The sequence below is a fragment of the Siphateles boraxobius genome, unplaced genomic scaffold, assembly GCF_051911475.1.
Source record: "Siphateles boraxobius isolate OS27281-9 unplaced genomic scaffold, OSU_SipBor_1 30, whole genome shotgun sequence".
NCBI lineage: Eukaryota > Metazoa > Chordata > Actinopteri > Cypriniformes > Leuciscidae > Siphateles > Siphateles boraxobius.
Window position 1 is genome coordinate 9,046,959 of NW_027508920.1, and position 72,089 is coordinate 9,119,047.

Here is a 72,089-nt window from a genome sequence, read left to right on the forward strand (position 1 = left end):
TCTATCTATTATTTATCTATCTTTTTAACCAATCGATTTCTTTCTTTCTAACTATTCTTTCTTTCTTTCTAACTAATCTTTCTTTCTTTTTTTCTACTTAATCTATCTTTCTTTCTAACTAATCTTTCTTTCTAATCTATCTTTCTTTCTAACTTATCTATCTTCCTTTCTAACAAATCTTTCTTTCATTAAAACTAATCTTTCTATCTATCTATTATTTATCTAACTTTTTAACCAATCCATTTCTTTCTTTCTAACTATTATTTCTTTCTTTCTAACTAATCTATCTTTCTTTCTCTTTCTTTCTTTCTAACTTATCTATCTTCCTTTCTTTCTAACTAATCTTTCTTTCTTTCTTTCTAACTAATCTTTCTTTTTTCTAACTAATCCATCTTTCTTTCTTTCTTTCTTTCTTTCTTTCTTTCTTTCTTTCTTTCTTTCTTTCTAACTAATTCATCTTTCTTTCTAACTAATCCATCTTTCTTTCTTTCTAACTAATCTTTCTTTTTTTCCTAACAAATCCATCTTTCTTTTTAACTAATCTTTCTTTCTAACTAATCTATCTATCTTTCTTTGTTTCTAACTAATCTTTCTTTCTAACTAATCTATCTTTCTTTCTTTCTAACTAATCTATCGTTCTTTCTTTCTAACTAATCTATCGTTCTTTCTAACTATCTATCTATCTTTCTAACTAATCTAATCTAACTAATCTAACTATCTTTCTTTCTTTTTTTCTTTTTTTCTACTTAATCTATCTTTCTTTTTAACTAATCTATCTATCTTTCTTTCTCTTTCTTTCTTTCTAACTTATCTATCTTTCTTTCTCTTTCTTTCTTTCTAACTTATCAATCTACCTTTCTTTCTAACTCATCTTTCTTTCTTTCTTTCTTTCTTTCTAACTAATCTTTCTTTTTTCTAACTAATCCATCTTTCTTTCTTTCTGTCAGGATACAGGCACAGAGGCGGAGGTAAGTGAATTCAAACGTGAGTTTATTTACAATGATTCAAGTGACAAGGTGAATTGGCAAGGTTCAGGTGAAGGTGCGGTGACGATCACTACGTGCAGAGCAGATTCCAGGTGAGCAGATCCTCCTTTAGTTAGCTTGGCGTGAGCAGACACTGTTCATTGATACGTCTCCCTTTCTATTTCAGATACATAGCGGACACGGAGATCTCGGCGGGAACGTGGGACACTCAGACGAATCTCCAGGACTCGGGGAACATGGGACCAGGCAGGACTTCTGGGAACTGTGGGACAAGGATACAAAGGTAAGTATATGTTACGTGGTGGTTTTCAGGTTGACTTGGAGACTTCAGGAGACAGAGGGTTATGGTCTATTCCTGTTGGAGGCTTGACAAAGACTGAAGTGTGCATGGGTGTTTTGTAGAGCTGGGTGATAAGGTAATTGATGGTGCACAGGTGTGAGTGGTTAGTATTCCGGGGAGAGTGATCTTTGAGTGGTGGATGGGAATGAATCTGATAGATTCCTGACACTTTCTTTCTTTCTAACTATTCCATCTTTCTTTCTAACTAATCCATCTTTCTTTCTTTCTAACTAATCTTTCTTTTTTCTAACAAATCCATCTTTCTTTTTAACTAATCTTTCTTTCTTTCTAACTAATCTATCTTTCTTTGTTTCTAACTAATCTTTCTTTCTTTCCAACTAATCTATCTTTCTTTCTTTCTTTCTTTCTAACTAATCTATCGTTATTTCTTTCTAACTAATCTATCGTTCTTTCTAACTATCTATCTATCTTTCTAACTAATCTATCTATCTATCTTTCTTTCTAACTAATCTATCTTTCTTTCTTTCTAACTAATCTATCTTTCTTTCTTTCTAACTAATCTATCTATCTTTCTTTCTAACTAATCTATCTATATTTCTTTCTAACTAATCTATCTTCTTTCTTTCTCACTAATCTATCTTTCATTCATTCTAACAAGTCTATCTTTCTTTCTTTCTAACTAATCTGTCTTTCTTTCATTCTAACAAATCTATCTTTCTTTCTTTCTAACGAATCTATCTTTCTTTCTAACGAATCTATCTTTCTTTCTTTCTTTCTAATTAATCTTTCATTTTTCTTTCTAACTAATCTTTCTAACTAATCTATCTTTCTTTCTTAACTACTCTATCTTTCTTTCTTGCTGATCTTTCTTTCAAATCGATCTTTCTGTCTTTCTAACTAATCTTTCTTCCTATCTATCTTTCTTTCTAACTAATCTTTCTTTCTATCTATCTTTCTAACTAATCTTTCTTTCTATCTATCTTTCTAACTAATCTTTCTTTCTAATCTATCTTTCTTTCTAACTAATCTTCCTTTCTTTCTAACAAATCTTTCTTTGATTGAAACTAATCTTTCTATCTATCTATTATTTATCTATCTTTTTAACCAATCATTTTCTTTCTTTCTAACTATTCTTTCTTTCTTTCTAACTAAACTTTCTTTCTTTCTTTCTTTTTTTCTACTTAATCTATCTTTCTTTCTAACTAATCTATCTATCTTTCTTTCTAACTAATCTATCTTTCTTTCGCTTTCTTTCTTTCTAACTAATCTATCGTTCTTTCTAACTATCTATCTATCTTTCTAACTAATCTAATCTAACTAATCTAACTATCTTTCTTTCTTTCTTTCTAACTAATCTTTCTTTCTTTCTTTCTTTTTTTCTACTTAATCTATCTTTCTTTCTAACTAATCTATCTATCTATCTTTCTCTCTAACTAATCTATCTTTCTTTCTCTTTCTTTCTTTCTAACTAATCTATCTTTCTTTTTCTTTCTTTCTATCTAACTTATCTATCTTCCTTTCTTTCTAACTCATCTTTCTTTCTTTTTTCTTTCTAACTAATCTTTCTTTTTTCTATCTAATCCATCTTTCTTTCTTTCTATCTAACTAATCCATCTTTCTTTCTAACTAATCCATCTTTCTTTCTAACTAATCTTTCTTTTTTTCTAACAAATCCATCTTTCTTTTTAACCAATCTTTCTTTCTTTCTAACTAATCTATCTTTCTTTCTTTCTAACTAATCTTTCTTTCTTTCTAACTAATCTATCGTTCTTTCTAACTATCTATCTATCTTTCTAACTAATCTATCTATCTATCTTTCTTTCTAACTAATCTATCTATCTTTCTTTCTAACTAATCTATCTATCTTTCTTTCTAACTAATCTATCTATATTTCTTTCTAACTAATCTATCTATCTTTCTTTCTAACTAATCTATCTATATTTCTTTCTAACTAATCTATCTTTTTTCTTTCTAACTAATCTATCTTTCTTTCTAACTAATCTATCTTTCTTTCTTTCTAATTAATCTTTCTTTTTTCTTTCTAACTAATCTTTCTAACTAATCTATCTTTCTTTCTTAACTACTCTATCTTTCTTTCTTTCTTTCTTTCTTACTGATCTTTCTTTCAAATCGATCTTTCTGTCTTTCTAACTAATCTTTCTTTCTATCTATCTTTCTTTCTAACTAATCTTTCTTTCTATCCATCTTTCTAACTAATCTTTCTTTCTATCTATCTTTCTAACTAATCTTTCTTTCTAATCTATCTTTCTTTCTAACTAATCTTTCTTTCTTTCTAACAAATCTTTCTTTGATTGAAACTAATCTTTCTATCTACCTATTATTTATCTATCTTTTTAACCAATTGTTTTCTTTCTTTCTAACTATTCTTTCTTTCTTTCTAACTAATCTTTCTTTCTGTCTTTCTTTTTTTCTACTTAATCTATCTTTCTTTCTAACTAATATATCTATCTTTCTTTCTAACTAATCTATCTTTCTTTCTCTTTCTTTCTTTCTTTCTTTCTTTCTAACTAATCTATCTTTCTTTCTCTTTCTTTCTTTCTAACTTATCTATCTTCCTTTCTTTCTAACTTATCTTTCTTTCTTTCTTTCTAACTAATCTTTCTTTTTTTCTAACTATTCCATCTTTCTTTCTTTCTTTCTTTCTTTCTAACTAATCCATCTTTCTTTCTAACTAATCCACCTTTCTTTCTTTCTAACTAATCTTTATTTTTTTCTAACAAATCCATCTTTCTTTTTAACTAATCTTTCTTTCTTTCTAACTAATCTATCTATCTTTCTTTGTTTCTAACTAATCTATCTTTCTTTCTTTCTAACTAATCTATGTTCTTTCTTTCTAACTAATCTATCGTTCTTTCTGTCTAACTAATCTATCGTTCTTTCTAACTATCTATCTATCTTTCTAACTAATCTATCTATCTATCTTTCTTTCTAACTAATCTATCTTTCTTTCTTTCTAACTAATCTATCTATCTTCCTTTCTAACTAATCTATCTATATTTCTTTCTAACTAATCTATCTTTTTTCTTTCTAACCAATCTGTTTCTTTCTTTCTAACAAATCTTTTCAACCTAATGAACTTATCTATCTATCTATCTATCTATCTATCTATCTATCTATCTATCTATCTATCTATCTATCTATCTATCTAATAATCTTTCTTTCTAAGTAATCTATCTTTCTTTCTTTTTAACTAATCTTTCTTTCCTTCTTTCTTTCTTTCTTTCTTTCTACTTAATCTATCTTTCTTTCAAACTAATCTATCTATCTATCTTTCTTTCTAACTAATCTATCTATCTTTCTTTCTCTTTCTTTCTTTCTAACTAATCTATCTTTCTTTCTAACTAATCCATCTTTCTTTCTTTTTAACTAATTTATCTTTCTTTCTCTTTCTTTCTTTCTAACTTATCTATCTTCCTTTCTTTCTAACTAATCCATCTTTCTTTCTAACTAATCCATCTTTCTTTCTTTCTAACTAATCTTTCTTTTTTTCTAACAAATCAATCTTTCTTTTATAACTAATCTTTATTTCTTTCTAACTAATCTTTCTTTCTTTCTAACAAATCTATATATCTTTCTTTCTTTCTAACTAATCTTTCTTTCTTTCTAACTAATCCATCTTTCTTTCTTTCTTTCTTTCTAACTAATCCTTTTTTCTTTCTAACTAATCTATCTATCTTTCTTTCTAACTAATCTTTCTTGTTTTCTAACAAATCCATCTTTCTTTCTAACTTTTCTATCTTTCTTTCTCAATAATCTATCTATCTTTCTTTCTAACTAATCTATCTATCTTTCTTTCTAACTAATCTATCTATCTATCTTTCTTTCTATCTAATCTATCTATCTATCTTTCTTTCTAACTAATCTATCTTTCTTTCTTTCTAACTAATCTACCTTTCTTTCTAACTAATCTATCTTTCTTTCTTTCTTTCTTTCTTTCTTTCTTTCTTTCTTTCTTTCTTACTAATCCATCTGTCTTTCTAACTAATCCATCTTTTTCTTTCTTTCTAACTAATCCATCTTTCTTTCTTTCTTTCTTTCTTTCTAACTAATCCATCTGTCTTTCTAACTAATCCATCTTTCTTTCTTTCTATCTAATCTATCTATCTTTCTTTCTAACTAATCTTTCTTTTTTTCTAACAAATCCATCTTTCTTTCTAACTTATCTATCTTTCTTTCTAAATAATCTATCTATGTTTCTTTCTAACTAATCTATCTATCTTTCTTTCTAACTAATCTATCTATCTTTCTTTCTGACTAATCTATCTATCTTTCTTTCTATCTAATCCATCTATCTTTCTTTCTAACTAATCTATCTTTCTTTCTTTCTAACTAATCTATCTATCTTTCTTTCTAACTAATCTATCTATCTTTCTTTCTTTCTATCTTACTGATCTTTCTTTCAAATCGATCTTTCTGTCTTTCTAACTAATCTTTCTTTCTATCTATCTTTCTTTCTAACTAATCTTTCTTTCTTTCTAACAAATCTTTCTTTCATTGAAACTAATCTTTCTATCTATCTATTATTTATCTATCTTTTTAACCAATCGTTTTCTTTCTAACTATTCTTTCTTTCTTTCTTTCTAACTAATCTTTGTTTCTGTCTTTCTTTTTTTCTACTTAATCTATCTTTCTTTCTAACTAATACATCTATCTTTCTTTCTAACTAATCTATCTTTCTTTCTCTTTCTTTCTTTCTAACTAATCTATCTTTCTTTCTCTTTCTTTCTTTCTAACTTATCTATCTTCCTTTCTTTCTAACTAATCTTTCTTTCTTTCTTTCTAACTAATCTTTCTATTTTTCTAACTAATCCATCTTTCTTTCTTTCTTTCTAACTAATCCATTTTTTCTTTCTAACTAATCCAGCTTTCTTTCTTTCTAACTAATCTTTCTTTTTTTTCTAACAAATCCATCTTTCTTTTTAAGTAATCTTTCTTTCTTTCTAACTAATCTATCTATCTTTCTTTGTTTCTAACTAATCTTTCCTTCTTTCTAACTAATCTATCTTTCTTCTTTTTTAACTAATCTATCGTTCTTTCTGTCTAACTAATCTATCGTTCTTTCTAACTATCTATCTATCTTTCTAACTGATCTATCTATCTATCTTTCTTTCTAACTAATCTATCTTTCTTTCTTTTTTTAACTAATCTATCTATCTATCTTTCTTTCTAACTAATCTATCTATATTTCTTTCTAACTAATCTATCTTTTTTCTTTCTAACCAATCTCTTTCTTTCTTTCTAACAAATCTTTTCAACCATTCTATATGTACTAATAAACTTATCTATCTATCTATCTATCTATCTATCTATCTATCTATCTATCTATCTATCTATCTATCTATCTATCTATCTAATAATCTTTCTTTCTTTCTAACTGATCTATCTTTCTTTCTAACTAATCTTTCTTTCTTTCTTTCTTTCTATTTAATCTATCTTTCTTTCAAACTAATCTATCTATCTTTCTTTCTAACTAATCTATCTTTCTTTCTCTTTCTTTCTTTCTAACTAATCTATCTTTCTTTCTAACTAATCCATCTTTCTTTCTTTTTAACTATTCTATCTTTCTTTTTCTTCCTTTCTAACTAATCTATCTTTCTTTCTCTTTCTTTCTAAATTATCTATCTTCCTTTCTTTCTAACTAATCCATCTTTCTTTCTAACTAATACATCTTTCTTTCTAACTAATCCATTTTTCTTTCTTTCTAACTAATCTTTCTTTTTTTCTAACAAGTCAATCTTTCTTTCTAACTAATCTTTATTTCTTTCTAACTAATCTTTCTTTATTTCTAACAAATCTATCTATCTTTCTTTGTTTCTAACTAATCTTTCTTTCTTTCTAACTAATCCATCTTTCTTTCTTTATTTCTAACTAATCCATCTGTCTTTCTAACTAATCCATCTTTCTTTCTTTCTAACTAATCTATCTATCTTTCTTTCTAACTAATCTTTCTTTTTTTCTAACAAATCCATCTTTCTTTCTAACTTATCTATCTTTCTTTCTAAATAATCTATCTATCTTTCTTTCTAACTAATCTATCTATCTTTCTTTCTAACTAATCTATCTATCTTTCTTTCTAACTAATCTATCTATCTATCTTTCTATCTAATCTATCTATCTTTCTTTCTTTCTTTCTTTCTAATTAATCTATCTTTCTTTCTAACTAATCTATCTTTCTTTCTTTCTTTCTTTCTAACTAATCCATCTGTCTTTCTAACTAATTCATCTTTCTTTCTAACTAATCTATCTATCTTTCTTTCTAACTAATCTTTCTTTTTCTATCTATCTATCTTTCTAACTTATCTATCTTTCTTTCTTTCTAACTAATCTATCTTTCTTTCTTTCTAACTAATCCATCTGTCTTTCTAACTAATCCATCTTTCTTTCTTTCTATCTAATCTATCTATCTTTCTTTCTATCTAATCTTTCTTTTTTTCTAACAAATCCATCTTTCTTTCTAACTTATCTATCTTTCTTTCTAAATAATCTATCTATGTTTCTTTCTAACTAATCTATCTATCTTTCTTTCGAACTAATCTATCTATCTTTCTTTCTGACTAATCTATCTATCTTTCTTTCTATCTAATCTATCTATCTTTCTTTCTAACTAATCTATCTTTCTTTCTTTCTAACTAATCTATCTATCTTTCTTTCTAACTAATCTATCTATCTTTCTTTCTTTCTATCTTACTGATCTTTCTTTCAAATCGATCTTTCTGTCTTTCTAACTAATCTTTCTTTCTATCTATCTTTCTTTCTAACTAATCTTTCTTTCTTTCTAACAAATCTTTCTTTCATTGAAACTAATCTTTCTATCTATCTATTATTTATCTATCTTTTTAACCAATCGTTTTCTTTCTAACTATTCTTTCTTTCTTTCTTTCTAACTAATCTTTGTTTCTGTCTTTCTTTTTTTCTACTTAATCTATCTTTCTTTCTAACTAATACATCTATCTTTCTTTCTAACTAATCTATCTTTCTTTCTCTTTCTTTCTTTCTAACTAATCTATCTTTCTTTCTCTTTCTTTCTTTCTAACTTATCTATCTTCCTTTCTTTCTAACTAATCTTTCTTTCTTTCTTTCTAACTAATCTTTCTATTTTTCTAACTAATCCATCTTTCTTTCTTTCTTTCTAACTAATCCATCTTTCTTTCTAACTAATCCAGCTTTCTTTCTTTCTAACTAATCTTTCTTTTTTTTCTAACAAATCCATCTTTCTTTTTAAGTAATCTTTCTTTCTTTCTAACTAATCTATCTATCTTTCTTTGTTTCTAACTAATCTTTCCTTCTTTCTAACTAATCTATCTTTCTTCTTTTTTAACTAATCTATCGTTCTTTCTGTCTAACTAATCTATCGTTCTTTCTAACTATCTATCTATCTTTCTAACTGATCTATCTATCTATCTTTCTTTCTAACTAATCTATCTTTCTTTCTTTTTTTAACTAATCTATCTATCTATCTATCTTTCTTTCTAACTAATCTATCTATATTTCTTTCTAACTAATCTATCTTTTTTCTTTCTAACCAATCTCTTTCTTTCTTTCTAACAAATCTTTTCAACCATTCTATATGTACTAATAAACTTATCTATCTATCTATCTATCTATCTATCTATCTATCTATCTATCTAATAATCTTTCTTTCTTTCTAACTGATCTATCTTTCTTTCTAACTAATCTTTCTTTCTTTCTTTCTATTTAATCTATCTTTCTTTCAAACTAATCTATCTATCTTTCTTTCTAACTAATCTATCTTTCTTTCTCTTTCTTTCTTTCTAACTAATCTATCTTTCTTTCTAACTAATCCATCTTTCTTTCTTTATTTCTAACTAATCCATCTGTCTTTCTAACTAATCCATCTTTCTTTCTTTCTAACTAATCTATCTATCTTTCTTTCTAACTAATCTTTCTTGTTTTCTAACAAATCCATCTTTCTTTCTAACTTATCTATCTTTCTTTCTAAATAATCTATCTATCTTTCTTTCTAACTAATCTATCTATCTTTCTTTCTAACTAATCTATCTATCTTTCTTTCTAACTAATCTATCTATCTATCTTTCTATCTAATCTATCTATCTTTCTTTCTAACTAATCTATCTTTCTTTCTTTCTAATTAATCTATCTTTCTTTCTAACTAATCTATCTTTCTTTCTTTCTTTCTTTCTAACTAATCCATCTGTCTTTCTAACTAATTCATCTTTCTTTCTAACTAATCTATCTATCTTTCTTTCTAACTAATCTTTCTTTTTCTATCTATCTATCTTTCTAACTTATCTATCTTTCTTTCTTTCTAACTAATCTATCTTTCTTTCTTTCTAACTAATCCATCTGTCTTTCTAACTAATCCATCTTTCTTTCTTTCTATCTAATCTATCTATCTTTCTTTCTATCTAATCTTTCTTTTTTTCTAACAAATCCATCTTTCTTTCTAACTTATCTATCTTTCTTTCTAAATAATCTATCTATGTTTCTTTCTAACTAATCTATCTATCTTTCTTTCTAACTAATCTATCTATCTTTCTTTCTGACTGATCTATCTATCTTTCTTTCTATCTAATCTATCTATCTTTCTTTCTAACTAATCTATCTTTCTTTCTTTCTAACTAATCTATCTATCTTTCTTTCTAACTAATCTATCTATCTTTCTTTCTTTCTATCTTACTGATCTTTCTTTCAAATCGATCTTTCTGTCTTTCTAACTAATCTTTCTTTCTATCTATCTTTCTTTCTAACTAATCTTTCTTTCTTTCTAACAAATCTTTCTTTCATTGAAACTAATCTTTCTATCTATCTATTATTTATCTATCTTTTTAACCAATCGTTTTCTTTCTAACTATTCTTTCTTTCTTTCTTTCTAACTAATCTTTGTTTCTGTCTTTCTTTTTTTCTACTTAATCTATCTTTCTTTCTAACTAATACATCTATCTTTCTTTCTAACTAATCTATCTTTCTTTCTCTTTCTTTCTTTCTAACTAATCTATCTTTCTTTCTCTTTCTTTCTTTCTAACTTATCTATCTTCCTTTCTTTCTAACTAATCTTTCTTTCTTTCTTTCTAACTAATCTTTCTATTTTTCTAACTAATCCATCTTTCTTTCTTTCTTTCTAACTAATCCATTTTTTCTTTCTAACTAATCCAGCTTTCTTTCTTTCTAACTAATCTTTCTTTTTTTTCTAACAAATCCATCTTTCTTTTTAAGTAATCTTTCTTTCTTTCTAACTAATCTATCTATCTTTCTTTGTTTCTAACTAATCTTTCCTTCTTTCTAACTAATCTATCTTTCTTCTTTTTTAACTAATCTATCGTTCTTTCTGTCTAACTAATCTATCGTTCTTTCTAACTATCTATCTATCTTTCTAACTGATCTATCTATCTATCTTTCTTTCTAACTAATCTATCTTTCTTTCTTTTTTTAACTAATCTATCTATCTATCTTTCTTTCTAACTAATCTATCTATATTTCTTTCTAACTAATCTATCTTTTTTCTTTCTAACCAATCTCTTTCTTTCTTTCTAACAAATCTTTTCAACCATTCTATATGTACTAATAAACTTATCTATCTATCTATCTATCTATCTATCTAATAATCTTTCTTTCTTTCTAACTGATCTATCTTTCTTTCTAACTAATCTTTCTTTCTTTCTTTCTATTTAATCTATCTTTCTTTCAAACTAATCTATCTATCTTTCTTTCTAACTAATCTATCTTTCTTTCTCTTTCTTTCTTTCTAACTAATCTATCTTTCTTTCTAACTAATCCATCTTTCTTTCTTTTTAACTATTCTATCTTTCTTTTTCTTCCTTTCTAACTAATCTATCTTTCTTTCTCTTTCTTTCTAAATTATCTATCTTCCTTTCTTTCTAACTAATCCATCTTTCTTTCTAACTAATCCATCTTTCTTTCTAACTAATCCATCTTTCTTTCTTTCTAACTAATCTTTCTTTTTTTCTAACAAGTCAATCTTTCTTTCTAACTAATCTTTATTTCTTTCTAACTAATCTTTCTTTATTTCTAACAAATCTATCTATCTTTCTTTGTTTCTAACTAATCTTTCTTTCTTTCTAACTAATCCATCTTTCTTTCTTTATTTCTAACTAATCCATCTGTCTTTCTAACTAATCCATCTTTCTTTCTTTCTAACTAATCTATCTATCTTTCTTTCTAACTAATCTTTCTTGTTTTCTAACAAATCCATCTTTCTTTCTAACTTATCTATCTTTCTTTCTAAATAATCTATCTATCTTTCTTTCTAACTAATCTATCTATCTTTCTTTCTAACTAATCTATCTATCTTTCTTTCTAACTAATCTATCTATCTATCTTTCTATCTAATCTATCTATCTTTCTTTCTAACTAATCTATCTATCTTTCTTTCTAACTAATCTATCTATCTTTCTTTCTAACTAATCTATCTATCTTTCTTTCTAACTAATCTATCTATCTATCTTTCTATCTAATCTATCTATCTTTCTTTCTAACTAATCTATCTTTCTTTCTTTCTAATTAATCTATCTTTCTTTCTAACTAATCTATCTTTCTTTCTCTTTCTTTCTTTCTAACTAATCTATCTTTCTTTCTAACTAATCCATCTTTCTTTCTTTTTAACTATTCTATCTTTCTTTTTCTTCCTTTCTAACTAATCTATCTTTCTTTCTCTTTCTTTCTAAATTATCTATCTTCCTTTCTTTCTAACTAATCCATCTTTCTTTCTAACTAATCCATCTTTCTTTCTAACTAATCCATTTTTCTTTCTTTCTAACTAATCTTTCTTTTTTTCTAACAAGTCAATCTTTCTTTCTAACTAATCTTTATTTCTTTCTAACTAATCTTTCTTTATTTCTAACAAATCTATCTATCTTTCTTTGTTTCTAACTAATCTTTCTTTCTTTCTAACTAATCCATCTTTCTTTCTTTATTTCTAACTAATCCATCTGTCTTTCTAACTAATCCATCTTTCTTTCTTTCTAACTAATCTATCTATCTTTCTTTCTAACTAATCTTTCTTGTTTTCTAACAAATCCATCTTTCTTTCTAACTTATCTATCTTTCTTTCTAAATAATCTATCTATCTTTCTTTCTAACTAATCTATCTATCTTTCTTTCTAACTAATCTATCTATCTTTCTTTCTAACTAATCTATCTATCTATCTTTCTATCTAATCTATCTATCTTTCTTTCTTTCTTTCTAATTAATCTATCTTTCTTTCTAACTAATCTATCTTTCTTTCTTTCTTTCTTTCTAACTAATCCATCTGTCTTTCTAACTAATTCATCTTTCTTTCTAACTAATCTATCTATCTTTCTTTCTAACTAATCTTTCTTTTTCTATCTATCTATCTTTCTAACTTATCTATCTTTCTTTCTTTCTAACTAATCTATCTTTCTTTCTTTCTAACTAATCCATCTGTCTTTCTAACTAATCCATCTTTCTTTCTTTCTATCTAATCTATCTATCTTTCTTTCTATCTAATCTTTCTTTTTTTCTAACAAATCCATCTTTCTTTCTAACTTATCTATCTTTCTTTCTAAATAATCTATCTATGTTTCTTTCTAACTAATCTATCTATCTTTCTTTCTAACTAATCTATCTATCTTTCTTTCTGACTAATCTATCTATCTTTCTTTCTATCTAATCTATCTATCTTTCTTTCTAACTAATCTATCTTTCTTTCTTTCTAACTAATCTATCTATCTTTCTTTCTAACTAATCTATCTATCTTTCTTTCTTTCTATCTTACTGATCTTTCTTTCAAATCGATCTTTCTGTCTTTCTAACTAATCTTTCTTTCTATCTATCTTTCTTTCTAACTAATCTTTCTTTCTTTCTAACAAATCTTTCTTTCATTGAAACTAATCTTTCTATCTATCTATTATTTATCTATCTTTTTAACCAATCGTTTTCTTTCTAACTATTCTTTCTTTCTTTCTTTCTAACTAATCTTTGTTTCTGTCTTTCTTTTTTTCTACTTAATCTATCTTTCTTTCTAACTAATACATCTATCTTTCTTTCTAACTAATCTATCTTTCTTTCTCTTTCTTTCTTTCTAACTAATCTATCTTTCTTTCTCTTTCTTTCTTTCTAACTTATCTATCTTCCTTTCTTTCTAACTAATCTTTCTTTCTTTCTTTCTAACTAATCTTTCTATTTTTCTAACTAATCCATCTTTCTTTCTTTCTTTCTAACTAATCCATCTTTCTTTCTAACTAATCCAGCTTTCTTTCTTTCTAACTAATCTTTCTTTTTTTTCTAACAAATCCATCTTTCTTTTTAAGTAATCTTTCTTTCTTTCTAACTAATCTATCTATCTTTCTTTGTTTCTAACTAATCTTTCCTTCTTTCTAACTAATCTATCTTTCTTCTTTTTTAACTAATCTATCGTTCTTTCTGTCTAACTAATCTATCGTTCTTTCTAACTATCTATCTATCTTTCTAACTGATCTATCTATCTATCTTTCTTTCTAACTAATCTATCTTTCTTTCTTTTTTTAACTAATCTATCTATCTATCTTTCTTTCTAACTAATCTATCTATATTTCTTTCTAACTAATCTATCTTTTTTCTTTCTAACCAATCTCTTTCTTTCTTTCTAACAAATCTTTTCAACCATTCTATATGTACTAATAAACTTATCTATCTATCTATCTATCTATCTATCTATCTATCTAATAATCTTTCTTTCTTTCTAACTGATCTATCTTTCTTTCTAACTAATCTTTCTTTCTTTCTTTCTATTTAATCTATCTTTCTTTCAAACTAATCTATCTATCTTTCTTTCTAACTAATCTATCTTTCTTTCTCTTTCTTTCTTTCTAACTAATCTATCTTTCTTTCTAACTAATCCATCTTTCTTTCTTTATTTCTAACTAATCCATCTGTCTTTCTAACTAATCCATCTTTCTTTCTTTCTAACTAATCTATCTATCTTTCTTTCTAACTAATCTTTCTTGTTTTCTAACAAATCCATCTTTCTTTCTAACTTATCTATCTTTCTTTCTAAATAATCTATCTATCTTTCTTTCTAACTAATCTATCTATCTTTCTTTCTAACTAATCTATCTATCTTTCTTTCTAACTAATCTATCTATCTATCTTTCTATCTAATCTATCTATCTTTCTTTCTAACTAATCTATCTTTCTTTCTTTCTAATTAATCTATCTTTCTTTCTAACTAATCTATCTTTCTTTCTTTCTTTCTTTCTAACTAATCCATCTGTCTTTCTAACTAATTCATCTTTCTTTCTAACTAATCTATCTATCTTTCTTTCTAACTAATCTTTCTTTTTCTATCTATCTATCTTTCTAACTTATCTATCTTTCTTTCTTTCTAACTAATCTATCTTTCTTTCTTTCTAACTAATCCATCTGTCTTTCTAACTAATCCATCTTTCTTTCTTTCTATCTAATCTATCTATCTTTCTTTCTATCTAATCTTTCTTTTTTTCTAACAAATCCATCTTTCTTTCTAACTTATCTATCTTTCTTTCTAAATAATCTATCTATGTTTCTTTCTAACTAATCTATCTATCTTTCTTTCTAACTAATCTATCTATCTTTCTTTCTGACTAATCTATCTATCTTTCTTTCTATCTAATCTATCTATCTTTCTTTCTAACTAATCTATCTTTCTTTCTTTCTAACTAATCTATCTATCTTTCTTTCTAACTAATCTATCTATCTTTCTTTCTTTCTATCTTACTGATCTTTCTTTCAAATCGATCTTTCTGTCTTTCTAACTAATCTTTCTTTCTATCTATCTTTCTTTCTAACTAATCTTTCTTTCTTTCTAACAAATCTTTCTTTCATTGAAACTAATCTTTCTATCTATCTATTATTTATCTATCTTTTTAACCAATCGTTTTCTTTCTAACTATTCTTTCTTTCTTTCTTTCTAACTAATCTTTGTTTCTGTCTTTCTTTTTTTCTACTTAATCTATCTTTCTTTCTAACTAATACATCTATCTTTCTTTCTAACTAATCTATCTTTCTTTCTCTTTCTTTCTTTCTAACTAATCTATCTTTCTTTCTCTTTCTTTCTTTCTAACTTATCTATCTTCCTTTCTTTCTAACTAATCTTTCTTTCTTTCTTTCTAACTAATCTTTCTATTTTTCTAACTAATCCATCTTTCTTTCTTTCTTTCTAACTAATCCATTTTTTCTTTCTAACTAATCCAGCTTTCTTTCTTTCTAACTAATCTTTCTTTTTTTCTAACAAATCCATCTTTCTTTTTAAGTAATCTTTCTTTCTTTCTAACTAATCTATCTATCTTTCTTTGTTTCTAACTAATCTTTCCTTCTTTCTAACTAATCTATCTTTCTTCTTTTTTAACTAATCTATCGTTCTTTCTGTCTAACTAATCTATCGTTCTTTCTAACTATCTATCTATCTTTCTAACTGATCTATCTATCTATCTTTCTTTCTAACTAATCTATCTTTCTTTCTTTTTTTAACTAATCTATCTATCTATCTTTCTTTCTAACTAATCTATCTATATTTCTTTCTAACTAATCTATCTTTTTTCTTTCTAACCAATCTCTTTCTTTCTTTCTAACAAATCTTTTCAACCATTCTATATGTACTAATAAACTTATCTATCTATCTATCTATCTATCTATCTAATAATCTTTCTTTCTTTCTAACTGATCTATCTTTCTTTCTAACTAATCTTTCTTTCTTTCTTTCTATTTAATCTATCTTTCTTTCAAACTAATCTATCTATCTTTCTTTCTAACTAATCTATCTTTCTTTCTCTTTCTTTCTTTCTAACTAATCTATCTTTCTTTCTAACTAATCCATCTTTCTTTCTTTTTAACTATTCTATCTTTCTTTTTCTTCCTTTCTAACTAATCTATCTTTCTTTCTCTTTCTTTCTAAATTATCTATCTTCCTTTCTTTCTAACTAATCCATCTTTCTTTCTAACTAATCCATCTTTCTTTCTAACTAATCCATCTTTCTTTCTTTCTAACTAATCTTTCTTTTTTTCTAACAAGTCAATCTTTCTTTCTAACTAATCTTTATTTCTTTCTAACTAATCTTTCTTTATTTCTAACAAATCTATCTATCTTTCTTTGTTTCTAACTAATCTTTCTTTCTTTCTAACTAATCCATCTTTCTTTCTTTATTTCTAACTAATCCATCTGTCTTTCTAACTAATCCATCTTTCTTTCTTTCTAACTAATCTATCTATCTTTCTTTCTAACTAATCTTTCTTGTTTTCTAACAAATCCATCTTTCTTTCTAACTTATCTATCTTTCTTTCTAAATAATCTATCTATCTTTCTTTCTAACTAATCTATCTATCTTTCTTTCTAACTAATCTATCTATCTTTCTTTCTAACTAATCTATCTATCTATCTTTCTATCTAATCTATCTATCTTTCTTTCTAACTAATCTATCTTTCTTTCTTTCTAATTAATCTATCTTTCTTTCTAACTAATCTATCTTTCTTTCTTTCTTTCTTTCTAACTAATCCATCTGTCTTTCTAACTAATTCATCTTTCTTTCTAACTAATCTATCTATCTTTCTTTCTAACTAATCTTTCTTTTTCTATCTATCTATCTTTCTAACTTATCTATCTTTCTTTCTAAATAATCTATCTATCTTTCTTTCTAACTAATCTATCTATCTTTCTTTCTAACTAATCTATCTATCTTTCTTTCTAACTAATCTATCTATCTTTCTTTCTATCTAATCTATCTATCTTTCTTTCTAACTAATCTATCTTTCTTTCTTTCTAACTAATCTATCTATCTTTCTTTCTAACTAATCTATCTATCTTTCTTTCTAACTAATCTATCTTTCTTTCTTTCTAACTAATCTATCTTTCTTTCTAATTAATCTTTCTTTCTTTCTAACTAATCTCTTTCTTTCTAACAAATCTATCTATCTTTCTTTGTTTCTAACTAATCTTTCTTTCTTTCTAACTAATCCATCTTTCTTTCTTTCTTTCTAACTAATCCATCTGTCTTTCTAACTAATCCATCTTTCTTTGTTTCTAACTAATCTTCTTTCTAACTAATCTATCTTTCTTTCTTTCTAACTAATCCATCTTTCTTTCTAACAAATCCATCTTTCTTTCTAACTAATCTTTCTTTCTTTCTAACTAATCTATCTTTCTTTCTGACTAATCTATCTATCTTTCTTTCTAACTAATCTATCTATCTTTCTTTCTAACTAATCTATGTATCTTTCTTTCTACTAATCTTTCTTTCTAACTAATCTTTCTTTCTTTCTAACTAATCTATCTTTCTTTCTAACTAATCAATCTTTATTTCTAACTAATCTATCTTTCTTTCTAACTAATCTATCTATCTTTCTTTCTAACTAATCTATCTATCTATCTTTCTTTCTAACTAATGCGTTATTAGTGGGCTAGCTGAAAGCTAGCACGGTGTTTTGCGTATTTTTTTATTTTTTAAAGAGTACATTGTAATTTTTCAAACCTGTTGCTGCTCCTCATTCAACATACTGATCTCTCTGCTTTTATTTCCTTTATAGCTTGTTCCACTGTTTAAAATATCAATTCCTCTGTGGCATCCGGAATCGTGGATTGGATCATTTGATTGTTGTGCTACTAAACAAGACTGACAAGTACTTCAACATAATACAGGATTTGCAGTCTGCTGGGAGGGTCCATAACCCTCTGGAATGTAAAATGTAAGAAATAAAGAAGTCTGCTCAGAGGATGCTGGACAATGGTTGGGCCACAGCAGTTACCGCAGCTTCAACAGAAACATATGTATACAATGTTCCATCTGAAAATAATCCACATGTAGTTTACTGTGTATTCCCTGCAGAGCAATTCTGCAGTTCTCTCGCTGGTACATGTAAGCATCTCATTTTATTAAGTCTTATCACTTGTGGTGATGGTGAGACCTTTCCAGATATGGACACACAACTGCAAACCCATGCCAACAACTTGATTCAAAAGAATAAGTATAGCATTTCTACAAAGCCTCAAACACTAGAGTTTGAAAGCTTATTTGGAAGAGCAGTATCAAAATCATGTATAGTGACGAATGTATGTGACTGCTGTACTTTCTCATATCATAAAAAATGTGCTGTACTTTCTCATATCATAAAAAATGTGCTTGTCTACTACTTGCAAAAGGACTTTTAAATGAGACGACATCAAACCATGCAATTAACATTTCAGTTGAGCCTATACAGGATGAAAATGCAGATGAAGATAGGCGTAGTACAACTATCAGGAAACTGGAAAGCATTTTGAAGACTCTACAGACATCGGTGAGAATTCCTGAGGACATTGCCCATAAAGTCAATGAACTAGAAGTGCAAACAAAGGAAGAAAATATAAACTTTAAAAGATTTGTGCGACTTTGTGATGAGGACAAGTCACGTAAAATACGCCCACTATTTGCAAACAGAAAAAGGAAGACTGACAGAAACACTGCCCCAGAGACGAGGGCAGATGTCATATCAAGTTTCCCTATTAAATCAAGAAGAAAACACAAAGCAATCAGTGGTCCAAAAAGATAATACAAATAAGGTTTGAAAAATACTTTTTATTCAAATGCAGTTTTGCCATTTTATCAAACGTTGTACTTGTTCTCCACTATGAGTCCTCCAGTAATTAGTAAAAGTTACTATACAACAATTGACTACGAAAATAAAAGCCTTGTCAAATATCAAATCAAGTAATTGAGCATTTCTTTTTTGTACATGTGTGCAGGAACATGGGTACGGTTCATTCATTTCAAAGAGTCCTCTAAAAAGGAAAAGAAAACCTCAGCCGCTGTAGGCCCAAAGCGGTGCGTGGCCAAATCCAGCTCAGATTCAGGACCAAGGTTTTCCACATTACTCCGCATTTGTTCAATGCTCCTCCTGTAAATAAATTAAAATGTTAATGTTACTACCTAGAATTTTTACTCTGTTGCATCATAACCGTAGTCCCATATTGTTAAAAGCACTATATAAATGAAGGAAGGTGACCTAGACTTGAGGAGCATATGGAATTGCAATACGCATGACATTATCATTCTCATGTTGATTAATTGACCTCTTGATACAGGGACTAGACAGCAGACTGAAAAAAAATTGTACAATGGTAAAGTTAGAATAAAATGCATATTAGGCCAATTAAGTTTAACAAAGGGCAAAAACATCTCCAAAAAGATTAGATTTTTTGTCAACCGAACAGTTCTATAACGTCAATGCACCCTACATTTGTACTTCAAGATCTGTCCTGATCCACGCTGCTACCATAATTTCCTAATATGACCTCAGAGGCCAGCAATCCTATACACCAGTGGTTCTCAACTCCAGTCCTCGGGACCCACTGCTCTGCACATTTTGTATGTCTCCTTATGTAATACACCTGATTCAGATCATCAGCACGTTAGGAGAGACTCCATAATCTGAACTGGGTGTGTCAGATAAGAGAGACATACAAAATTTGCAGAGCAGTGGGTCCCGAGGACTGGAGTTGAGAACCACTGCTATACACTATATAGCCCCTTTCACACAGAGATTCCGGAAAATACACGGATAATGTGACTCGGGGTTTATTGCGGGATTGTTTGATTTTGGTTCATTCACACTGCCAGTATTTGTCCGGAATCTGTGCGTGCGTTCACAACCCGTAAAGATCCCGTTAGACGCGTGATGTCGATGTGACATGTAATGTCTCCAGCGTCTTAAGTTTGCTTATGAGCTGCAATTTCTCTCTCGCTAGTGTTTTTTTTTTTTTCTCTGATTCGATCGTAAACTATCGCATTAAGTACAGTTTCACTAGCTGGCGAAAGATCCCAGCTTCAGCGTCGTCACTACGACACGCACCTTACGGCATTGATTACGGCTTTTGTTCACACAGAGCGTGTTCCAGGACTGATACCGGCAATGTTACTAGGTCCCGGCATCAATCCAGGGACGTGTTTGCATTCACACAGGAGGCACTCTGGCAATTTCCCGGGATCAACGCGCTGTGTGAAAGGGGCTCATGTAGTGATTCGGGGTGTATAAATAAAATGAGGGTGTAGACATCAAGATATTCTAATACAAGCCACAACATACAGATAGGGGGCTTACACAGACATACTTAGTGTTGCTGGGATGTCCTCTTCGGGTACACCAGCAAGTAGTTTCTCTTTCGGCACATGTTTGGCCAGTGCCATGCCAAACCCCTTGGCTAGGTCTTCTGCCTCTCCCTCTGTTAAAGTGCCGAATATTATCAGCTTGGTCTTCACCTTTCTAGGCTGCTGCAGCACATTGGGTGGAACATCTTTTTTGCCAACCTATGCATGAACAAGTACAGAGTCACAGATGCAAAGTATGAGAGCAGGGCTTTCTAAATATCAATCATGTACTGTACCATACCTATCAATAGCCATGAGGGGCAGAGTGGCAAACTCCATATGACTTTCTATCTTCTTTTATACTTAAATGTATGCATATAATAGAAATACAACCCCCCACAATGTTTGTGGACATGCTTTCTCCTTTGACCCTCCTCCTCAACTCATCTTCATCTACTCTTTCCTTGTGCTGTTAGCCTTCCTAAAACTTTGTACACCTTCCTTTCTTTTTCCTCCACTCCCTCATCTTCCCTATGTCTTTCTTCATTGTGTTGCTCATGCATCTCTTCCTCCTTGTCCTCCATTTCTTCCTCACTGCAAATGGCCATAGGTTTTCCGATGGCCTCCAACATGGACATAACAGTCTCTTCTGTTCAAAACATATGTCAGAACTCATGTCAACATCACAGGTTTACAATGTGGGACAGTCTAAAAAAATGTAATTACTAGCAAACCTTTCTATCAATTGAAGAGGAATGCCACTCGTTTATAAGAATTGACATACATGTTAGTTCTTTCTATGTCCCAGGGCAGAGCAAGTAAACAATATTAGTTCCCTTTCGTTGTCACTCCGAGTTACGTCGGATGACGACGAATGGGGTTTCGCTTAGAACACCTATCGACTTCGAGTATTACAAAACGAGCCAATGGCAAGGAAATGCCATGGGTCTGCGGAATTTGCATGGCGTAACTCCGCCCCACCTCGTGGGTATAAAAGGAGGACGCCGGCAACAGGCAGATATGTTTTTCGCTTCGGAGCCAAGAGCATTTCTTCACTCCACAGTCATCTCTGACTTCGCTCTACGAGACGAGCTTCTCTCTCCGGTGTTGGTGTGACGGCGATCTGCAGCGAGCTCACAGTGCCTGCTGATCTGTGCAGTAATCTGCCAGTGTGTGTGTGTCTTCCTGTGCGCTTCAACATCGCGGAGTTTTTTTCTCTCCTCTCATAAAAGAGCTCGCACGCGGCACGTCTTTTTAAAGACGGCTCGCCCGTGCATTTCTGGTTGCAGCGGACTGGTATCGGACTCTGATGGGCACGAGCGCTGTCTAGTGTGTTTGATCATGCTTGAACAGCGCTCGTGGGTGACTCATGTTCTCGCAAGGGAACGTGATCATCGCGTCATAAATAGGTCGAGACTCGGTGAACTCGCAAGAGTGAGAGTCCCCTCATCCACCCCCCGATCTTCGGCGGGTGGCCAGGGTGACCTGAGGGTTACGGTCTGGAACAAGGCTATGTTCCGACTATGTGTCCGTGACCCCAGCCCCCCTCTTCAATGACGGTGCCCGCTAGTGAACTGCTGATTCCCGCGAGTCTACCCTCTGGTGGCCCGTGTGTTTCAGTTGAAGCTACAGAGGAAGATGCCATGTCTGTTGCAGCATCACTAGGTGGGCTTGAGTCTTCTGGAAGTGAGGGCTCGTCACAGCTGCCACCTTCCGGTGTGCATACGGCTGTGCCTGAGTCTGATCCGGAGATGACGGCCATGCTTTCCTGGGACGATTGGTTTTGGGTAAGGCCGCCGACCCTCGTCCGTGGCAAACCCCAATACCTCTCTTCCCGGACGTGCATGATGAGATCTCGAAGTCCTAGAAGACCCCCTTGTCTTCTTAGGACCGCTCGCTGATCTCATCCGCCTTTCCTCCCCTCGATGGGGCCGCTGCCCTTGGGTACACTGGGGTTCCCCCGGCTGAACGCTCTGTTGCGATGCTATGTGTCCTCAGAGTGCTTCTTCTCGGCGCAATCCTAAGCACCCGCCCGTGGCCTGTAGTTTTTCGTCTACGCTTGTGGTGAGATCCTATAGCGCCACGGGACTGGCAGCCGCCTCACTGCATGCCATGGTCATTCTGCTGGTCCACCTGACCTAGATGCTCATGGACCTGCACGAGGGCGGGACTGACCCAGGGCTCTTCACTGAGCTGCGCGCCGCCACTGACCTTGCTCTCTGAGCGACGAAAGTGGCCGTACGCTCCCTGGGTCAGGTGATGCTCACCAGTCTGTGGCTGAACCTGTCTGATGTGCTGGATGTCGCGCGGACCCGTCTGTCCGACATTCCCATATCCCAGGTCGGCCTCTTCGGCGGTGCGGTTGAGGGCTTGCCCAACAGCTCTCAGCCGCCCATGAGCAGAGTGAGGTTGATTCTGTCCCGACGGCCCCGCCGTCCGCTCAGATCCCTCGTCTGCCCACCGCCGAAGGCGCCCTCCCGCGGCTCCCACCCCGCCCGTTCACGGGCCGGCTCTGGGGGCCGCGGGCGGACGCCACAGCCCTCTCCAGCCCCGCCCCCCGCTACACGCCGGGTTAAGCGGCGCTCGTGAGACGGGCACCTCGGCGATGGAGCAGGCTGAGGTTGATTCTGTCCCGACGGCCCCGCCGTCCGCTCAGATCCCTCGGTCTGCCCACTGCCGAGGGCGCCCCCCCGCGGCTCCCACCCCGCCCGTTCACCCGGGTCGGCTCTGGAGGCCGCGGTCGGACGCCACAGTCCTCTCCAGCCCCGCACCCCGCTACACGCCGGGTTAAGCGGCGCTCTTGAGTTGGGCTCCTCAGAGATGGGACTCAGTTCTTTCCAGGAGTTGGTAGCAGGACCACTCCTTTCCCCGGGGAGGGCCGGGGAAGAATCCTTATTCTCCAAAGAGCTGATTCTCCCGTCTCTGAGCACAGAGTTCTCGGACGTCACAGAGCGCCGCCCACAAGCCGTGCTCTCCTCGTCCCCCTCTGTCCCAGAGGTGGTTGACATGGTGTGCCGTCCACGGACCGCTTCGCCCCTGTCCCCCTCTGTCGCCAGACCCCTGGCAGAGCAGGCCCCCGCGGGACGACCAGCCTGGTCCTCCCCTGGCCCCTCTGCCAGGGCGCGGTTGCTAACTGTGCCCCCACATCGGGCCGCTATGCCGTCCACGTCTGGGCCAGTTACTCCGCTTCGCTGCCCCTCCGGGGGGACGCCTGTGGTCGCATGATCCCGCTGGTTCAGTTCCTGGGAGCCTGGTTAGAGCTTCCCCGTCTGTCCCGCTGGGTCGCGCGGACCATCAGGCTCGGCTATGCGATTCAGTTCGCACGGTCTCCTCCCCACTTGGGGAGTCCGCTCCACTTTTGTCGGTGGCTATGCCCCCATCAGGAGAGCAGAGATTGCCACCCTGCTGGCGAAGGGCGCAATCGAGACTGTCCCTCCAGCCGAGATGAGGTCAGCCGGCTTCTCAGCCCCTACTTCATTGTCCCCAATAAAACCGGTGGGTTACGGCCAATCCTGGACTTGCGCGTGCTGAACCGCTCCCTTCACAGGATGCCGTTCAAGATGCTCAAACGCGTTTTCGAATGCATACGGCCTAGGATTGGTTTGCAGCGATCGACCTGAAGGACGCCTACTTCATGTCTCTATTCTCCTTGACACAGACCGTTCCTTCGGTTTTCTTTCAGGGGCAGGCATCCAGTACGCGGTTTTCCCTTTCGGGCTAGCCCTGTCTCCTCGCATCTTCACGAAGGTCGTCGAGGCTGCCCTTGTTCCCCTTCGGGAACACGGGGTTCGCATCCTGAGTTATATCGACGACTGGCTGATCATAGCTCACTCTCGAGTTCAGGTTGCGAACACAGGGACCTAGTGCTTCGGCACCTAGCTCGTCTGGGCCTTCGGGTCAACTGGGAGAAGAGCTAACTTTGCCCCGTGCAGAGGATCTCTTTTCTCGGTATGGATATCGACTCGGTCGCCATGTCCGCGCAGCTTACGAGCTAGCGCGCGCGCAGTCACTGCTGACTTGCCTGAGACAGTTCGAGGGCAAGAGTGCGGTTCCACTGAAACTTTTTCAGAGGCTCCTGGGCATATGGCTTCTGCAGCCGCGGCAACGCCGCTCGGATTGCTTCATATGAGACCGCTTCAGCTTTGGCTTCGCGACCGAGTCCCGAGGTGGGCATGGCAACACGGCACCCTCCGAGTAACAGTTACTCCGACCTGCCGTCAGACCTTCACCCCGTGGTCGAACCTCAGTTTTCTACGGGCCGGAGTGCCCCTGGAACGAGCTTCGCGGCATGTTGTTGTAACGACAGATGCCTCCTCCACGGGCTGGGGTGCCATGTGCAATGGACGTGCTGCCGCGGGCTCCTGGACAGGACCCCGTCGCCTCTGGCATGTCAATTGCCTCGAGTTGCTGGCCGTACGTCTTGCTTTGCGCTGCTTCCGGGCCGTGCTCAAGAACCAACACGTACTAGTCCGCTCAGACAATACCGCCACTGTAGCGTACATCAACCATCAAGGTGGTCTACGCTCCCGCCATTTGTCGCAACTCGCTCGCCACCTCCCCATATGGAGTCAGAAGCATCTGAGGTCGCTTCATGCCATTTATTTCCACCGGAGCCCTGAACTGTGCAGCCTACGAGCTCTCACGGCTTCAGCCACTCCCTGGAGAATGGCGACTCCATCCCCAGTCGGTCCAGCTGATTTGGGACCAGTTCGGGGACGCACAGATAGATCTGTTTGCCTCCCACGACTCGACCCATTGCGCCCAGTCTTATTCCCTGACCGAGGGCACGCTCGGCACGGATGCTCTGGCGCACAGCTGGCCGCAGGGCCGCAAGTATGCGTTTCCCCCAGTGAGCCTTCTTGCGCAGACCTTGCGCTAGGTCAGGGAGGACGAGGAGCAGGTCATTCTGGTCGCGCCGTACTGGCCCGCCCGGACCTGGTTCTCCGAACTAGTACTCCTCGCGACAGTACCTCCTTGGCCGATTCCCCTGACGAAGGACCTCCTTTCTCAGGGACGGGGCACCCTATGGCACCCTCGTCCCGATCTTTGGAACCTCCACGTGTGGCTCCTGGACGGGACGAAGCAGGTTTGAGTACCCTTCCACCTACGGTGGCGGCTACCATCACTTCCGCTAGAGCGTCGTCCACGAGACACGTCTACGCGTTGAAGTGGAACCTCTTCGTCAACTGGTGCTCTTCTCACCGAGAAGACCCCCGGAGATGTTCGATTAGTGTCGTGCTTTCCTTCCTTCAAGATAGGCTGGAGCGAAGGCTGTCTCCCTCCACCCTGAAAGTCTATGTTGCCGCTATTGCCGCACACCATGACCCAGTCGAAGGTAAGTCTGTTGGAAGGTACGACCTGATCATCAGGTTCCTGAGAGGAGCGAGGAGACTGAATCCTCCTCGCCCTCCTCTCGTTCCCTCTTGGGACCTCTCAGTGGTTCTAACTGCCCTGCGGAGTGCTCCCTTTGAGCCTTTGCAATCAGTGGAGCTTAAGTTCCTGTCTATGAAGACAGCGCTCCTGGTTGCATTGGCCTCCATCAAGAGGGTGGGGGACTTGCATGCATTCTCCGTTGACGAAGCGTGCCTGGAATTTGGGCCGGCTTACTCTCACGTGATCCTGAGACCCCGGCCTGGATATGTGCCCAAGGTTCCTACCACTCCCTTCCGGGACCAGGTGGTGAACCTGCAAGCGCTGCCCCCGGAGGAGGCAGACCCAGCCTTGGCACTGCTCTGTCCAGTACGCGCCCTCCGCGCCTATGTAGACAGGACGCAGTGTTTCAGGACCTCAGACCAGCTCTTTGTCTGTTATGGTGGGAAGCTGAAGGGAAAGGCTCTCTCCAAGCAAAGGTTGTCTCACTGGATAGTGGACGCCATTGCCTTGGCATACCAGCAGCAAGGTCGACCGTGCCCCCTTGGTGTGACTGCCCCCTCCACCCGGAGTGTGGCATCCTCTTGGGCTCTAGCGCATGGCGCCTCGCTAACAGACATCTGCAGAGCTGCAGGCTGGGCGACACCTAACACATTCGCCAGATTCTACAATCTCCGAGTGGAGCCAGTGTCCTCTCATGTACTCGCTTCAACCAGCTAGTACTGGACCCGCTCAGGTGTCTTCGCTTGCTCGCCATTCCACTCCACGGACTGGATACGTGCGATATTCTCCTCAGGTGAGCTTCCCCGAAAAGCCCTGAGTTCCTCCAGCACTCCTGACGTTGGCGCCAGTGTCTATTGCCTGTGCGTCGGCTAGGTGCCTCCCGTGTGCATGGTCCCTCCCCTGAGCGACCCCCACATGTGTATTTCCACTGTAAGCCTCTTGAGCATGTGTCTTTCCCTTGGCAAGCCACCTTGCCTCCCCTGGGGTTGAAATATTCCACCTGCGGCTGGACACCCCAGTGTTCTCCATATGTCTCCTTCGGGTCATATGTGTATTCTCTAAGTCCCCCCCCTCTGGGTTGGCAGTAATTGCATATTTCCCCTGAACTTGGGATATGCTCCCCAGTGTACCTTGGTATTCCTGTGCTAAATAGGAGTCCTTCGTCCGTGCCAGTCTCACGACAGGGATCTCAGATTTACGCAGGGCACTGGAAGACAGCTGAGAAGGTGGCGTGATTAGACTGGTAACCCCATTCGTCGTCATCCGACGTAACTCGGAGTGACAACGAAAGGGAACGTCTCGGTTACGTATGTAACCCTCGTTCCCTGAGTAGGGAACGGAGACGTTACGTCTGCCTGCCACTTTCCGCTGTACCGCGGGGATCGCCTGAGCTCAGTCTTGGCTCCTCAGCGAAGAAACATATCTGCCTGTTGCCGGCGTCCTCCTTTTATACCCACGAGGTGGGGCGGAGTTACGCCATGCAAATTCCGCAGACCCATGGCATTTCCTTGCCATTGGCTCGTTTTGTAATACTCGAAGTCGATAGGTGTTCTAAGCGAAACCCCATTCGTCGTCATCCGACGTAACGTCTCCGTTCCCTACTCAGGGAACGAGGGTTACATACGTAACCGAGACGTTTCTTATATATAAACAAATTGAACTCAGACACTCCTAGGTGTTTAAGATATTATCAAACGTACACATAATTGCAGCAAGCTAAACTATATAAATGTTGAATTAACTTGAATGTACAATTAAATAGAGAAAGTTTATACAGCTAATAGATTTGGTCAAAATAACTGATTTTTGTTTAAGGTGATTATTATGTTGTTAGAAACAGCATAGTTAGGCAACATATATTGTCTTTAAGCTACAGTAAACAAGATGCAGTCGGTTTAGACCATATTTGAGAACTTGACCTGCTTTATCTTGGCTTTGCAGTGCACTGACCAGCATAATTTATGAATGGAATACTTTAAAAAACAAATTGGCCATCTCAGGTGAAGTGACTATAATAGTGTAAATGAGATACAGCCAAAGTTCAGTTAAGTCAGAAAGCATGCAAAAATTGGAATTTGTTACCCTGTTGTAGTACAAAGCCATCTGCAGATCTAGAGGGTTGGTCTAACAGGTCTGGGTCAGCTGTGTAAAAATAAACAAGATATAAAAGTGTGAGATTATCTAGAAGATAACCTTTTTATAGTGAGTGAGAGAGTGTTTCAGTGAGTGAGTAAGTGCTTGTTTGAGTGTTGAGTGAGTGATTGAGTGAGTGAGTGAGTGAGTGAGTGAGTGAGTGAGTGAGTGAGTGAGTGATTGAATGAGTGATTGAATGAGTGATTGAATGAGTGTTTGTTTGTTTGAGTGAGTGATTGAGTGAATGAATGATTGAGTGAGTGAATGATCTAGTGAATGAGTGGTGAGTTTGAGTGAGTGATTGAGTGAGTGAGTGAGTTTGAGTGAGTGTTTGTTTTTAAATGAGTGTTTGAGTGAGTATGTGAATGAGTGAAAGACTGTTTGTTTGAGTGAGTGAGTGTTTGAGTGATTGAATGAGTGTTTGTTGAAATTAGTGATTGAGTGTTTGAGTGAGTGATTGATTGAGTGAGTGAGGGAATGAGTGTTTGTTTGAGTGAGTGAGTGAGTGAGTGAATGAGTGTTTGAGTGAGTGAGTGAATGAGTGAGTGAGTGAATGAGTGAGTGAGTGAATGAGTGAGTGAGTGAATGAGTGAGTGAGTGAATGAGTGAGTGAGTGAATGAGTGAGTGAGTGAATGAGTGAATGAGTGAATGAGTGAGTGAGTGAGTGAGTGAGTGAGTGAATGAGTGAGTGAGTGAGTGATTGCGTGAATGAGTGTTTGTTTGTGTGAGTGAGTTTGAGTGAGTGAGTGATTGAATGAGTGTGTGAGTGAGTTTGAGAGTGATTGAGTGTGTGTGTGTGTGTGTGTGTGTGTGAGAGTGAGTGAGTGAGTGTTTGTTTAAATGAGTGTTTGAGTGAGTGAGTATGTGAATGAGTGAAAGAATGTTTGTTTGAGTGAGTGTTTGAGTGATTGAATGAGTGTTTGTTGAATGAGTGAGTGAGTGAGTGAGTGAGTGAGTGAGTGAGTGAGTGAGTGAGTGAGTGAGTGAGTTGAGTGAGTGAGTGAGATTGAGTGAGTGAGTGAGATTGAGTGAGTGAGTGAGTGAGTGAGTGAGTGAGTGAGTGAGATTGAGTGAGTGAGTGAGTGAGTGAGTGAGTGAGTGTGATTTGAGTGTGTGAGTGAGTGAGTGCATGTATACAGACATGTACATATACTCAATGCATCTACACACACACGTCAAGGGGACTGGGTAGATGAAAAAAATATATAAATAAGAAATTGCCTTTTTTCTGTTAAAGTAGACATTTCAAAGACATTAATACAGGGTCAGGTAATAGAGTCCACTTTGTTATTAGATGATTTCTGCGATTCTCTGTTTTACCTTGACATATGTAGCATACGTGTGGGGCGGCACACTCTATATGCATCACTGCTCCACAGTACATGCCTCCTGTTAAGACAAAACAGAGAAAAATCACACCACATATACAACATCATGTTACAGAATAAATCAGTGATGACTTGAGGTCAACATATGATTGTCTGAGGACTAATGGATATTCTCGCCTAGAATTTATGCTTCAAAATGATCTGAAAATCATCCTGCCAAATGATTCACATAAAACAATACATTGATTTAAATTTAGTAAAACAATTTTTGTTTGGAAAGGCAATTTGTGAAATGGGCGTGACTCATGAATAATGGTCTGATTTACACCTGAGAAGACGCACGTCCTGATTTTGCCAAGTGGGAGATGTCCTGAGACCAATGCCTTTATGATGACCCTGGGACAACAACTGCCTCTCTCTCTCTTTCTGCAACTCGTATGAATGTGTGTGTGCATCTGATTGTGTTAGATATTAATTTTATGTGCTAGAATAACCAATAAAGTCTTTGTATTTTAAAGATAATTGTTCTTGTGTTATGTGCTTACGAATTTAATGTATTAAACTGCTGATCTAAGTTACCTTGCTTATATATACTGTTTCACTATAGTTTGGATATTTATATCCGTTTTGGAGCTGATAGTTACGGCCCGTTCAAATGAACGCTGAACGAGTCAATTGCTCGGCCGTTTTAGTGATTCTTTTAAGATTCCCTATAAATTACATATAATTCCTTTTGAGCTAAATTGACCTGTCTGACCCTAAACAGTTACTACACAGTCTACTTATACTCTAATGACTGCCAGTCTAAAGTTACTTATAGTTAGTAAGATGTCAAAAGTGGGACATCAAAATAGTGTTACCGATATTTATACTAAAATTCTGCAGGAGAGGGAAAAAAATAGACAAAATTATAGAACCAATATCATGTGGATATAACTTAAATTGTGTAACAGTTTGCTGGTGTGGCTGTAATAATCGCACAGTGATGAAGGAGAAATTAAACAAAAACATACCTCACAGGAGATCACTTGAAAATGGAATAGCACAACCACTTCAACATAAATGAGACTGAACAAAGAACTGAGAGTTACCAAGGGCTTAAATACACAGAGTGAGGTAATCAGGAGAAACTGAAACTGGTGTGGAACTCATGAGTAACTATGGAAACAAACTAGCAGACAGAACTCGGAACCGGAATATGGCAATGAACGAAAATGAAACCAAAACAGAACTAGACCGTGACATACTTGGGAAAAGTTCATATTGAAATCTTGAGATCTCATCTCTCCAACAATAAATGGTTTTACAGTACAACGTATTGGACATAAAATGTCAAATCTTTTGACTTGAACACTCAATTATAATATGCATAATTATAATATGTAATACCATTGCAGTACATAAAATATTATGTGGATGTAATGCACTCCACTTCTTTATAGAGCAGCCTTAGTGACTATCCAGTAGGGCAGAACTATAACATTCTGTATTCTCTAGACTCGTTAGAGAGCTGATATGCTATTAAAATCCTGACAAGCGTAAGGGAGTCACCTGATGGGATGTTAGCTATGCTGAGATCTCCCCACCGCACCTCCCAGCTCTTAGCTCATCTCTGGAAGAATAGATCGATGGTCGCCTCCTCCTCTTCTGTGTGGGATTTCAACTTCCTGCTTAGAGAATATTCATACACACACACACACACACACACACACACACACACACACAGACACACACACACACACACACGAACACACACACACACACACACACACACACACACACACACACACACACACACACACACACACACACACACACACACACACACACACACACACACACACACACACACACACTTATAACGCACCGGTGAACACACAAACACTTGTCACAGTTTGAGGAAATCTGTTGCCACAGAAATACACACTGATGCGAGCCACAGACAAGAATGTGTGATAACTGATAACGCAGAGCATCAATGCAGCCAAAGCCTAAAGAAAATGATGCTTGCCTGAATGCTTTACGAATCCAGAAATAGATTTCATAGTGTCCTGATATGTGTGGTGAATTCTGCTGTTATCTCCGAGGAGCAATTTCACCTTGCAGCTAATTTTTCGAATATCTGCTCTCCTGTATGTAACTTGTATATTCCATGCATGACACCTCACAGGTAGATTCGCCAAGCTGTCAAACGTGTTGCATTTCTGATTTGACTCAAATATACATAATGTATATCTTTTCCTCATCTCTGTGGAGCACAAATGAACTGCTGGAGCTGGGTGTTGTTGTCATGGTGATGTGAGGCTTGATGAATGGCAGTGCAATCGTGAGCTCTTATTTGTAATTGGTTTATTGCAAGAGAACTCAGTCTGTCTTTCTCCGTCTTCATTCCATGAGCTCCAATTCATTATCAAATGATGAAGCATGTTTTGCCCTCTAACAAGCTCTTCTTTCTAATAGCGTTCAGCCAAACTGTGAAAATGTGAACATTCATGTATTTATGGCCACGATTCACTGGTAGTCACACTGGTAAATATGGATCAGCTTGATTGCCATGTCACATTAGCCTTCTATTCTTAGTTTCAGGGATAATCCTTTATATTTGACAATTTTAAGGATTACATAGCAGAAACCCAATTTATGACCCATAGATTAATTCCATCTTCATGTGATTCACAATGGAAAACCAAATGTTACAATCCAGCTAGACAAGTCAAATAGACAAATAGCTATTAATTTAGCAATTTTTTGTAGTATGACAATTCTGGCTGTTCACAAAATAGTTAGTATCTCTGTTGCATAAGAACACATATTTTACATTGTCTTGCTACTCATTTTCACACTTTATATTAATTTATTATTTATTTAAACAAATAATACATAGATTTATATACAGCTTGTATATATGCAATAGGTAAAAAGCTTTTAAATCATACTAAGTCATATCTTGGTGTGATTCTGGAGTCAGACCTTAGTTTCAGCAGTAATGTCAAGCAATAACTAAATCAGCATACTATCATCTCAAAAATATTGCAAGAATTGGATGCCTTGTTTCCAGACACGACTTAGAAAACTTTGTTCATGCTTTCATCACCAGCAGAGTGGATTATTGTAATGGACTTGTAGTGTTGCAAATGTATTAAATGTTTTAATTTAGGTTCAACAGTATTTTAACTGAGAAAGTTCACACAAGTGTTTTTGAGGCATAGGACATTAACCTTTTGTTACTTCTCAAGGACAGCTGGACTTTTGTCTCTATGATAATGTTAAGGTTTGAGTGATCTAATCAGGCTGATTGGATTAGCATCTGATGTCACAAACCTGCTGTTCCTGTATGTAAGTTAAATTCTCTATTGTAAGTTAAATTGATCAGAGCACTGAGACTATCACCTTTTGTCTTTATGCACTGCCTGGCCATTAAGCTCTATGATAATGTGAAGGTTTGTGATACAATCAGGCTGATTGGATTACCATCTATACATGACACTGTTATGGTGATGAGATCAGGGCTGGGGAATTTCCAGTAAGGTTCCTAAATTTACATGCTTGGTTTCAGAGTGTCTCCAACTTTTATGTAACTCCTCCCCCTTAAAGGGTATATGAACTAAAATGTATACTGCCTTTAGATCAGAATTGGTGACTACAGCGATGCCACATCAATGAAGAACTCTGCTTAAAAGATAACCCCAAGTCTCCTGGTCTTCGCTTCTGAATTTTCAAATACTTTAGAAGAAAAAGTTCACAACAGACTCCTCACTAGCCTTCCCAAAAAGATCATAAAACAGGTGCCGATTATACAGAACGCTGCTGCCAGGATTCTGAGCAGAACCAGAAAATATGAACATTTCACACCAGTCCTTGGGTCTTTACATTGGCCCCCAGTTACATTTAGGATTGATTTTAAAGAATTATTAGGGGAGAGAAGTTGTCACACTGTTCATAACTCCAACACTAGAGGCTCTATCTCAAAAAATCAAATAGCCACTCTGTGTGACTTCTTCTTCTACAGTCAACTTCCTGTTCACATGTGGTCAAGATCACTCTAATCTGAGGTTAGGACGATTTTCTTACTTTTCTGCTTAAAAAGTAAAGAAATTGCATTTTATATTTTATGCAATACAACTTTGTAAGGTATGAATGTTAAAAATGATTATTTTTGCACAAAATAGAGGAGACAATAACATGTATTTTGATACTTTAGCTAAAGTGCTATGTTGAGCTAACCTTGAGATTTAGCCAACATTAGCACACATGTCAGTTTGGGGCAAGTTGTCTCAATGACTTTGTCTCATGTGACAACTTGCCCCTGTACAAATAAACACATAGAACATGCTCAAAAAACATTGTGATATTGTAATTTTTTTTTTTTGTAATTGCAATAAGGTTTTTGAAGGAAGGAAGGAAAGGCAGGAATTAAGGAAAGAAAGACAGGAAGGAATATCGAAATTATCAACAAAAGACATGGCAGTACACCATCTGACATAATGTTAAAGGGAGTCAGGCAGGTAAAGTTGCAGAACAAATCAATCAGAAGTGCAGCGAAGGATTTTGACATAAATTACCGTACTCTGACTCGGTATTGTCACAAAATTACCAGAGAAGAAATTAAAAAGTCAGACAGCCATGCCAACAACAATGGTTTGTTATTCAACACCACAGGAGGTTTTTTCACCTTATTTGGAAAAGCAGCTTGTTGAGTACATTACTTGGTCAGCTGACATTTATTTTGTTCTGTCGCCAAGTGAGGTCAGAAAGCTTGCCTACCAGTTTTCTGTGGCACACCAGCTGAAGTTCACGCCTTTGTGGGCAGAAAAAGAAAAGGCCAGCAAAGAGTGGTTTACAGGCTCCTTAAAGCAGCATTAAATGCTGTCACTGAGAAAGCCAGAGGCAAATAGCCTTGCCAGGGCAAGTAGCTTCAACAGAGAGAATGTTAATGTTTTGTTTGACAACTTAAAGAAAGTGTTACACAAATTTGAGTTTGGACCAGAAGATATGGATTGATTCCATTCCTTGAGCTTCCGAACAAATGGGTTTTTGGGGTGCGGACTGATTGGGCAGTGAACCCGAGGTTACCCCGTGAGTCAGTCCTTGAGCTCCTCCTGTCCGATTTTAGGGAAAAATCGGGTCCATCGGAGATGTCCAATAGATTTCTTGGGCACCACAATAACACCTCAGACAGAGTTTAATCACCATGGGAAAATCTCAGAGTAAAACTGGGAGTTGCAAAAAATATGGGGTCAAAAATATGTTTTGCCAGATGAGAAGTTTATCTATGTATCATCTTTTTACTATTTTTATTCATTTTAGAACTGTATTATATATCTATTTTAATTTATTTTTATAACTGTTTTAATGCTGTTAATTTTCCTTGCTTTTATTTTGTGATTATTTTAATTCCTTTCTGTAGGGCACTTTGAATTGCCATAGTGTATGAAATGAGCTATATAAATAAATGTGCCTTGCCTTGCCTTAGTGATCTTTTGAAAATGTAAAAATGCAGAAAGTTGTCTGTGATGTGTATGTTTAGGGGTAGGGATAGGAGATAGAATATGCAGTTTGTACAGTATAAAAAGCATTATACCCATTGAGTGTCCTGTTACCACAACAGCAATGCAAGCCAGATAGATAAGACTAGTAAATCATAGGAAACATTTTATGAATGAACATGCAAATCTCCAGGACATTATGTGTATTATTATCACTGTCTTATATATTGTCTTTGGTAAAGTATACAGTTTTATGCATGCCTTATGATAGAATTATTAAATAATGTACCCTTTTCCTACACAGTTGTATAGTCACTTGAGACATGTACAATCATGTGTCCAATTTCCCTATGTGATCATACGTTCTTTTATAGTGTTTGCCTGTATTAATCCTTGAATTAATGTGTTAGTATTACTCATCGCATAAATACCATTCTTGGTATCTACAAATTTGTATTTTGATGACCTACATGATTGTGTATATTACATGTTGTATCAGTATTACAAGAATCTTAGCATTACAAGCATCTTTAATAGTTTCTCAATCAACTCCAGTTACATATGTAAAATACCATACTCAAGACAAAGGATCATAAAACTTTCCCTTCGAAAGTTTTACTTCACTGATCCCACTGGCTCTTCTTATGTCTTACATTTACATTTAATCATTTAGCAGAGGCATTTATCCAAAGCGACAAATGAGGAGAACAATAGAAGCAGTTAAACTAACAATAGGGCAACAATATGTGCTATGACCCTTCCCAGTTTAGTCTAACGCAGTGCATGTAATTTTTTTTTTTTAATAGATATAGAAGAGAAGAGGTGTTAGTATTATTGGATCAAGTGTTGTCGAAAAAGATGCGTCTTTAGCCATCTCTTGAAAATGGTTACAGACTTAGCAGCTTGAGTTGAGTTGGGAAGATCATTCCACCAGATTTTGTGCCTCTTTGAGATAGCACCACGAGATGATGTTCACTTGCAGAGCACACGTTTCTGGATGACACGCAAGTCTGGAGTAATGAGTTTAGGTGAAAGGAAGCAGAGCCAGTTGTTGTTCTGTAGGCAAACATCAGTGACTTGAATTTGATGCGAGCGGCAACTGGCAACCAGTGCAATTTTGTGAGGAGAGGAGTGATGTGTGCTCTCTTCGGCTCATTAAAGACCATTCTAACTGCAACATTCTGGATCAGTTGCAGAGGCTTGACAGTGCAAGCTGGAAGACATGCCAAGAGAGCATTACAATAGTCATATCTGGATAGAACAAGCGCTTGGACAAGGAGTTGTGTAGCATGCTCTGATAGGAAGGGCCTAATCCTCCTAATGTTCTACAAGGCAAATCTGCAGGACTGGGCAGTCCTAGCAATGTGGTCTGTGAGCCATCATCCTGGCTGATCTTGATAGAGTTATGGATGATGAACCTAGCTGAATGGAGAAGTTCTGCTGAAGTGTTGGGTTGGCCGGGACCACAAGCAGCTCTGTTTTTGGAAGGTAATTTGAAGGTGGTGGTTCATCATCCAGCCAGACATATCTGTCAGGCAGGCTGAGATGCGAGCAGCTACCGTCGGATCATCCGGCTGGAATGAGAGGTAGAGTTGTGTGTCATCAGCGTAGCAGTGATATGAAAAGCCATGTTTCTTAATGACAGATCCTAGTGATGTCATGTAGATGGAGAAGAGAAGTGGTCCAAGCACTGAGCCATGAGGCACCCCAGTAGCTAGGTGTTGCGACATAGACACCTAACCCCTCGACGACACCCAAAAGGCAAATGGAGCTACCTGAGAGGTATGACTTGAACCATTGGAGTGCAGTTCCTGAGATGCTTTTTGTCTTTAGGATTGACAGGAGGATCTGGTGGTTAACTGTGTCAAACGAGGCAAACAGATCCAGCAGGAGAACTGAGGATTTGGAGTCTACTCTTGCCTGTCTTCAATTACTGAGAACAGGGCAGTCTCAGATGAGTGTCCGCTTTTGAAACCAGACTGGTTGTTGTCCAGGAGGTTGTTCTGTGTAAGAAAGGCAGAGATCAGGTTGAAAACAACTCATTCAAGTGTTTTCGCGATGAACAAGTCTTCTGGCTGCTGTCTGTGTGGAGCCTCATGGATGCTTCCTTGTCTTCTCTGTCCTGCTTGTTTGTTTGTGATTCTTGTGCTATGCCAATGGGGTTGTCTGGCTTATTTGTGTTTAGATAGGTTAAACCTTTGTTGTTCGTCATTGTCCCAGCTATATTGTTTTTTTTTGGTGCATGTTCAAAAAATGTTTGTTATATGGTCTGACAGTTTGGCTTGTGTGTGTATGGGTGTGTTGGTGTTGTTGTTGATATTGGCCAATTGTTTTATTTTATATGTTGGTTTAGTTTTTGTTTTTTTATACATTCATATTAACCTGTATGTACTATTTCAATCATTATTTTTTTTTTTTAGGTGTGACATTAAGATCTGTCCAGGGACAGCAGATGTAAAATAGCCTTTTGGCTAATTCTGGCACACTATACATTTATTTATGTATTATTAGTGTGCATTGTCCCTGTTAAATAAACCATAAATAAATACATAAATAAATAAATGTATAACTTCTTCAGCCATAACAGAGTCAAACTAACACCACAAGTTCATCATAATTTCTTCGTTCAATGCGGACGAAATTGATTGCAACTTCAACACCATTGACTTTCGGGACCATTAAGACTTTCATCTGGGACGGCATACGAACACTCATGCAACGTGTCAGGGTTTGAGGAGATGAAGCGAGGACTCAATTGCAGGGAAAACGGGCTTTATTAACCCTTAGGGGTCTAAGGTGTTTTTGGGGTCCTTGAGATGTTTTGACATGCCCTGAGATTTGTGCTTTTATTATATCATATTATGTTATATTATTTGTGTTTTTGCTATATATTAATTGCATAGGTGTCATTAAACTCTATTCAGCACAAACAGGGCTACCATAATATGTGAGCAACATGTATGCACATGTTTGTATTTTTGAGAGAATGTTTATGCATGGTTATTGAAAGGTTTCTGAAATAAGGCCATGAATCACATACTAAATATGTGTCCACAAGACTATTGACTAATGTATGTTTTCGCCTAAAGTTTTTGCTTCAAAGTGATGTGAAAACCATCCAGCCTACTCATTCACATAAAACAATACATTGATTTAAATTTTGTAAGACACTTTTTGTTTGGAAAGGCAATATGCGTGGGGGCGTGAATGATCATGAATAATGCAGTGATTCACACCTGAGAAGACAATGACCCGCAATGAACCGCATAATGAGCCTTTCAGTCAGGTATGTCACTGAGAGGGTACCACAAGAATGTTAGGACAAAAGATATATATATATATATATATATATATATATATATATATATATATATATATATATATATATATATACAACAATATAATACAAATATAAATGAAAGTCAAAAGCACATTTTAAGTACACAGTCATACCTGGAAATAAATCCTGTTCAAATAGGCTATATGTGTCACGGTTTATAAATTCACTGTTTCCTTTTTGTCTCGTGTTTCTGTTGTTATGTGTGGGTGTGTGGGAATGGGCGTTGCCACTCCATTCACTGATCAGCGATCCAGCTGAGCGTACTCAACTCACCAGCTGCAGCCCATTCACTCGCCTACTTAATCTCACCACATTCTCCTCTCATTGTCAGATCGTTGTGTGATGTCTCTCGTGCGTGTTGGTCCTGGTCTTGTCGGAGTTTCAGTTCGTGTCCTGTTCCTGTCTTCGTGTTCCTTGGATTACTTCACCACTCGGCACTCATCACCTCACCACTCAACAACCGGACACCTGATCATCACCACTCAACAACCGGACGCCTGATCATCTGGTCCCTGCGTCACCAGTGTTCTTGTGTTTTCTGACCTTTAAATAAATATTTATAGAGTTACTTGCATCCTTGCTTCCTCGTTTTTGATCGTGATAATATGGGCCATTCTAGAGAATTGGTTCAAAGTTAGAATTATAAGATCATTTATGTTATTAGGATAAACCCCTTGAGATGCATCATCTCGTTTTCAAGGGGGTCCTAAAATACATCACAGCCATCACAAAAGAACAATAATAAAATAAACAGAAGTACAATTATACATATTGGACAAACAAATACATACAGAACCACAGACACAAATCCACAAAAAAAAGAAAAAAAGAAAAGAAAATACAATAATATTAACCGAAATATACAGAACTTTACAACCACTAGATCAATTTGGTAGAAATACATTTGGAGTTGAATGTATATAGTATGTATAGGTATAAGTATTTGGATCACAGAATGATAATACAATTAATTTAAATATAAAAAAAGAAAAAAATTCACATTGTGTCAGCATGATACATTACAAGAGCAGTCAATCACAAAGTAAGATGACAAAGTATACTTAAACATCCCAAATGAAGTGATGGATCTAATATCGGAATGTAAGTTATTCCAATCTAAAGTGGCTTTAAACATAAAAGCTCTTTTGCCAACGGTCTTCTTGGCTCAGGGGACAGAGAAATAAAGCTGAACACAGTGCCTCAAATGATAATTTGAGGTAATAAGAACAAAATACTGTTTTAAATAAGAAGGGTAATTGAAATGGATACATTTAAATAGTAGTTGAAAACAATTAATTTGTCTTCTTGTATTTAAAGAAGGCCAATTAAGGGCAGAATACATTGTGCAATGATGCGTGAGAAATGGGCATCCAAGGACAAATCTACACAGTCTGTTATAGGCGGTTTTAAGACGGGAAAGGTCTGATTTTACAGAGTTTTGATAGACAACATCACAATAGTCAAAAATCGGAAGTATAAGTTGAGAGGCGAGTTTCTTGCGCACACTATAAGTGAAGCAGTTACGAGATCGATATAAAACATTAATTCCATAATTGACTTTACGTAAAATATGACCAATATGGATTTTTAAAGAGAGCTCAGAATCTAGCCATACACCAAGATATTTAAATTTATCAACTTGAGGCAGAGGAGTACAGTCAGAACAAGTTATTATACAAGAATTGGTTTCAGATTTGAGTTTTTGTCTGGTACCAAAAATAATGAGATATGTTTTAGTTTTGTTGAGCAATAATTTGTTATAAAAAAGCCAATCTTGTAGAATTTTGAAATCATACTGAAGACATGCTTGAATTTGTGGAAGATCATGTTTAGATGTATATAAGACGGTGTCATCGGCATAAAGTTGAGTTATTAACAGTTATTAAAAATTGATGGTAAGTTATTAACGTAAATAGAAAAAAGGAGTGGTCCCAAAGTTGAGCCCTGGGGCACACCTCTTTGCTGAGTTAGGAGATTGGATTTTTTTCCATGTAGGAAAACACATAGTTTTCTATTATGGAGGTATGAACTAAACCACAATACTGCATTTTTAGACAGGCCAATGGCATAGAGCTTATCTAAAAGAAGGTAGTGATCAACAAGGTCAAAGGCTTTAGTCAAGTCAATAAATATTGCACCTGTAAGTTCACCATTATCTGCAGCAGAGAGGACATCATTGGTGAATTTAAGAAGGGCAGTAGATGTAGAGTGGTTAGATCCAGAGCCAGATTGAAATGGTGATAATATATTGTTTGCACTAAGAAAATGTGAAAGTTGATTATAAATTAGTTTTTCAAACACTTTGGCAATAGAACATATAATAGATATGCGTCTATAATTGTTAAGATCTAGTACAGATCCTCCTTTATGTATTGGAGTGATGCGTGCGCACTTCCAGATAGCTGGTAACTTACATGAAGACAAGGAGAGATTGAATAAATCAGTAAGTGGATACTTAAGTATATGGGATGCTAGTTTGATCAACTTATTATCTAAACCATCCAGTCCAGCACCACTGTTCCCTTTTAATTCATTTATGACATTTTGCACTTCATCTGGTTGAATTGTCCTAAAATAAAAGGAACTGTGACTGGGCAAAGTATTATTTGAAAAACCAGTATGCAGATCAGATTCGGGTATTAAGGTAGAACAAACAGAAGAGAAATGATGATTAAATGTTTCAGCAATAGATAAAGAGAATTGGAAACATCTTGAAAAAAAATTGTCTTTTTCCACAAATGTTGTATGCATGCAACTTGAATTGTTACTCCCCTCGAGGTTTAATAAATGCTCAAGTCGCTCCTGGGTTTTAACAGGCATTTATTCGTCGAACATGTCTTTACATGCTCACATCCACATTGCCGTCCGAACTGGTATTAATAAAAACACAGAAAAACGTAAATAAACATTAAATTCTTGACATACTTGTACACACTACTAAACAAAATCACATGGAAAACATAGAAATAAATCAAATTTATGCCTTGTAAAATAATATCTTAATTGGCTTGTTACAAACACAGTCGCGTAACACAAATAAATGACAAAGAAAGAGAAATATACCTCATTGTCCGCATGAACCCGAGAGTGTAAACTTAGCAGGGTATTAATCTTCACGCTTCACAGAGATAACTACACAATCTTCAATCTTATTCAAGACAGCAAGCTCGCAAGCCGCAGCACATATATCTCTCTGATCTTAGCGAGTGTACCCATACAGAGTCCCCATAGCAACAAATGACAATTTCCACACGGAACAAAAATAAGTTCCCCCCTTCTTCCACAAAGTTTTTAACAAAAGAAATAAACATGAAATTATTATTTATTGGTCATGAGACATTATTTCAATCATATGATTTTTACCTCATATATTTATATTTTAACTATGAACCCTATCAACTGAAATATAGGAGTTGCCTTTGACGGCAGCTACATGTATAATATCCAAAGTAAACATTTCTAGTAATTGTGCAGTTAATTATCGTACTGTATGTTCAGAAAGTTTTGGAATTTTTACCCTCTCCCCAAATTTGTCACTAATAAAACACAATAATAAATAATTTAATGAGAAGGCTTATATTGACCTATTATGATATTGTTTGCATCTACCTACCTTTGTTTGTATTTTTGCTATTTTATTAAATAGTTTTCTCATGTAAATCAACAACAATTACAATTTTAACAATATTTCAAGTGCAATCTTTCTTTGTAAAAATCAAACATTTTATCATATGTATTTCAAAGTTAAGGATTCATTAGTTTGAATTGGAACAAACACTATACTATCATCTTAGTTGATAATTCAATATACCCATTTTTATTTTTGACAAAACATCCCATACTATACATTTAAAATATGAGCAGAAATTGGCCAACAAAAGCTTATTTGATGTGACAGTAGTCTATTTTACTGTAAAAACTTTATAATCTATCGAAAACTAATAACTAGTATAAATTCATATTTCTCCTGTAACATATTGTTTTTATGATATATTAATATAGGGCTTATAAATGTTAATATGCTTTAATACGTTACTTATACTTTGGATTATATATTTTTTCAACATATTTCAGTCGATTTTTACTCGTCTCAGTATAGCAATATAGTTTGGGAAAAGCTAGACGTCCTGGTTGAGTATGCAACCCCCGTTCCCTGAAGGAGAGAACGTAGGACGTAGTCGACGTCGACTGAATGGGGATCACGCCAGGGAGCCAATTCTCTTGAACAAGCAATATTGAACGAGCCATTGGAATTGGCGTGCGTGATTTGCATCACACACTCCACCCCCACGGCGCGGGTATAAATACAGAAATGGATGCACGAGCTAGCTGCTTTTTCGCTGAGGAGCCGAGCGTAACTTGGAGTCAGCAGTGGTCCAGCAGTAGTGGCAAGGGGACTAAGTCCTCCGTTCCCTCCTTCGGGGAACGGGGGTTGCATATGCAACCAGGACATTCACTTTCAGTCGAGAACATTAGACATAGTCAACGTCGACTGAATGGGGATCAACCTTTGAAAATGCCACTAAAGCTGCCACCTTTCAGTGCCTAGACAAAAGCCTCCTGATCTCCCCGCACTTTAAGGCGAGGAAGGACAGGGCTTAGGCCAGGGAAGTCACTGCTGTTCCTACAGGACCACTCGGAAAGTATTCCCTGTACATGGAAGGAACGGATGTGTAGTGGCAGATTTAATGGCTCTGGTTCAGGTCTGCAGATTTCAAAGTTCTCTAATTCAGGTCTCAAAGAAAATCTTTCAGAGTCGAAGTTCCAGGTCTCAGAAGAAGTAACTTTATTGAGCAATTCATCAAAGTGAGATGCCAGCTGGCCATCTGAGTTTACAATGGTCAACATTCAGGTCTTATACCTTTTTCTTATCGTTGGTACCCAATGAGCATATGTATTATTATCTTTTTACACAATGGGCATCTGTATTGTTATCTTTTTATGCAATGGGCATCTATATTGTTATCATTTTTCTTCATCGTGTTCTCGCCACCATTAAAAACATCTCCCCTAGACCTTCTTCTATTGGTGGAACATCTTACATTTTATATAAAATGTTTCTCTTTCAGTGCTTCCCTATGCTTCCTTTCAGTGCATCTCTCCTACAAGTTTTTTTTGGGTACTTTTCCATTCTCTTATCCCTGTGACCCAGTTTTCTGTGACTTTGTTTTCTGCTTGGCATGAAACTCGTGCATGAGACAGAGGAGATTCCCCAACACATCCCCCTTTGGGACTAATTCTAGTCCCACCTTCACATCGTTCTTACCCAGAATGTATCTTCATGACCAAGCCTCTCTTCACCTATCTAGCAAACATGGTCAATATAGACCATCCACCTGTTCTATCAATAGGCTTTTTGTCACAAAGGTACACTCTGGAGGAATAGTGAGACCAAACATATCCACCCCCATTTGTCTGGAGTGGAGTAAAAGATCTCTGGTTAGACCATCACTTTATAGGGATAGATTTTACTTCAAACATTCAGTGTAATCAGCATACAGCAGTGTATAAACTTGAAGTCAGGATCTGTCCCACAATGCCAGAGGAACTACCCAGGCGCTTCTGGTGACCTGGAGGGCTATCTGGGTTGCTCCATCATTGCCAGAGGTGCTCTGGCACTGCCTAGGGTGCTATCTCGTGTTTGGAGCAGACAGCGGGTTTTTAAAGCACCATTTGAGTCTGCCCTTATCGGTTCATCATTGTACGACCGTGCTTGTTATTAATTTCTCTTTTGCACCATATATATATATATATATATATATATATATATATATATATATATACATACATGTTCCAGTAGTCTAATGCAGGTAACGTCTAGTCTTCTAAGCTTGTTTCAGTAATGTATCAAAATGTAAAAGTTAAAAAAGTGAATAAAGTGATTTAAGAATTATAAAAACATTTTTATTGTTCCCTTTATATCTGGTTGCATTACCTTGTAGTACGGGCAATGATCTGCTTCAAACCTTCTGCCATCCCCTCTCACTCACATATTCATAATTGTGAACAATTAGTGTGATTATACATAAAAATATTCTCAGTTTGATTATAAGTGTAAAATATATTCAGAAGGGGTCCTTTCAAAAGAAATACAAAAACCCATCTAACTAACTCCCTACTCTACCCGTCGTTTTCTGATAGTCTACCTAATTTTACCCCAAAAAGAAAAGCCACAGTGTTACTAACTCCCTCTCTCTTTAAAAACAGTCTCACAACTAGTAGAATCTAAGCAGCAAGGTACCCCAATCCATTACTCTTCCACCAGAATTTCTTACAGGAAATGCCCAATTGGGTACACTCCTGAGTTTGTGCACCCGATGTCAACTTCCGATCGTTTAACTGATACATTGATCATCTGCTTGGCGGCTGCATTGGCCAGCATAGATCTGAGGAAAGGCACAACACAGCAGAACAACAGAAGGAAAATGATAACAGCCACAGTTATTATTAATCCCACCTTAATGAACCATTCTTTCCAGGATCCAAATATAGAGTCAAACCAGTATCCAATATGTCTGTCTTTCCCCGCATTTTCAGCAACCTCTTGTCTTAGATCCTTCAGCTTCTTCATGGCCCTAGTAAAAGCTCCATCAGGGGCTGTGTTATTAGGGATAAAGGTACAATCAGTCCCAAACATCACACAAACTCCTCCTTTCTCTGCCAGTAGACAATTCAGAGCTTGTCTGTTTTGCCATGTCATTTTACTTGTATATTTTAGCTGATGGCCTAAGGCATCAAGTGCTTGGTTTGTATAGTTAATGCTCCTTGGTCTGCTGAGGGTTCTGCTTCAACCCATCTACTAAATCTGTCTATAATAACCAACATGTACCTTTTCCCTCTCACTGATTTAATCATGTCCACATAGACCATTACTAGATGTCTAAAGGGTCCTTCTGGAACTGGGATGGAGCCTATTGGGGTTGCTGTTCCTTTTCTTACATTATTTTGTGCACAAATTTCACATTCACTCAGGAATTCATCTACCCTTGTTTGTAAGTATGGGGACCAGAATCCTTGTCTTTTTATCTTCCTTAGAATCTCCCCCCGTGCGCAATGGTCAAATTCATACGCATCTGGAATCAGAATGTTAAGCAATGGGGTGGGGGCTATCATGTGGCCTTCATGTGATCTCCATATATTGTTTGCATCTCTTGTCGCCCCCCTTTGCTGCCATAAGTGTATCTCAGGTGGGGATGCTCTGGATTGCATTTGGGCAATGTTATCAATAGTGGGGAGAGGCTGGATCAGAACAGATGGTGCCATTACTGCTAACTGACACCCAGAGGCATGTTTTGCTTATATATCGGCCACATTATTGCCTTTAATGACAAAGTCATTTCCTTTTTTATGGGCCTGACATTTAATAAATTTAATAATTTAATAATAATCCAATTTGGTCCCCATGTTGGATTGGGGTTCCATCGCTCTTTTTGAATCTTCTTTGTTTCCACACTGCACCAAAGAGATGGGCATATGCATAATCGGTATAAATGTTGGCTACTTTGTTTTTGGCCAACACGCAAGCTTCAGTATGTGCTTTTAGTTCGGCCACAATGTTGTGTCAAAACAGGTTTAAAATTGTCTCCATCTCTTTGTTCAACAGCAAAACCAGCATGGTTACCTAAGTGGTCTCTAAAGCATGAGCCATCTACAAAATAGTCCACGTCTGTATCAACAATTGGTGTTGATTCCAAATCTGGTCTCAGACGAGTAAAGGCTAGAGAGGCAGAAACACATTCATGAGGTGTTCCTTCCCCCTCTAGTGGGACAAAATTAGCCGTTTTAATAGCATAATCCTCTACCCAATCAGCACTAAAGCCAGTCATCCCTAAAAATGTCATCATTTTCCCTACAGTTTGTGGCTGTGGTGCTTTGCTTATTACTTCTAATTGACTGGGCGATATTGCCTTTGTTTGGTGTGCAATCAATCGTCCCAGATACTCTACTTGAGGCAAGCAATATTGCAATTTTTCTTTTGTAGCCTTGTGGCCACCTTCTGCTAATTTGGTCAGCACCTTGATGGAGTCCCGATGGCACTGTTCCAGCATTGTTGAGCATATTAGTAAATCATCAACATACAGTATCAATGTGCTATCCAGTCTTAGACCTTCCCAATCTAATTTTAGAACTTGGTTAAATACATGAGGCGAGTGTTTGAATCCTTGAGGCATTCTCGTGTATGTGTATTGTTTACCTTGGTAAGTGAAGGAAAAAAGGTATCTGCTTTCTTCTGCTAGTGGAATGCTGAAAAATGAAGAACAAAGATCAATCACAGTGAAATAATTAGCAGCAGGTGGAACATTTGTCAATAGCGTATGCGGATTTGGAACTTCTGCTGGCCAATCTTCCACTACCTCATTCACTGCCCTCAAGTCATGCACTAATCTCCATTTAGACTTATTAGCCTTTTCAACTGGTAAAATTGGAGTGTTACAATAACTAGTAGTCTCAATCAATACTCCAGCCTCTATCAATCCTTCAATTGTCTTTCTTATTCCTTCCACTGCTTTACGTCTCAATGGGTATTGTTGCTTCCTTGGTAACTAGACTCCTTTTACTTTAATTCTAACAGGGTTTGCAGATCTGACTAAGCCTACATCTGTGTCATGTTTGGACCACAACTGCATGGGTACTTTTTGTTCCATTTCTAAAATCAACTTCTCCATTCTAGAGGTCAAGTCATGCTTCTTTTCTGTCTCTACTATCAGCTTAGGGGTTCCTACCATGTCAGTTGTGCATAGAATTTTAAGATGTGTTATGTCTGGTGTTTGGAAAATGAAAGGGTATTCTGTGGCTTCCATTAGTCTTCATTTGGCCTTCAACATCATTGGGCCTAAGTCTTTAGCTTGACACCCTTCATTCAAGTATAATGTAACATGTTGGATTGGATCATCTACTCTAAACCATGTTTTAGTGAAGTCACATTCTTCAATTTGTAATGCTGCCCCCGCTGTCCCTATAATTATGTAATTTGAATTCAGAGATATATTCTGTCCCTCAGTTCTCTCTAACCAATCTTTTTCCAGCATTGGGTCTCTAAGGGGATCATATATCATCGTATAATGAAATTTAGTTTCTGGTGGGGTTGGTATCTGAAGCTGTTCCTTTATATACTTTCCCCATTTATCAAGTGTTTCCCCTATTCCCTCGTCTAGGTTCCATATCCAAAATACGTTTGCTTGTGGTTCTTGTTGATCATTTTTACCTATTACTGTCTTCTGTTTTATGCCTGCATTATCTATATATATTCCTTCAGGAGAGCACCATATCTGTAATTCTACTGTCTTGTAGAATCCTACTGTCTTGACATATTTTCCAGACCTGGGGAGGTGAGAGGCATAATTTGGGCTTAAGCATGTATATGTTGCCCCCGTATCAAGCATAATGGGTGTTATCTTGTCCTCTGTTTTAACCCGCAGCATAGGTTCTTGGTCAGCATTGGATGATAGCATTGGAAGCTGACCCCTCCCCCTAGGATTCTCCGGGCACCTCTAGTATCCTTGGTCTGGGCCACGCCATGGGTTGACAGGCCCTGATACTCGATGCTGCTGGTTCTGCTGTCTTTGTTGCCATGGCTGCTCATTTAGGGACATGGGTTAACTGGACAGAATCTCTTGGTGTGTCCTGGCTGGTTACATCCCCAGCAGACACCTTGTTGGTCAAGGTTTCTTTGTTGATTGCTGAATTGTCTTCCTCTTCCTCTTCCTGGCATTGTTCCATTTCAGTTGTCTTGGTGTTCAGGAAGGTATATCACGATTGGTGCAGTTGGTTGCTGTGGATTTCCTGCGTTGATGGGCATATTCTGACTCATGTTGTTTGGTGCTTGTTGGACAACTTGTGGAGCCTGACTTGGTATGTTTACAGCAGCCATCATGGCAGATTGATCTTCAACATCATTCACAGTAGCTTAAAGTTTCTTCTTTTTGTTGATTAGTTCATCCAGTTGCAGCTGGGTTAGTCTTCATTGAAGCTCTCTTTCTTGTTTCTTCTACTTCTGTTCATTCTTCCTGTATTGTTCCACTGCATGAGCCACGTGGTCACTGAACTCCTTTGGTGTCTTTGAGGTCAATCCCACTACATCTTCCAGTTTGGCTTTCACAGGGGAAGGCATGGCTTCAACAATGGCGTATCTGAACAGTGCTGTTATCACTGGGTCTCGTTCAGGGTCTCTCTCCAGCTCCTGCTTCCACTTTCTTGCTTGTCTCTGGACATAGGTGACTGGGTTTTCTTCTTCTCCTATTGGCTCCCCTTTCAGTAACTTTGGGTCCATTTGGGTTTGATAATGTGTTCTCAGAACTTGCCATATTGCGGTTCTGTATTGGTTCAGAGGCATGGCATCCATCCTTGTTGAGTCAACTGCGTAGTTAAGTCCTGAGTCAGCAAGGATTTCATTAGTTTTTGCGCCCCCCACACATTTAGCCAACAGGGCTTTGACATCTCCAATGGCTAGAATCTTGCCCATTGTTTCCTCTTCCAGTAATCTGATCCACTTGCCAGCCCCTTCATGTAAATCAGGGAGGTGGACTATCAGTCCTTCCAGATCTTGAACTGCCCATGGCACATATTGTCCTTGTTGTCCTTTAATCAGGATGGGGCACTGTGTGTGTTTCTCTCTCAATGGATCCTCTTTTTCTTTGTACATGCTCAGTCTACTTGGTGACCTTCCCATCAAATGATCTCCTCTGGTCCAGTATGGTTTGGTGCGGGGGGCATCCTCCAGAAGTAGAGTTCCTGACACATTCTTATATTCTTTTTGAGGGCTAGCTCAGCGAGATCTCCATCTTTGATAGTCTTATAGTCTTTGTTGTTCTCTTCGTAAGGTGTTTTCCAGGGCCTTTCGCATGGTTTCAGTTTCTTGCTGAATTTGCTCTTTCGTTATCAATATGTCTCTTTCTATTTCCTCTTGCTCAAGTGTGTACTGTTGACTATCAGTTTCCATCTCCTTCTCCAGTCGTTCTCCAAGTTCATGCAGGGCCTTGCTTGCAAGATGGTACGGGTTGGACAGGGTAGGTTCTTTGCTTGTTCCAGTCAGGTGTCTCATGCTTAAGCCACTGCTTTGACTTCCTCCATGACTAAGTATGTCCCATTCCAGCGAAGTTGATACTTCAAGCATGTCTGTGGTTTTAGCTTTTCTGTAACCACGACTTTCTTTTCTGTCCTCCTCCTTCCTTTCTTCCTCTTGTCCTTCCTCCTCAGTAGGTTCATCCTCAATGTCCACTTTGCCTTTTACAGTCACAGTTGCATTCACTAGTGGCAATTGTTTACCAGTCAAATCATAGGGTGGTGTATAAGGAGGTGGAGTTATTGTGTTGCCTTTTTTCTCTACTCTTTCCGTTAATTCCTTGATCACTTGTACTCCCTTATCTCTAAATAGATTCAACACTTCCTGTTCCTTTCCCCTTTTCTCATCTCTTTTCTTGCTTTTATCATGGGCCTTGTGATTTTTTTATCAGTGCTCCCATTTCCCTGCACATAGCCAAATCAAATGTTCCATCTGCTGGCCACTTAGTGTTTAGCTTTTTGGTCTTTTTTTCCCCCTTTTTTGATAGGTTTTATAGTATCCCTACATATCGGATATTGTGATGCGACCTGCTCTACAGGAGTCTCACCTTGAAGTTACACCATCGCTGTAACACCAATTATTTGTAGTTAGTTACGGTACAATCACTCGGTTCTCTGTAATGTTTAAGAATTCAGGCATCTGCTTTGTTCTTTGCAGGTACTTCAAAATGGTTCATATTGGTACCTCAGACAGTGGCTTCAGCGTCACCTCTTCTAGCTTGTCGTGTGTACTGCGTTTCCAAATGATATCCTCCCCCAAGTGTATTAGTTTGAAATTCCAGGTTATGTTCTCCTCAAAGTTATTCTCGTGCAGTTATATACAGATAACTGCACGAGAACAGATAAGTAAGAGAGATGGGGTCAATTTCGCCTCATGGCCTTCCCACATAGTTATTGAAATATTCAATTCCTCCCTGGTGCAGGTTTCTAATGTTAATGGCTCAAATAAATAAATTAAAGTTTTTCTCTCTTTTTTGTTTAGAAGCCTTCTCCCCCTATTGCCCCACTTGCCTTTCCTATTCATCCAGAGTTGGGACATCTTCAGCTGTCACTGGCTGCTCTTCTATCTCTTATTTGTTTCACCGGATCTCTACCAACAGATGACGGATATTTCTTGGATTGTTTCTCGGGACTACCATCTCCACTATTTTTTCCAGTGTCCAATTGTCCACTAGCACTTGTCTGACATCCCCTGCCCTCCCAACTTCAAAGATTGTGTCACTTTCCCACTTTACTGGTCTGATGCATGAACCTACCATCATATAGATGTTTTGTAAAATGGTTGCCCCTCCTACCCCCTGGGGCCAGTGGTATGTCCCACTTACTCTTTGATAATGGACATACACTGGATTTATATTTATTTCTGATGCAGTTAGTAGTGACTCCAAAAGGGTAGCTTTAGGAAGGCTAAATTTGTTCAGATGTAGTCTCAGGACTTCAAAAGTTATTTGGTCTTTAACTATTTTAATCCAGTCTAGCAGAGGCCATTCTTTTTCAAGCTGATCAAACACACGATACAGATTTTGTGACCGTCAGAGGGGGACAGAGCTTTACCGCATCCAGAAACGCACGGATGGAATGGGATCTTGAGAAAGACACACTCACACCCATGTTGCTCTTTTAGGAAATGGGACCGTCACCAGTGCCAGAGCACGCAGGGAATGACCGAGGCAACACTGAATCAGCTGACTGAAACAGTGAAGCACTCACTTCTCACCCTCTAACCAGCCGTCAACACACAAACAAACAGAGAAATTTGATGCTGTTAAAACAGCAGTCGAGAGCTCTGCCGCACTTAGGCGAAAGGTCGTAACTTCAATTTTTGGTGAAAAATGAGTTGTTGTCATTTTTAGGACAATAAACATAAGTTTTATCATATAGGCAAACATCAAGTTTCAATTTGATTGTTTTTTTGGGGGAAAAAGATGATGTTTTTGGCGTAACTTCAAAAAGCCAAGGTGAAACTGTGGTAGAAGCCCGTAACGTCAGTTACGGCGTTATGCCTTCATTTCTCACTGCTCCTGAACACTCGAATGAAGTTACGGGCGCGCTGCCCTGCAGTTACGGCACTTTGCCTTGTTCTGACCGACCATCAAAGTATTGCCGCGCTGAAGTTACAAGGTTATGATGTAACAATTAAATCACCTCAGACACACACGTACATGTTTCACAGTGATTGCTTTTGTTGGATTGTTGAAGAATGGCATACTCTCGGGGGACAATGATGGTGGAGATGGCTTTGAAACGTAAACACCAAGATCAAGGTAAGAATGACACACAACACGGGTGCATAAAAAAAGATAATCTTTAAAATCCAGTAATAGCGGCAGCCTTTAGCTAGCGATGCTACTTCACAAACTAGACACAAACAAGTTTCGAGCCATAATCAACAATTTATCCAGTTACAAGCGTAGCGGATATCTTAATTCACAGCCCGTAATACATACAAGGCTACATGTACTGAAATAAAATGTGCTTCTCATAGGCTAGCTCTCGCCTGCCAATGACAGTCCACTGACTGAAAACTACACAAGTTGGTTGGTTAGAGCCGCAACGACACACCCATTATACACCAGCAGCAGGAATGTTGTAATACAGAGCCTACTTGAACCCTGGTTAAAATCGGTCACTACGTCCATATTTTTTTACAGTCTATGGTTAAAATCCATGTCAAACATCCGACAAGAAAACAAATCCATTACAATGCGGAACGTAGTTAGATACAGTTAGGGACACCTAATCTGTAGCCCCGCCTCAGCTTTGAAGCTCTTTGGCTATTATGAACAGGGTGCGGATGTCAAGATTGCAATGCTGGAATATGTTGTGTGTGTGTGTGTGTGTGTGTGTGTGTGTGTGTGTGTGTGTGTGTGTGTGTGTGTGTGTGTGTGTGTGTGTGTGCGCGCGCGCGATCGAACAGTGGAAACATAAAAACATACTCCGTCATTTTGTTCTATGATACAGGACATCATTCAAACTGCAAAGAGTTTACTTATTTGTGTACACTCGCAATAAAACACAACATTGTGCATTGTTTTTTATTTCTGTTTATTTTTAAGTTACACATTCTAATGGTAGTATTATTTTATACAGAAATAGGCCTACATTATTTATAATTCAGATGAGAATAAAGTTAGTGTTAATTAAAGTTTTAAGGAAAACAAATATATTGATCTGAAATATAGAAAATTAATTTTAAAATCATTCAGGTACAGTTACCAAACATCTCAAGGTCTTTTTGTCTTTTTATTAATTTAATTAATAAACTAATTATATAAAACTGTTGTCAATGCACTAGGCTACAAATAAACTGCTTCTATACTTTTACTTTATTGATCAAACTTACTTAAAAAATGCAACGCTTAAGACATTTATTTTCCTTTGGTGGTACAGCCTGAGACATGCACAATAATAATAATAATAATAAAAGCCTTCTGCATTTTTGTTTTGCTTTTCCCTCCATTGTACCAAACCGTGATGTCTGAACCGAACCGTGACTTCTGTGTACCGTGCCACCCCTAGTATATAGATAATTAAACTAATTTTTTTTTGTCCAACTGGCCATAGTGGGTGCTTTTTAAAGGGGGATACATCCTCCTGTATGTAATATTAATTAGCTGCTTGTCTCTAATTAATGCTCTTTTATTCATTTCAGTTTCTGTAACACCTACTTCTGGAGACATTCAGCAGCATGTCCCCTGCAAAACTGGAGTCCGTCACAGTTCATGCATGCCTCCTGCAAAACTTAAGTGGACCATTTTGGATAGCTGTCTAGATCTTAGTGATGATCTATTATATGGAGCAGATGACTTTTTCATGACCAGCACACCATATGCCACAGCTGTTTGTGAAGACTCCCTTCCACTCTCACTGATGGGAGCAGGGCCTTCCCTCAATGCACTATCTGCCCTCATTTCTGTGACTGCTGAGCCCTCCATGTCACTCCCTGAGCTTATCCATGTCTATGTACCAGACCCACAACTTACACCCGCTGCACCAGCCTCAGCCCCAGATATGACAACCGCACAATCCTTGTCTGTCCAGGAACTTGTCCCAAGCTGTGAGGCCACAGCAACATCAACTCCAGCTCCTCTTCCAGAGCCCATCAGTAGACCACCATTAAGGGCCCCATGTGGAATCAAGTGTCTGCGGCAATGCTCTGCCAAATTTTCAGAGGACCACCGAAAGAAGATATGGCGGGATTTCTGGGACCTTACATACCAAGAAAAGAGAGCCTTTGTATTTCATTGTGTCAGCCAGGTCACAAGGGCAAAGGTCTGTGCAAATCCAAGTAGGCAAAGCAGGTCTTTCATCTATAGGCTGAAAGATGCAGGCGAAAACCCACAGCAGGTATGCAAACTGTTCTTCCTTTCTACACTAGGCTATCATCCAACTAATGATAGCATAGTCCTGTCAGTGATGGGCAAAGAACTAACATCAGCCCTAGCCCCACCTGCTGACCAGAGAGGGAGACATGAGCCTGCAAACAACCTTGACCTGGAACCCTTATATGCTCATATTGAGTCTTTTAATCCAACCGTCAGCCACTACAGGAGGGAGCATGCACCCTGCCGCCGGTATCTCCCCAGTGACATCAGCATCAAGCCGATGTTTGCTGACTACTTGGAGAAAGACCACCAGTGCAGCTATGACACGTATCGAAATGCTGTAAGCTCAAAGAACATCAGTTTTGCCAAACTCGGAGAGGAGGAGTGCGAAATCTGTTTGTTGCAAGACCAGCACACAAAGGAAAAGCACCAGAAGGAGGCCCCAGAAAACTGTCCGCTGTGTGACAAGTGGAAAAACCATAAGGCCAAAGCTGTTGAAACCAGGCTACAGTACCGTGCCGATGCAGATCGAGATTGGCCCGAGAGTACGTCAGTCAGAAGTGTTGACCTGCAGAAAGTGATAATGCTTCCTAGAATGCCTGGTGTGAAATCTGCGCTCTTCACAAGGCGCATATGTGTTTACCACGAGACATTTGCATCTGTGGGAGGGAAAACCAACAAAAAGAAAAACATTTCTGTTGTCTGGCATGAAGGAATTGCAGGGCGGAGTGCAAAGGAGATCACATCTGCATATGTGGTGGCACTAGAAAAAGACAGGGACTGCAAACATATCATCTACTGGGTTGACAACTGCAGTGCCCAAAACAAGAACTGGTGCCTTCTTTCATCTCTTGTGTCCTTGGTCAACTCCAATATTGTAGAAACTGAAGATGTCACCCTAAAATTCTTTGAGCCTGGTCACACTTTCATGAGTGCTGACAGTGTGCATCATGGCGTGGAACAAGAGATGAGACGCCGAACAGGAGGATTGGTGTATGATTTTAAGGATTTTGTGTCAATTGTCAGAAACTCAAATTCTAAGAAGATGAAGGTCATGGAACTCAAAAACGAGGCAATCAGGGACTGGGTGAATGGCCATTCCATGGCAAAGCTGAAGAAAATGCCCAGACTGGCGGACCTGAAAGTGATCCAACTGCAATGTGGGTCAAGGTCCATGTGGGTCAAGACATCACATACGGCAGAAGAGTTAATGGAGGTTTTGTTGTTCCTACAAAAGAAGTTCAGCACCTGCATACCCTTTACCTTAAGACCTCAGGACCTGGGTGTTGAGGAGGTCAAGAAGAAGGGGATTTTGCAGAATCTTGTTCCCCTGATGCCAGCTACCAGGAGCTTTTTCTGGAGGTCACTTACTGTGCGACATGACTGTGAGGATGAAGAATAGGGCGGGGAACAATCAGGCCTCATGCCCTTCTGCAGACTCACACAGCTCTGATGTTTAAACACACACACACACACACACACACACACACACACACACACACACACACACACACACACACACACACACACACACACACACACACACACACACTTCAGTTTTAGAATCGGCTTTTCAAAAAACCTTCAAATATTCCACATCTGTTACGTTTTAGTGGTGTTAATCAACTTTGTTTTATGAAATTCATGTTAATTAAAACCTATTATACTTTTCCAACTATTCTGACTACTTCGATTTCTTGTTCATACTGTACATGTGAAGCCATTTTTATCATAGTGTTAAGTGTTATCATAACATTGTGCTATAAAATAGAAGTTAAGGTCTTTTGCCTTAGTGTGACCGATTGTCATTTTGTGGGCAATGCTAAGGCAGAATACAGTAACTTCCGAAAAAGGGTCAAAGGTCAAATTTGAGTTAAAAACAATTGTGGATAGGTTAATACAGGTATACACTACAAAATGTGAAAATTACAATATTACACCTATAACTCAATTGTCAGGACATTAAGTTAACTTTAAAGTCATTTTTCTCAGTTTCACACTCTGGTGAGTTAAGGTCTTTTGCCTAAGTAGGGCAGAGCTAAGAAGCTCGCGATCACCGCTGCACTCGCACTGTAGAAACACCAACACTGGGAGGTCTTCCCGCAAGAACACCGACACACTCGCTCGTTGAAAACAACAGCACTCTTCAGAGACATCAATCCATGATTGGCTCCGAAGCGAAAAATATCCACGTGCATCCACTTTTTATACCCGCGCCACGGGGGCGGAGTGTGTGATGCAAATCGCACACGCCAATTCCATTGGCTCGTTCAATAGTGCTCGAAGAGGATAGGCTCCCTGGCTTGATCCCCATTCAGTTGACATCGATTACGTCTGACATTCTCGACTCAAAGGTAACTAGTAGATGTGTTCATGTTCATGTAAAAATAGCATGAACAGCATGTAGTAAACAACAGTGCACATATGTCCCATTCATTCACACATATAGACACGCTGTTATGTTCTGTTGTGTATCTGGGGAAAGAGAGACCCCTTCAGGTATCTCCTAACGTAGCATAATGTTTACGGTGTAGTAGTAGTCTTGCTTCAATTCTATGGCTCTCTGTGAAATAAACGGTCACATATATTTTCTCTCTGGATTTAATTTGGACTGAATACACGTTTGCCTATAAGTACGAAGTCATACAGTTATCTTGACATCTAGCACTAAGAATATTAGTAATGAACTCTTTGTTAATGAAGTTTGAGTTTGTTCTAAATGTGTATTTTGATCACATATGCTAAACGTTAGCTTGTAATTTCCCATAGAAGTTAGCATTAAGCTAGCGCATTTGTTTTTATACGTTTTAACAGACTATATTTCAATATTGTTCTTGAACAACTTCTGTATTCGAATGAAATACTGAAATGTATTGTTCTTTGCAGTTTTACAGTGCTCCCCAGCGCGCTCCTCCGCGTGTGTCAACCCCAGAGGTGTGTGCACGTGCGTGTGCGTGTGTGAGTGTCTGAGAGAGAGAGAGAGGGGTCCCGAATTGATGTTTTATTAACAAGGTTCGGGAGGAACACGTTCTAATGATCAAACAATCAAGTCATTCCAGCCAGCTCTCAGCAATCAGTAATCAACAGGTCCACTCAATCAGCACGTGTAAAGCCTATAAATATACTCAGTCGACTCACCCATATTCCTCGAACAGTTTTCAGCATTTGGTTTACCGCTTTGCTACGATGTCCCAAATGCAGCTTTCACCATTCGATGACGAGCTTAACCATGCTCCGGTTCCTCCGGCGCCATCAGCTGGCCCCAGGACAACCTCTCCACCTGATACCACCTACGAGCCCCACGTTTCATCTCGCTGGCGCTGGTCTGCGCAAGCAAACCCTCGCACGCCAAGATGCAGAGGTTTACCCTCACCTCCACTGGCGAGGACTCCAGCTTCCTCCCCGGCTTCCTCCTATCGTTCGGCCGTACCAAAGATTCCGCCTATTGGGAAGTGGACAGTCTTGAGTCTGAGACAAGCGCTGATAAACTCTGATATTCAGCCCTCGCGCAGGATGACTAAAGCGCAACTATACAACTTATAAGTTACCTTGCAATCATCAAATCTCTCTCCTAAATCCACCCCAGGTTCCAAGGCGGCCAGCAGGCGGGGAAATTCTCGTGAGGCCCCGAATTCGCCTCTCCCGACTCCGCCACCTTCCCGTGCAAGATTCAGTTTGCCGTGCGCTTCAGCCCGCGGCGCCAGGATTTCTGCGAGCCTGGGTCGCGCTCCAGATTCCACCGCCACGAGACCTCACTCGCCTCCCGCTTCAGCTGAGCTTTTCAGCACGGCGCTTCCCGCCGCAGCGCCATACACAGCTGGGCCCGCCGGCTCACCCTCTGCCTCACAGTTTTTTCCTCCTGCTGTTTCTAACTCTTTTCCTCTGCAGTGGCCTCCGGATCCCGTAGCAGACGCTAGCGTGAGGCTGCCTCCGCTAGCGGTGTAGGCTCAAACTTTCCACCATCTTCCTGCGACTACTGCTAACCCCTCCCATTTTAACTGGCCTGCATCTCAAGCAAGTGCGAGACCGCCTCCGCTTGCAACACAAGCTCAGGCTTCTCATTCATTTCCTCCTTTTTCCCCTCATGCTTTTCTCAATTTCCCTTCTCAAGCCCCACAGGCCGACCTAAGCGTGCCTCCGCCGATAGTCGCAGCCCAGGCTTCTCTTCCTTACAGCTCTCTCTTAAATGCCAAATCACAATATTTTCTTTTCACAGCTACCCCGATGCCAGTCCCACCAAACGGCATCGCTCTGGAGCCTCCCCCAGTGACTCAAAACATCCAAGCACAGATTCTGGCAGGTGCGGATGTAGACCTTTCACATTTACTTTCTCTGCTTCCCTATCCGATTCTAACCGTCAGTTAGACTGCGGGGATTTTTCAGTCACTTTAAAAAACCAAAATACACATTCATCAAGTTTACTTTCTTTTTCGGAGTTTTCAATCGCTTTCAGCCACTTCACAGAAATCATTCGCTCAGCCTTCCCTCATAGGCGACGCGAACTGAACGACTATTTAGCGCTGATAGCCGAGCTCGCGTTGTCCTACGGGGGAGGGCACTTTTACACATATCATAAACTCTTCTTAGCAAAATGCGCTGTTAGGGTTTCACAGTGGAACCAATACCCATACTGGGGAGCACTAGACACTGACCTACACAGCAGAGTTATCTTTGGCTGCAGGAATATTTCTTCGCGGTCTGCAGGTCTGTGGCACATTCCACAATATCGTGCCCTCAAGTTAACCCCTCTGTTTCCCCATGCCCGAAACAGCAACAGTCAAATCCACCAGCTACACACCATGACCAGCGACTAGCAACCCATATCCACACGATGCTAATTTCAGCTCCAGAGCACTTACGGACAGCAAACAGCATTGCAACAATTTTATTATCGGCAAGTGCACCAGGAAGCGTTGTCGGTACTTGCACATATGTAGCTTCTGTGGCGGTGCTCATGGCCGTCCTGTATGCCCTGTCTTTAAAGATGTCAATAAAAAATCTAAAAATTATCGCATTTGGAGTGGCTACCCCATTGGAGTGGCTACGAGAATGTTTTCAGGTAAGAAACGCCTCATAGTCGATCTGTCAGCTCCACATAAATCCCTGTTCCCAAGCATTAACAGCCTGATCCCACTCGACGAATTTTCTCTCAAATACCACGACGTAGATCACGCAGTCGACCTGATAAAAATCGTGGGTCGGGGTGCCTGGCTCGCAAAAAATTGACATCACTTCGGCTTTTAAAGTGATGCCCATCCACCCGGATTCATGGCACTTATGGAGTGCGCTGGCATGGGAAATTCTATTTCGACATACGCTTAACTTTTGGATGCAAAAGCAGCCCCAAAATTTTTGACATGCTATCTAAAGCCATTTGCTGGATCTTGTCAAACAATTACGCAATTCCTCACCTCATTCACCTGCTGGACGATTTTCTAATAATTTCGCCTCCCGGCGCCATTCCAGCAGCCCAGATCCTCACAGTTCAAAGAGTATTTTCCGAGCTCGGAATCCCCATCGCCCAGGAAAAAACCATGGGTCCCGCCACATCCATCGAGTTCCTTGGCATTAATTTAGATTCAGTTAAATACCAGGCCTCCCTGCCCAAGGAGTAAATCGATAGAATAATCCTCATCTCATCTACCCTCGTAGACAGTTCAAAGTGTTCCAAACGCGAACTCCTATCGATGCTCGGCCACTTAAACTTCGCCATGCGCATTATTCCACAAGGCCGCCCTTTCATTTCTCATCTCTCTCTCGCGTCTTCAGTTCACGCACTAGGGAATCTCATTTCCCTAACTCCAGCATGCTGCGACGAACTCAGGCTATGGATAACTTTCCTTAAACAGTGGAACGGCCTATCCTTTTTCTATAAGGATCTAAATTCCTCCCCCATCGACATCCAGCTGTTCACAGATGCAGCCCCTCAGTCGGCTTTGGGGGGTTCTGCCAAGGACGCTGGTTCGCGTCTACGTGGCCCCCCCAAATACAGGACACACTACAGTCCTCCGCATTGTTCGAGCTCTACCCTCTCGTAGTAGCAGCCTTCCTGTGGGGGAAGGAATGGACTGCTAGCAGTATCGTAGTGCATTGTGACAATGAAGCTACAGTCCAGTGCATTAATAAAGGCCGTTCTAATTCACCCGCACTGATGCCACTTCTTTCTAAGACGTCTAATCTGGATTTCAGCATGTGATCAATTTATCTTAATTGCTAAACACATCCCCGGGTCAAAAAACCAAATTGCCGACTCTCTGTCTCGCTTTATGTTTCAGAAATTCAGGATGCTGGCTTCAGAGGCAGACAAGCTACCAACTCCAGTACCTCATTATTCGGAATTAATATTCGCATAACCCACCCGCAAAAATCCCTCCTCAACATATCGCTCGACACCATTCTCCAAGCAGTTTCCCCCAGAACTCTCCAATCCTATGTGATCGCATGTAGATGTTTGAAAGCCTTCCACCTTTCTTATAACACGCCGTTCCCTGATTTTTCCCCCCTTACAATTACCTCCTTCATCTCTTACCTTAACAGCGTTATGAGCCTCCAAGTCGGGTCCATCAAAAGTTACTTAAGCGGCATCCAATTTTTTCACTAATTGATTCACTGTGCCCCCTCACCGGAGATAAATAATTCACAAACCTCCCTCTTAATTAAAGGCATCCAACGATCCCAACCCACCCGCCCGGACACCAGACAACCCATAACGTTAGATATTCTTACTAAATGCATTCATACCCTCCGCACAGGCTACCGATCCCTTAATACCTCTCGCACACTCGACGCCATGTTTATTCTAGCTTTTTTTTGGTTTCCTAAGAAGCTCTGAACTGGCTATCACTTCCAGATTCGACCCAAAAATCCACCCAAACATCTCCGATATTAAAGTGCTTGACAGCGAAACTATCTCTTTTCTGATCAAACAAAGCAAAACAGACCAAACCAAAAAAGGCCACTTCCTATATATTTTCAACCTCTCGTCACCAATTCAACCTTTCCAAACCATACTAGCATGCCTCCAACTGAGAAACTCTCATGCTAAATCCCATCTCAAACCCCTGTTCATAGACGACTCTAACAAACCCGTGACACGCTTTTGGTTCCAAAAACACCTAAAATCTGAGCTCCAACTATCAGGAATCCCAGCAGAGAATTTCTCCAGCCATTCCTTCCGCATCGGGGCAGCAACCTCAGCAGCCCAAAAAAGGCCTCTCCCAGCAACAGATCCAAGCGCTTGGAGGATGGTCCTCAGACGCGTTCCAAACCTATATCAGAACTAATCGTTTCCATATCAAAAAAGCCCACCAAATCCTCATTGGTTAAAAAAGAAAAAAAAAATTAGTATCCATGTCTTCTCTTTCTCCATCCAGCGAGTATTGATCTCCCAGCGAACACAGCTAGAGCCTTCCAGGTCGAGCATCCATGTCTTCTCTTTCTCCGTCCAGCGAGTATTGATCTCCCAGCGGACACAGCGAGAGCCTTCCCGGTCGAACTTCTATGTCTTCTCTTTCTCCGTCCAGCGAGTATTGATCTCCCAGCGGACACAGCGAGAGCCTTCCCGGTCGAGCATCCATGTCTTCTCTCTCTCCGTCCAGCGAGTATTGATCTCCCAGCGGACCCAGAGACAGCCTTCCCGGTCGAGTATTTATATTTTCTCTTTCTCTGTCCAGCGAGTATTGATCTCCCAGCGGACCCAGAGACAGCCTTCCCGGTCGAGTATTTATTTCGTCTCTTTCTCCGTCCAGCGAGTATTGATCTCCCAGCGGACCCAGAGACAGCCTTCCCGGTCGAGTATTTATATCTTCTCTTTCTCCGTCCAGTGAGTATTGATCTCCCAGCGGACACAGCGAGAGTTCCCCAGGTCAAGCATCTTCATCTCCTCCTCCTCCGTCTAGCGAGTATTGATCTCCCAGCGGACGTAGCCAAACCCTCCCACTCAAGCATCTATGTTTTTCTCTTTCCTGACTGGTGAGGCTTACCCTTTCCGATGCCTTGACCATTGCCACAAGAACCCTCCCGTTCGAACATCCATACTTACCCTTCCGACACCGTTAGCATTGAACTCTCGTCGGACACCGCGAGAGCTCTCCCAGCCAAACAACCAGGCTCTCCTTGAAATGCCAGCCCGCCAATCTCTGCGCTCTTTTCGGGGGGTCTTTAAGCAGGTGGCTGTCCTTTATTCACTTTGCTTAATGGGGAGTACTCTGGGTTCGGGCCCAATTTCCGAGCTCGGAGCCCTCCCCCCGGACAGCACGCCAAATACGCATAACCATTTATTCTCTGATCATTTGTAAGTTTGAACTCGTGAATTGATGTTTTATTAACAAGGTTCGGGAGGAACACGTTCTAATGATCAAACAATCAAGTCATTCCAGCCAGGTGTCAGCAATCAGTAATCAACAGGTCCACTCAATCAGCACGAGAAAAGCCTATAAATATACTCAGTCGACTCACCCATATCCCTCGACAGTTTTCAGCATCTCTCCACCACCCCATCTCCTCACACTTGCCTAGTTATCTTCCTAAACAGAGATACGGGGGGAGTACTCTGGGTTCGGGCCCAATTTCCGAGCTCGGAGCCCTCACCCCAGACAGCACGCCAAATACGCATAACCATTTATTCTCTGATCATTTGTAAGTGTGAACTCGTGAAAGGTCAGACAATCATAGACTGTGTTACAGCCAATATCTGGAGTTGACAACATATAACTCATGAATTTTACATGGGATTTTGCTTTGATTTAGGATACAATTGGGCTTAGTATGAAAGCTCGGAAAATGCTTCCAATCACAAAATGAATAAGCGAAGGAAATGATCATGAATGTTTTATCTCAACATTTTGCTCCACAGATGACTTTCACTTCTTAGTTTGTGGACTTTAAGGGCATTTGTCACATTTAGTTGGTTTCTTATATTCTTATATTATAATTAGTTAATTTTTATTTATTTATTCCCTGTCATTTGTTGCTATGGTTACCAATTTGTTAATTGATTTTCTACCTGGTTTTACCCCTAATTGTGTCTGTGTACTTATAGCCCTGAGTTTCAGTTGCTTGTGGTCTGTTCTTGTTGTCTTTAGATGGTTTGAATGATTGTGCTCCTACATTTTGTGTGCTCCTGTACTTCTGTGCATCTTGGATCTAGATTTTTTATTTGTTTTCAATTGAAATAAATGTACTGTTGGAAAATATCCAACGCTATATCACAACCAATTCATACAAATTCGTAAGAGTGAGTAAACTGTGACTGATTCGTATGAACTTGTATGATTTGTCTAAACCCCAGTGACGGTTAGGTTTAGGGGCGGGCTCAGGGGTAGGTCATTCGTACAAATTCATACGAATTGGGTGTAGTACTGTGTCTGGGTCAGACAGGTCAAGTTAGCTCAAAAGGAATTATTAATTAATTAATAGGGAATCTTAAAGGAATCACTCAACTCCAAACTAAATGTCAGAATGGGAAAGAAAGGTTATTTAAGCAATTTTGAGCGTGGCATGGTTGTTGGTGCCAGACGGGCCGGTCTGAGTATTTCACAATCTGCTCAGTTACGGGGATTTTCACGCACAACAATTTCTAGGGTTTACAAAGAATGGTGTGAAAAGGGAAAAACATCCAGTATGCGGCAGTCCTGTGGGCAAAAATTCCTTGTTGATGCTAGAGGTCAGAGGAGAATGGGCCGACTGATTCAAGCTGATAGAAGAGTAACTTTGACTGAAATAACCACTCGTTACAACCGAGGTATGCAGCAAAGCATTTGTGAAGCCACAACACGCACAACCTTGAGGTGGATGGGCTACAACAGCAGAAGACCCCCGGGTACCACTCATCTCCACTACAAATAGGAAAAAGAGGCTACAATTTGGAAGAGCTCACCAAAATTGGACATTTGAAGACTGGAAAAATGTTGCCTGGTCGGATGTGTCTCGATTTCTGTTGAGACATTCAGATAGTAGAGTCAGAATTTGGTGTAAACAGAATGAGAACATGGATCCATCATGCCTTGTTACAACTGTGCAGGCTGGTGGTGGTGGTGTAATGGTGTGGGGGATGTTTTCTTGGCACACTTTAGGCCCCTTAGTGCCAATTGGGCATCATTTAAATGCCAAGGCCTACCTGAGCATTGTTTCTGTCCATGTCCATCCCTTTATGGCCACCATGTGCCCATCCTCTGATGGCTACTTCCAGCAGGATAATGCACCATGTCACAAAGCTCAAATCATTTCAAATTGGTTTCTTGAACATGACAATGAGTTCACTGTACTAAAATGGCCCCCACAGTCACCAGATCTCAACCCAATAGAGCATCTTTGGAATGTGGTGGAACGGGAGCTCCGTGCCCTGGATATGCATCCCACAAATCTCCATCAACTGCAAGATGCTATCCTATCAATATGGGCAAACATTTCTAAAGAATGCTTTCAGCACCTTGTTGAATCAATGCCACGTAGAATTAAGGCAGTTCTGAAGGCGAAAGGGGGTCAAACACAGTATTAGTATGGTGTTCCTAATAATCGTTTAGGTGAGTGTATATAAGCAAGGTAACAGATCAGCAGTTTAAGACATTAAATTCGTAAGCACATAACAGAAGAACAATTATCTTTAAAATACAAAGAAGACTTTATTGATTATTCTAACACATAAAACTAATAACTAACACAATCAGACGCACACACACATTCATACAAGTTGCAGAAAGAGAGTAAGGAAATAATGAGTTTTAAGAGTGAGATGATGAAATCCCAAGTTTCTATATGCACTTTAACGACATGACCTGAACGAACCATCAATCATTAATTTAACCCTTCTATCGTTTCTTAGGCGGGGTTATAACATTTTATATCAAAGCACCAGTTCAGTTAAGAGTCTGGAGGCTACTTGCTTGACTTTGCGTTCCTTTGGGGATTCCTTTTGTCGGTGTAAAAGGGTGTTTCCCGGGTCGTTGATTGGCTGGTTGTCACCTCGTGCCTGGATAGATGTCTTGGGCGACCAATCACGTGGTGTGTTGGCGATGGATGAAAGTATTTGAAGTGGGCTTTGAAAGCGGGCTTTGCAGTCGAATCGTTTAAACGAAACTTTGCAGCAAAACATAACTTAGAATCGAGACTCTCAACGGAAAATAAAATAAAGCTAAGAAACAGAAAGAAAAGTGAGAAGAGAGTAGTTATAGATGGCTTGAATGAAGCTATTTAACCCATGTTCTTCTGATCTTGATTTGGGTTCTTTTGTCTGCTAGTCTATATGGTTACTCGTCTGTCCGATTACTCGTCCTGGCTTCTCCATGACTTCTGTAAATTTACTCTAGCGAACAAATTCAACTCAACCAAACCTCCATTCAATTCAACTAAAAAAACCTACTGGCTTTTTTGGGTCCTAAGATTTTAAACTCAGCTGTTGTCCAGCCTCTTGGATGTGTTCTGACCAATTAGGCACTGTCTTTATTTGGCATTCTCTTCACCTCTCATCGTAAATCGTGCGTTATAAGTGATCTCTTTGCTCTCCGGCTTTAGCAGAGTACAAAAGTGTACAGTTTAGACATGATTCCTATTATAAGAACACAAAACATTTTACACAGATTTCAATCAAGCCATCTACTGAATTAAGAACATATGATCGTACTGATAAAAAAAACAAGACACATTTTCATTCAAACATCTAATAGTTACAACAATTACATGACTTGTATGTGATCTAAGCATAATAGACACATACAGAGGTTGTAGATACAATATAGGATTATGTAGTTGAACAATGTTTGATTATAAGTCCGTCAAGAATTGTTTTGGGATGATTTTATATGAAAAGTCTTAGTCTCTGTTGTTTTAAGAGATTTCCACCCTGGGGTCATCAATAGGTCCTTAAAAAGGAGGAGGTCTGTTTTAAATCATTTGTCATGGGTTCAAACAACCTCTGACGTTATCTTGGTGGGTTCTGAGCCGTGCTCTGAACCAATCAGTCTTTTCCAAACTATCTAACATTGACGACAATCTCCTTTAGTTGGGCACATCTCTTTGAATCTTTAGAACTGGCTGGAGCCCACTCCATGTATGGCCCTAGATTAGACTGGTGTTTTCGGGGTCTGGAATGTTGAGTATTGTGTGGAATTAGGTTTGAACGAATCCCCTGGAAGATTCATTTGTGTTTGGTTCGCCCTCAAATCCTTCATGGGCAACTCGTAAAATATGTACGATTTAGCAAAAATCATAGCAAGTGAGGTTGTATGAATTCGTACGAATTAGCCACCTCATAAAATGCGTACGAATTACTGTGAGATCGGGTTGAAATATGCTATTCTCCCCTTGCCTTACTACAACCACACCCTGACATCGTTGTTCAGGTTCTTATGTTTGTTTTGGCCACAGATTTGTCATAAATATAATAATATTTGTGAAATATAAACTGATATTATTTAGTGAAAACTGTAGTAATGTAATAGTAATAGTAATAGTAATGTAATAAATAATAATATATCAATACTACATTGAAGACATTTGTCTTTACCCAAGCTTTCATTTTACAGTTAAAATTGTAAGATGTAAATATGTCAAACCCATGATTATCTAATCCAGTTAATGCTTTTCCATTTCCATTTGCACATTTATGAAGATCTATTGTCAGAAATGTATTATAATATACATAACTATTTTTAGAATTTTTTGGTGTAATAAGACCTAACAAAGTTTGTAATACCTTAGAATGAGCCATTTATATCTACATACACCGCAGGTCCCCTTAGACGTTAAGTCGCCATTTTGCGTTGCCATGCTTCTACAGTAGTCTTGAGCGGACAAACTTTTTTACAGAGCACGTTTCGTCACTGGTGTTTTTGCTTCTTCTTCATTGGTGTTTTTAGAGGCAGTAGAGGCAGGAAGTAGTAGTAGTAATGTTAATAGTGAAATTTGAACAAATGGAGGACCACCCGTATTATTTTGCACAAGAGCCGACAGAGCGTCAATCTGATGCAGCCAGACAAAGTCAGGACAGACGACGGCAGAAATCTCAGATTAACATTCGGTGTGGCTTTTTCAGATGGAAGATACTGATGCAGGAAAAATGTTTTAAAAATGACGGCGAAGTTGACTGCTAAAGTTGGACTAACTTACCCGTCCAGCAGAAAACAATGTAACGTTAAGTGAAAACGTTGTTTGGTTTCTTTAGCTACAAAATGGGCAGAATCACCACGACAAGTAACGTTTTTCCCTCGTCGATGTTGAAAAATATGACATTGTTTTTTTTTTTTTTAACAGGTCAAGGTCAAGGTCAAGGCTAACAGGTCAAGTTAGCTCAAAAGGAATTATTAATTAATTAATAGGGAATCTTAAAGGAATCACTCAACTCCAAACTAAATGTCAGAATGGGAAAGAAAGGTTATTTAAGCAATTTTGAGCGTGGCATGGTTGTTGGTGCCAGACGGGCCGGTCTGAGTATTTCACAATCTGCTCAGTTACTGGGATTTTCACGCACAACAATTTCTAGGGTTTACAAAGAATGGTGTGAAAAGGGAAAAACATCCAGTATGCGGCAGTCCTGTGGGCAAAAATTCCTTGTTGATGCTAGAGGTCAGAGGAGAATGGGCCGACTGATTCAAGCTGATAGAAGAGTAACTTTGACTGAAATAACCACTCGTTACAACCGAGGTATGCAGCAAAGCATTTGTGAAGCCACAACACGCACAACCTTGAGGTGGATGGGCTACAACAGCAGAAGACCCCCGGGTACCACTCATCTCCACTACAAATAGGAAAAAGAGGCTACAATTTGGAAGAGCTCACCAAAATTGGACATTTGAAGACTGGAAAAATGTTGCCTGGTCGGATGTGTCTCGATTTCTGTTGAGACATTCAGATAGTAGAGTCAGAATTTGGTGTAAACAGAATGAGAACATGGATCCATCATGCCTTGTTACAACTGTGCAGGCTGGTGGTGGTGGTGTAATGGTGTGGGGGATGTTTTCTTGGCACACTTTAGGCCCCTTAGTGCCAATTGGGCATCATTTAAATGCCAAGGCCTACCTGAGCATTGTTTCTGTCCATGTCCATCCCTTTATGGCCACCATGTGCCCATCCTCTGATGGCTACTTCCAGCAGGATAATGCACCATGTCACAAAGCTCAAATCATTTCAAATTGGTTTCTTGAACATGACAATGAGTTCACTGTACTAAAATGGCCCCCACAGTCACCAGATCTCAACCCAATAGAGCATCTTTGGAATGTGGTGGAACGGGAGCTCCGTGCCCTGGATATGCATCCCACAAATCTCCATCAACTGCAAGATGCTATCCTATCAATATGGGCAAACATTTCTAAAGAATGCTTTCAGCACCTTGTTGAATCAATGCCACGTAGAATTAAGGCAGTTCTGAAGGCGAAAGGGGGTCAAACACAGTATTAGTATGGTGTTCCTAATAATCGTTTAGGTGAGTGTATATAAGCAAGGTAACAGATCAGCAGTTTAAGACATTAAATTCGTAAGCACATAACAGAAGAACAATTATCTTTAAAATACAAAGAAGACTTTATTGATTATTCTAACACATAAAACTAATAACTAACACAATCAGACGCACACACACATTCATACAAGTTGCAGAAAGAGAGTAAGGAAATAATGAGTTTTAAGAGTGAGATGATGAAATCCCAAGTTTCTATATGCACTTTAACGACATGACCTGAACGAACCATCAATCATTAATTTAACCCTTCTATCGTTTCTTAGGCGGGGTTATAACATTTTATATCAAAGCACCAGTTCAGTTAAGAGTCTGGAGGCTACTTGCTTGACTTTGCGTTCCTTTGGGGATTCCTTTTGTCGGTGTAAAAGGGTGTTTCCCGGGTCGTTGATTGGCTGGTTGTCACCTCGTGCCTGGATAGATGTCTTGGGCGACCAATCACGTGGTGTGTTGGCGATGGATGAAAGTATTTGAAGTGGGCTTTGAAAGCGGGCTTTGCAGTCGAATCGTTTAAACGAAACTTTGCAGCAAAACATAACTTAGAATCGAGACTCTCAACGGAAAATAAAATAAAGCTAAGAAACAGAAAGAAAAGTGAGAAGAGAGTAGTTATAGATGGCTTGAATGAAGCTATTTAACCCATGTTCTTCTGATCTTGATTTGGGTTCTTTTGTCTGCTAGTCTATATGGTTACTCGTCTGTCCGATTACTCGTCCTGGCTTCTCCATGACTTCTGTAAATTTACTCTAGCGAACAAATTCAACTCAACCAAACCTCCATTCAATTCAACTAAAAAAACCTACTGGCTTTTTTGGGTCCTAAGATTTTAAACTCAGCTGTTGTCCAGCCTCTTGGATGTGTTCTGACCAATTAGGCACTGTCTTTATTTGGCATTCTCTTCACCTCTCATCGTAAATCGTGCGTTATAAGTGATCTCTTTGCTCTCCGGCTTTAGCAGAGTACAAAAGTGTACAGTTTAGACATGATTCCTATTATAAGGACACAAAACATTTTACACAGATTTCAATCAAGCCATCTACTGAATTAAGAACATATGATCGTACTGATAAAAAAAACAAGACACATTTTCATTCAAACATCTAATAGTTACAACAATTACATGACTTGTATGTGATCTAAGCATAATAGACACATACAGAGGTTGTAGATACAATATAGGATTATGTAGTTGAACAATGTTTGATTATAAGTCCGTCAAGAATTGTTTTGGGATGATTTTATATGAAAAGTCTTAGTCTCTGTTGTTTTAAGAGATTTCCACCCTGGGGTCATCAATAGGTCCTTAAAAAGGAGGAGGTCTGTTTTAAATCATTTGTCATGGGTTCAAACAACCTCTGACGTTATCTTGGTGGGTTCTGAGCCGTGCTCTGAACCAATCAGTCTTTTCCAAACTATCTAACATTGACGACGATCTCCTTTAGTTGGGCACATCTCTTTGAATCTTTAGAACTGGCTGGAGCCCACTCCATGTATGGCCCTAGATTAGACTGGTGTTTTCGGGGTCTGGAATGTTGAGTATTGTGTGGAATTAGGTTTGAACGAATCCCCTGGAAGATTCATTTGTGTTTGGTTCGCCCTCAAATCCTTCATGGGCAACTCGTAAAATATGTACGATTTAGCAAAAATCATAGCAAGTGAGGTTGTATGAATTCGTACGAATTAGCCACCTCATAAAATGCGTACGAATTACTGTGAGATCGGGTTGAAATATGCTATTCTCCCCTTGCCTTACTACAACCACACCCTGACATCGTTGTTCAGGTTCTTATGTTTGTTTTGGCCACAGATTTGTCATAAATATAATAATATTTGTGAAATATAAACTGATATTATTTAGTGAAAACTGTAGTAATGTAATAGTAATAGTAATAGTAATGTAATAAATAATATATCAATACTACATTGAAGACATTTGTCTTTACCCAAGCTTTCATTTTACAGTTAAAATTGTAAGATGTAAATATGTCAAACCCATGATTATCTAATCCAGTTAATGCTTTTCCATTTCCATTTGCACATTTATGAAGATCTATTGTCAGAAATGTATTATAATATACATAACTATTTTTAGAATTTTTTGGTGTAATAAGACCTAACAAAGTTTGTAATACCTTAGAATGAGCCATTTATATCTACATACACCGCAGGTCCCCTTAGACGTTAAGTCGCCATTTTGCGTTGCCATGCTTCTACAGTAGTCTTGAGCGGACAAACTTTTTTACAGAGCACGTTTCGTCACTGGTGTTTTTGCTTCTTCTTCATTGGTGTTTTTAGAGGCAGTAGAGGCAGGAAGTAGTAGTAGTAATGTTAATAGTGAAATTTGAACAAATGGAGGACCACCCGTATTATTTTGCACAAGAGCCGACAGAGCGTCAATCTGATGCAGCCAGACAAAGTCAGGACAGACGACGGCAGAAATCTCAGATTAACATTCGGTGTGGCTTTTTCAGATGGAAGATACTGATGCAGGAAAAATGTTTTAAAAATGACGGCGAAGTTGACTGCTAAAGTTGGACTAACATACCCGTCCAGCAGAAAACAATGTAACGTTAAGTGAAAACGTTGTTTGGTTTCTTTAGCTACAAAATGGGCAGAATCACCACGACAAGTAACGTTTTTCCCTCGTCGATGTTGAAAAATATGACATTGTTTTTTTTTTTTTTAACAGGTCAAGGTCAAGGTCAAGGCTAACAGGTCAAGTTAGCTCAAAAGGAATTATTAATTAATTAATAGGGAATCTTAAAGGAATCACTCAACTCCAAACTAAATGTCAGAATGGGAAAGAAAGGTTATTTAAGCAATTTTGAGCGTGGCATGGTTGTTGGTGCCAGACGGGCCGGTCTGAGTATTTCACAATCTGCTCAGTTACTGGGATTTTCACGCACAACAATTTCTAGGGTTTACAAAGAATGGTGTGAAAAGGGAAAAACATCCAGTATGCGGCAGTCCTGTGGGCAAAAATTCCTTGTTGATGCTAGAGGTCAGAGGAGAATGGGCCGACTGATTCAAGCTGATAGAAGAGTAACTTTGACTGAAATAACCACTCGTTACAACCGAGGTATGCAGCAAAGCATTTGTGAAGCCACAACACGCACAACCTTGAGGTGGATGGGCTACAACAGCAGAAGACCCCCGGGTACCACTCATCTCCACTACAAATAGGAAAAAGAGGCTACAATTTGGAAGAGCTCACCAAAATTGGACATTTGAAGACTGGAAAAATGTTGCCTGGTCGGATGTGTCTCGATTTCTGTTGAGACATTCAGATAGTAGAGTCAGAATTTGGTGTAAACAGAATGAGAACATGGATCCATCATGCCTTGTTACAACTGTGCAGGCTGGTGGTGGTGGTGTAATGGTGTGGGGGATGTTTTCTTGGCACACTTTAGGCCCCTTAGTGCCAATTGGGCATCATTTAAATGCCAAGGCCTACCTGAGCATTGTTTCTGTCCATGTCCATCCCTTTATGGCCACCATGTGCCCATCCTCTGATGGCTACTTCCAGCAGGATAATGCACCATGTCATAAAGCTCAAATCATTTCAAATTGGTTTCTTGAACATGACAATGAGTTCACTGTACTAAAATGGCCCCCACAGTCACCAGATCTCAACCCAATAGAGCATCTTTGGAATGTGGTGGAACGGGAGCTCCGTGCCCTGGATATGCATCCCACAAATCTCCATCAACTGCAAGATGCTATCCTATCAATATGGGCAAACATTTCTAAAGAATGCTTTCAGCACCTTGTTGAATCAATGCCACGTAGAATTAAGGCAGTTCTGAAGGCGAAAGGGGGTCAAACACAGTATTAGTATGGTGTTCCTAATAATCGTTTAGGTGAGTGTATATAAGCAAGGTAACAGATCAGCAGTTTAAGACATTAAATTCGTAAGCACATAACAGAAGAACAATTATCTTTAAAATACAAAGAAGACTTTATTGATTATTCTAACACATAAAACTAATAACTAACACAATCAGACGCACACACACATTCATACAAGTTGCAGAAAGAGAGTAAGGAAATAATGAGTTTTAAGAGTGAGATGATGAAATCCCAAGTTTCTATATGCACTTTAACGACATGACCTGAACGAACCATCAATCATTAATTTAACCCTTCTATCGTTTCTTAGGCGGGGTTATAACATTTTATATCAAAGCACCAGTTCAGTTAAGAGTCTGGAGGCTACTTGCTTGACTTTGCGTTCCTTTGGGGATTCCTT

General features: G+C 38.4%; 1 protein-coding gene and 1 long non-coding RNA gene across 2 annotated transcripts; both read right to left on the reverse strand.

Moving 5' to 3' along the window:
* Positions 1–19,132: 19,132 nt before the first annotated feature.
* LOC143757261 (uncharacterized) lies at positions 19,133–20,223 on the reverse strand. Its single transcript, XR_013210460.1, has 2 exons — positions 20,100–20,223; positions 19,133–19,487 (listed from the first exon to the last, which is right to left on the reverse strand). It is a non-coding gene; the product is annotated as an uncharacterized LOC143757261 (long non-coding RNA).
* A 553-nt stretch (positions 20,224–20,776) lies between these two features.
* On the reverse strand, positions 20,777–47,585 carry LOC143757150 (uncharacterized). Its single transcript, XM_077248099.1, has 4 exons — positions 47,492–47,585; positions 29,169–29,237; positions 27,797–27,856; positions 20,777–20,990 (listed from the first exon to the last, which is right to left on the reverse strand). The coding sequence occupies exons 1-4, from the start codon at positions 47,583–47,585 to the stop codon at positions 20,791–20,793; spliced, it is 423 nt and encodes a 140-aa protein (XP_077104214.1). The 3' UTR covers positions 20,777–20,790.
* Positions 47,586–72,089: the final 24,504 nt, after the last annotated feature.

Bases quoted from the DNA above. Each gene is read 5' to 3' on its own strand.
- LOC143757150 (XM_077248099.1), bottom strand. From the start codon at position 47,585: ATGAGCAGCCATGGCAACAAAGACAGCAGAACCAGCAGCATCGAGTAT. The intron at 29,238-47,491 runs GTGCCCGGAGAA...TTGTCTTAACAG, and splicing joins CCAGACCAAGGATACTAGAG to GAGGCATGTACTGTGGAGCA. The intron at 20,991-27,796 runs GTAACAAATTCC...TGTTTTGAACAG, and splicing joins TGGCTTTGTACTACAACAGG to AAGAGACTGTTATGTCCATG.